The 64,822-nt window shown below is 42.5% G+C and overlaps 3 protein-coding genes and 1 long non-coding RNA gene across 5 annotated transcripts; 1 reads left to right on the top strand and 3 right to left on the bottom strand.

The window, feature by feature from the left end:
* The first annotated feature begins 8,300 nt into the window (after positions 1–8,300).
* Positions 8,301–20,483, top strand: LOC117414566 (interleukin-17 receptor A-like). 2 transcript variants are annotated; one of them, XM_034024333.3, is made up of 12 exons: positions 8,301–8,597; positions 10,799–10,823; positions 11,121–11,270; positions 12,006–12,130; positions 12,292–12,418; positions 13,063–13,110; positions 13,435–13,589; positions 14,017–14,091; positions 14,567–14,636; positions 15,605–15,730; positions 16,621–16,653; positions 18,190–20,483. In XM_034024333.3, exons 3-12 carry the CDS (start codon positions 11,240–11,242, stop codon positions 19,635–19,637), a joined length of 2,238 nt encoding a protein of 745 aa, XP_033880224.3. In that variant the 5' UTR covers positions 8,301–8,597; positions 10,799–10,823; positions 11,121–11,239; the 3' UTR covers positions 19,638–20,483. The 2 variants fall into 2 exon arrangements, with proteins under 2 accessions (XP_033880224.3, XP_033880222.3); XM_034024331.3 differs by having other exon boundaries at positions 8,302–9,096.
* A 1,595-nt stretch (positions 20,484–22,078) lies between these two features.
* Positions 22,079–25,815, bottom strand: LOC117416251 (transmembrane protein 121B-like). Its single transcript, XM_034027350.3, has one exon. It carries the CDS (start codon positions 25,677–25,679, stop codon positions 24,465–24,467), a length of 1,215 nt encoding a protein of 404 aa, XP_033883241.3. The 5' UTR covers positions 25,680–25,815; the 3' UTR covers positions 22,079–24,464.
* Positions 25,816–33,471: 7,656 nt separating this feature from the next.
* Positions 33,472–54,591, bottom strand: LOC117415998 (probable E3 ubiquitin-protein ligase makorin-1). Its single transcript, XM_059026899.1, has 8 exons — positions 54,350–54,591; positions 49,590–49,718; positions 45,763–45,965; positions 42,820–43,055; positions 40,248–40,462; positions 35,496–35,606; positions 34,498–34,642; positions 33,472–33,837 (listed from the first exon to the last, which is right to left on the bottom strand). The coding sequence occupies exons 1-8, from the start codon at positions 54,415–54,417 to the stop codon at positions 33,628–33,630; spliced, it is 1,317 nt and encodes a 438-aa protein (XP_058882882.1). The 5' UTR covers positions 54,418–54,591; the 3' UTR covers positions 33,472–33,627.
* LOC131737505 (uncharacterized) lies at positions 39,375–40,241 on the bottom strand. The gene is made up of 2 exons (XR_009329150.1): positions 39,786–40,241; positions 39,375–39,745 (listed from the first exon to the last, which is right to left on the bottom strand). It is a non-coding gene; the product is annotated as an uncharacterized LOC131737505 (long non-coding RNA).
* Positions 54,592–64,822: the final 10,231 nt, after the last annotated feature.

Below are 64,822 nucleotides of genomic sequence, written 5' to 3' on the forward strand. Positions count from 1 at the left end.
AATTCAATATGTTAACGTAACATCATTCAGCAGCTTTCATTCGACTTTATGAAGCTAAATTAGTTCATTATATATGGAGGGTGATGTAAAAACTTTTGGCTAGAGCTGTAGATTAACAGAACCACCTGCAACCACGTTTTAATTCTTCCAATTGTTCTCTTCCTCTCTGAACATTTGCTTATAAAACCTGGTTCCTTGGATGTTGCTCACACAGCCGCACACAGTACCCACACCACCAGCGCGGCTGGAACAAAACAGCCAGTAAGAGGCAGCTTGTGTGACAGATCATTAAAGAGAAGAAGATAAATCATGCGCTTTACCGGGATGGAAGCCAGTCTGTTTAGGTATGTGGGTTTTTTATTTTTTTCCACCTATCGGATCCTCACTCTCCGGCTCTGTCTTCCTTTTCAGTTAACCTTCGAGAGGGAGAAACTTCTGCTGATGTCAAGTGACCAGGAGGACATTGATGACCAGTACCGGAGCCTGTCGTCTGCCACTGGGTAAGCAAGCCTAACTGTCCAGACAAGACAGAGGTGGGGTTCATTGATCAGCCAGGCCAAGGATGTGACAGTCTTTGCCTCCGTTGAATCCCAGCGTCAGCTGATATTGCTCATTGAAAGCTCCACAGACTATGCGGGTTTGCTGTCTTTGCTAATGAGTTCATGATACAGACGCCTTGACCGTGTGGCCGCACTGTCACCTTGCCCTTTCCTCGCACTGGGGGTGTTGTTAAAAGTTTAATCAGGCAGCCCTGACCAGCGCAGAGGCTTCAGGGCGGTCATTACCAGGGTCACCCTGCTGTAGAGCGGCTGACAGGGTCAGTACATGCTCACGACACTAACACGGACTCACACAAAGACACACACGCAGATACACATACACTCAGAGACAGACATACACACTCAGAGACAGACACACACACTGGCACACAGGCAGGCAGTAGGGATCAGATGGCTCAATAATAAAATGAAAAGATCTGTGTACACCTACATCCTTTTAACATATGCACCTTTTCTACATAAAAATTTCTCCTTGTCTGTTAACCCCGGCCGTCACTTTGATATAGTCATCTAGAAGTGACGGTGCTGCTGCTGTTGAAATGAAACGACTCTCTCCTTTCTTTTAATGATGCAGATTGGTCCATATTTCTGTCTTATTGGCATGCATAACTGTTTCTTTTTAACCTCGTGGCACTTTGAATGTATTGAGGCTGAACTGGGAAAGGGGAAGGGCAAACATGAAACACTTCTCATTTGCAAAGCGATTCTTTTTGTTCTTGAAGTGGAGGGAGGACGGACAGAGCAGGTCTGTTTCCTTTTAGCAGAGCGATCGAGATCAGCTTTGATCTTAACATCGTCTCTCCTGAAGTCACTTCAGAGGCCGGAAATTCTTTTGATTTTTTTTTTTTAACAACTCTTATTATTGTTTTAAATGCAGCTTTGTTTGATAAATGTATTATTGTAATTTTTTCTACTGTTGGTTTCTGCTTTGATGTTATATCTGTAGATTTCTACAGCTTTGAACTTCACACATTTTAAAATGTACATGATGTGTGTAGTACACAATTGTATCAGAAAAGGGTTAGCGTTAGGGTTAATAATAATACAAGCACACTATTAAAATCATTTTTCATTTGATCATACTGTACTGTACATGTTCAAACCCATGACCCTGTGTTCTCCTTGCTCTTCCAGCTGAGGGTCTTGTAATATTTATTTTAAAAAAATATTTTTTATATGTTTAACAGTCCATGCTATTAAAATGATGCATCAATTTTTATTCCCCTGTGAAACAGTGAGTTTGTGATTTTTTTTTTTTCTCTGTTAATATTATATTATTTTATAAGTGCAGTTCTTTTTACATAAGAGTGAGGTGCAACCCTCAGCAGCATCAGACACAACCTTTAAAAAAGAAGCCGCTCTTTATATGAAGAACATTAAATCAGATCTCCGCGGCTCCCCAGCGAAGGCCACTCTCGGCTCTTCTCTGAGCTGTGTGCATGTTCCAGGATCTCCAAGGCTCTCGGCTCTCATCTGAGTTGTGTGCATGTTCCAGTATCTCCGCGGCTCTCGGGTCTCCTCTGAGCTGTGTACATGTTCCAGGATCTCTGCGGCTCTCGGCTCTCCTCTGAGCTGTGTGCATGTTCCAGGATCTCCGCGACTCTCGGGTCTCCTCTGAGTTCTGCACATGTTCCGGGATCTCTGTGGCTCTTGGCTGTCCTCTGAGCTGTGTGCATGTTCCAGGATCTCCGCGGCTCTCGACTCTCCTCTGAGCTTTGTGCATGTTCCAGGATCTCCGCGACTCTCGGGTCTCCTCTGAGCTGTGTGCATGTTCCAGGATCTCCGCGGCTCTCGGCTCTCCTCTGAGCTGTGTGCATGTTCCAGGATCTCCACGGCTCTCGGCTCTCCTAGAGCTGTGTGCATGTTCCAGGATCTCCATGGCTCATGTCTCTCCTCTGAGCTGTGTGCATGTTCCAGGATCTCCGCGGCTCTCGGCTCTCCTCTGAGCTGTGTGCATGTTCCAGGATCTCCGCGGCTCTTGGCTCTCCTCTGAGCTGTGTGCATGTTCCAGGATCTCCACAGCTCCCCAGCGAAGGCAGCTCTTGGCTCTCCTGAGCTGTGTGCATGTTCCAGGATCTCTTCGGCTCTCGGCTGTCCTCTGAGCTGTGTATATGTTCCAGGATCTACACAGCTCCCCAGCGAACGCAGCTCTTGGCTCTCCTGAGAGAGCCGAAGAGATCCTGTGCATGTTCCAGGATCTCTTCGGCTCTTGGCTCTCCTCTGAGCTGTGTGCATGTTCCAGGATCTCTGCGACTCTTGGTTGTCCTCTGAGCTGTGTGCATGTTCCAGGATCTCCATGGCTCTCGGCTCTCCTCTGAGCTGTGTGCATGTTCCAGGATCTCCGCGGCTCTCGGCTCTCAGCTCTCCTCTGAGCTGTGTGCATCTTCCAGGATCTCCACGGCTCCCCAGCGAAGGCAGCTCTTGGCTCTCCTCTGAGCTGTGTGAATATTCCAGGATCTCCGCGGCTCTCGGCTCTCCTCTGAGCTGTGTGCATGTTCCAGGATCTCCGCGGCTCTCGGCTCTCCTCTGAGCTGTGTGCATGTTCCAGGATCTCCGCGGCTCTCGGCTCTCCTCTGAGCTGTGTGCATGTTCCAGGATCTCCACGGCTCTCGGCTCTCCTCTGAGCTGTGTGCATGTTCCAGGATCTCCACGGCTCTCGGCTCTCCTAGAGCTGTGTGCATGTTCTAGGATCTCCATGGCTCTCGTCTCTCCTCTGAGCTGTGTGTATGTTCCAGGATCTACACAGCTCCCCAGCGAACGCAGCTCTTGGCTCTCCTGAGAGAGCCGAAGAGATCCTGTGCATGTTCCAGGATCTCTTCGGCTCTTGGCTCTCCTCTGAGCTGTGTGCATGTTCCAGGATCTCCGCGGCTCTCGGCTCTCCTAGAGCTGTGTGCATGTTCCAGGATCTCCATGGCTCTTGGCTCTCTTAGAGCTGTGTGCATATTCCAGGATCTCCATGGCTCTCGGCTCTCCTCTGAGCTGTGTGCATGTTCCAGGATCTCCGCGGTTCTCGGCTCTCAGCTCTCCTCTGAGCTGTGTGCATCTTCCAGGATCTCCACGGCTCCCCAGCGAAGGCAGCTCTTGGCTCTCCTCTGAGCTGTGTGAATATTCCAGGATCTCCGCGGCTCTCGGCTCTCCTCTGAGCTGTGTGCATGTTCCAGGATCTCCGCGGCTCTCGGCTCTCCTCTGAGCTGTGTGCATGTTCCAGGATCTCCGCGGCTCTCGGCTCTCCTCTGAGCTGTGTGCATGTTCCAGGATCTCCACAGCTCTCGGCTCTCCTCTGAGCTGTGTGCATGTTCCAGGATCTCCGCGGCTCTCGGCTCTCCTCTGAGCTGTGTGCATGTTCCAGGATCTCCGCGGCTCTCGGCTCTCCTCTGAGCTGTGTGCATATTCCAGGATCTCCAGGGCTCTCGGCTCTCCTCTGAGCTGTGTGCATGTTCCAGGATCTCTGCGACTCTTGGTTGTCCTCTGAGCTGTGTGCATGTTCAAGGATCTCCGCGGCTCTCGGCTCTCCTCTGAGCTGTGTGCATGTTCCAGGATCTCCGCGGCTCTCGGCTCTCCTAGAGCTGTGTGCATGTTCCAGGATCTCCATGGCTCTTGGCTCTCTTAGAGCTGTGTGCATGTTCCAGGATCTCCATGGCTCTCAGCTCTCCTAGAGCTGTGTGCATGTTCCAGGATCTCCATGGCTCTCGGCTCTCCTCTGAGCTGTGTGCATGTTCCAGGATCTCCGCGGCTCTCGGCTCTCAGCTCTCCTCTGAGCTGTGTGCATCTTCCAGGATCTCCACGGCTCCCCAGCGAAGGCAGCTCTTGGCTCTCCTCTGAGCTGTGTGCACGTTCCAGGATCTCCGCGGCTCTCGGCTCTCCTCTGAGCTGTGTGCATGTTCCAGGATCTCCGCGGCTCTCGGCTCTCCTCTGAGCTGTGTGCATGTTCCAGGATCTCCGCGGCTCTCGGCTCTCCTCTGAGCTGTGTGCATGTTCCAGGATCTCCACGGCTCTCGGCTCTCCTCTGAGCTGTGTGCATGTTCCAGGATCTCCACGGCTCTCGGCTCTCCTAGAGCTGTGTGCATGTTCTAGGATCTCCATGGCTCTCGTCTCTCCTCTGAGCTGTGTGTATGTTCCAGGATCTACACAGCTCCCCAGCGAACGCAGCTCTTGGCTCTCCTGAGAGAGCCGAAGAGATCCTGTGCATGTTCCAGGATCTCTTCGGCTCTTGGCTCTCCTCTGAGCTGTGTGCATGTTCCAGGATCTCCGCGGCTCTCGGCTCTCCTCTGAGCTGTGTGCATGTTCCAGGATCTCCGCGGCTCTCGGCTCTCCTCTGAGCTGTGTGCATATTCCAGGATCTCCACGGCTCCCCAGCGAAGGCAGCTCTTGGCTCTCCTCTGCCCAGCGAGTCCTGGATTACAATCCTGTCCAGATTGTGACATTTCGAAATCTACTATTATGGCTTCCAGTAGGAAAAAAATGCTTTTAAAACAGCCTCTTGGATGTTAAATATAGCAGCTCGGAGGGGGGGCAGAACTGTAGGAGCTTTCAGCCAACCACACAAGCCACATTTACAGCAGCTTTAGCAATGAGGACTTACATTACTATATATATATATATATAATCTTGCAGTTACTTGTCTCTGCAACAACCCCCCCCCCCCCCCCCCCCCCCCCATGGTGTAGGATTTGATTGGAAGCCCTTAAGCCATTCAGTGCCATTGTCTTCATTTCAGGACAGGCTGCTTTTTGGACCGTTTCTAACTGGAATCTACCTATTATTTAAATTTGCTATTGTTATGATAAAGAAAGTCTAAGTGTAACTGTTAATTCTGCAAATATATGCTTTTTATGATGGCCTAATATAAAATAAGAAACTGAAGCCTACAAATGATCAGTTTCTCCCCTATATCAAATTACATAAATAGAGCTTGTGTTGTGAATTTTTCAAAGAAAATGTTATTTGGTACTGAATGGGTTAAGATAAATCGGTTCTAGGTTTAAAATAAAAAAAGAGACATCCTGCTGATTACTACTTGAGTATAAACTGATAAACAGCATGGAGAGATTCAGCTTTGCTGATTCTATTAGTGCAAAATGTTTTACTATTTTCATATCACAGAACGAGTTTGTTGTTTCTTATAAACAGCCTAGCAGCACAGTTGTGTAGATCACTGGTACAGACTGGTGCCGTTGGGCCCTGTGCCTCCAAACTCTTAATGAACAATTTTGTTAAGGAATGGCTTGCTAAAACCCATTAAAAATGAAATCCAGTCTCCAACTGTTTTACAGCAGGTTACAAGCGTATTCCCAGTTTTCAAAGTACTGATGAACCCACGAGAATGTTTGTAAACACTCTTCAAAAACGTATTAAAAAAAAAGAATAACAAAACATGGAAAGAAATGTTTGCCACTGGAGAACAGAACATGTGGGTGTGAGCTGTGAACCCCACAGAGCAGGGGCCGCTTCTGTTGATTTCCTTCTCGTCCAGACTTCTTTATGTTCACTTTGACTCGAAATGAAGCCTAACACTATAAATTCACTTTCATCCTCACCTGTACCCTGCTCTCTACAGACCCAGAGGAATCTAGGTGAGGCCCTGTTACCTGTAGCACAGGAAGAGAATGGAGAGAGCAGATCTGTACCAAACTTACAGGTGCTGTGGTTGACCATGAGACACAAGAGCTAAATCAGGGCTGTTCGTGGCTCATTATTATTATTAGTTTATTTAGCAGATGCCTTAACCCAAGGCGATTTACAGAGACTAGGGTGTGTGAACTATGCATCAGCTGCAGATTCACTTACAACAACGTCTCACCTGAAAGACGGAGCACAAGGAGGTGAAGTGACTTGCTCAGGGTCACACAATGAGTCAGTGAGTGAGCCGGGATTTGAACCGGAGACCTCCTGGTTACACCCCCTTTTTTATCCACCGGACCACACAGCCTTGCTTTAACATGCATGAATAAAATGGTTCACCCGTGATCCAAAGAATACTCTTACTAAACGGGGAAAAGCCAGCTGTGTAGTGCTAAAAAAAAGCAATGGGTATACTTGATACAGCCAGGATAAGCTGATCACAGGAGAGTAGGAGCGAGTAAACGCTGTTGTAAAAGTGGTTTCCCCATGACAGCCCTGCTGATAAGAATGCAACACAGATCTGTTCTCTGAGTGTTATTTCAACACATCTGGAACGCACCACCTCTTTGTGACAGGAATGTAACTAATGGGCTCAGCAAGGCTGGAAATTGTTCTTTTTTGGATTTCTGTTCCCTGTTTTTTATGTTTTATGAGAAGCTGTGATTGCATTGTTGCGCTGCAGAATTGCAAGTAGGTCCCTTGGCTCCAGCATGAGGAATAAATCAAAGTGAATAGAAGTCAAAGTACTCATAGCTGCTGTATATACAGAGCTATGAAACAAGACTTTGTGCGTCACATTAGTATAACGGGGAGGCTGTGTGTGAACCTGCGACAGCACACACCGCAAGCGAGCATCTTAACCACTGTGCAAAAGAGCCGGGCTCGTCTGCATTCAGGGGGTTTAGAGCTTTTAACCTCATCTCACTAACAGGGCAGAATCCGTTAGTGAGATGAAGATATATTGAATATATAGAATATTTAAAATGAGACCATGTCTGGAAAACAGTACACAGATAAGCTCAAAATAATACAGTGAAATCAAGCACAGCCTAAACCACATGTAAACACTGTATTCACACAATGTTCACAGGATTATCAACATTTAAACACTGTGTTCACTGTTTCCTCGTTCACTTATAGGTAATTAAATTCAACTGTGTGCAATGGACAAAGTATGTTTACAAGAAAACATTGCCACCTAGTGGTTATTTCAGACATTACCCAAACCGTGAGACAATTAGAACACTGCACAGCATTATTAGCATTGCTGCATACTGTAATACAGTACAACCAAATGTGTTGCAGTTAGTGAATACCTCCCTCTAGTGGACACTAAGTATAATGGCAGGTTTATCCTCTACCAGAGGACACCTGTTTGGGAATTATTTATTTTGCCCGGTATAACAGGTATTTGATTGACATGAAATAACCCAGCAAAGGTAGACTTTCTGCACTCTTATACAAATAACATTCTCAAAACACAGAGAAATGCACTTAAGGGAAAAGACTCAACAAAGTTTAACTCAAAAGAGTGACTTTTTTTTTTTTTTGCAGGGAGTGAAGGGATCCAGGCCGGGTTCCATCTATAACACAGGAAGTGAATTTATAGTGTTGTAGCAGGAAGAGAACGACGCCACCTAAATCCATGTATAAACAAAGTCAGGAAAACGAAATGAACGACAGCAAAACAAGCACTTTGAAATAACGAGAAGTGAGAATTATTATTATTATTATTATTATTATTATTATTATTTACGTTGAAAGTAACTTTTTGCTGAAAGACTACTGGAGATACAAAACGAAATGGTTCAAATGACCAAAAAAACAAACAAAGAAACACAGGAATCCATTTTATTCTCATTAAAACGGTAAGGTCGTCCAGAACACAACGTTATATGGAAAGAAAATTGCATGTTTCGACCCCTAGTCAAATTGGCAAATTCAAAGCACCCACGACTCACATTTGAAACAACGAGGAATGCGATTTAGGAATACTTCATTTAAAAAAAAAAAAAAAAAAAAAAAAAAGCCGTTGTCTTTCTTTTAATATTTGTAGCGACAGACAGACGAACTACTAAAATGAGTGCGATTTGTCACGTCGGCATGCACTCCAGTCTGTAATCTTTGTGATTTAAAACGAAAAAGAACTGTGTTTTGTGTTTTGACAGTCGGTCAACTTCACCGCTCTGTCAATTTACCAGAGAACGTGCAGCAAAGCTCGTACTGTTTGTCTAAGAGCTATTTTTAAACACATCACCTTTACCTTGTCTGTTCTGACACATTGGGTACCTACGCAGAATTTGCATACTGACTGGTTTGAAAAGAGCTGCGCAAAACCAGGAAGCAGTGACGACAAGTACAAAGGGGGATTTCCAGATTCACAAGGACAGGAGACGCGTGCGAAGATTAATTTAGGTGCGCAGTAAACAAATACAGCAGCGTATTATTCATTTATTAAGAGTCTTTTGTGGATTCTAACGAGTTATTAATGGTTACGCTAGGTGACTTTTTATATGGGAGTGTATTGTGAAGTGGGGTAAGGATAACATATGTCGGTTTTAGTAACAGGACGTCAATATGTTCGCTTTTTCCCGATTTGGATATACAGAGTTTTGACTGAACCGACTGGACGTGAGATACTAAGAACGCCAGTCAGGAAATAGTACCGAGAAATGAAATGAAAGCAAAAATCAATCAGGATGTAATTTCTTAAATACTTTCTTAAGTTCAGACGCTGCCATCTTTGGGAATCGGGTCTGTTTCTTTGATTACCGTGGCGTTCTCTTTAACAAAAAATAAAAACATGTCTACATTATTCCGTGATCATTTTGTGTGGGTTGTAATCTTCGGATGTGTTGCCCTGTCCTCATGCATTCGGATAATTGAATCGCCACCAATGAACTGCACTCAGAAGGTAAGACGAATGTACTCAAGTAGACCTCTGCTAAATATCTCACACCGATAGGAGTCGTCATCAGTGTTGCGTAACAAATGAAACGTTAAAAATGTTTTTTTAATTACTCCACTGAATCACCCCGATGGAATTATATGTAACAATTAATTGTAACTCGCCCTGGATAAGGGCGTCTGCTAAAAAATAAAAAATAATACATAATAACGACACACATACTGGCCATAAATCAAAAATATATTTACTGACAATATTGTAAACCAACCCCAAAGTTGATGGTTTTTCAAAGACTACAAGCACCTCAAATATAGGTCTGGATTTTGTTTTTTTTAATTTGCATCATTCAAAACTAAGGTATCGACAAGAAATACAGGTTTCTTGGTTTCCTGGATTCTGTACGTGTGCATGTGACGAATGTGTGTTTTATTTATTCAGCCACAATGAAACACACCAAAAGGCTGGTTTCACAGATTAAGCTCTAATATCGGACTGCCTTCCCTAATAGATAGTCCAAGATACAGTACAGTAGAATACACTGCAAAACAGTACAATTCACATTTCTGGGTCATTCTACAGAAAGGGGAAAAATTGGGGTTAAAAAAAAAATTGAGAAACTGATGTAATTTTTTTTTCTTTGTGAAACAACCGAAATTAAATTTAAAAAAAAGTTTTATCTGTATGTAACATAACTCAGGCGAGCAGAAATTATATATATATATATATATATTAAATAATACAATTAAAGTTCAACTTAGTTTTATCAGGTTTTGTACTGATATTTTTAATTAAAAATATGTTAGCAATGATAAAAGTATACCAAACTCTTATTTTTTAAAATACGAGCCCCTTACACCATTGCTAATAACTTTCACTCCTGCTGCTGCAGTTTTACTCTCTAAAGTAACTATTGTCACGGTAATGAAAGATTTAAACAGTGATTTAAAATATGTAAAGACATAAACCATTTTATAATGACACTACACAGATTCCTAAATAAGTTTTATTGGAAATCTTAAAACTTTAAAATACATTGGGGCTTATTTAAAGAGAGGCGTAGTGCAAACAATTGCAGCTGCAAAATCCAAATTGGCTCGCGGCCCGGCAATTATTTTCCAATGCAGCCTATGTAAGCTTAAGAGCAATGCAAATTATTAAAAAAATTAGAGGCCTTAAAAAAAGTGTAAATACAGTAAAACATTAGGCTATGCACTGCCTGGCCACATTATTGTGTGCATTTCTACCCGTTGGATTTGATGGGGTGAGGCCTTTATTGATAATTTTACCTTACATTACCCCCTTACTGACTAAGTAGCTTGGTATTGTTAAATAGAACAAAATATTTATATGCTATATTAATTATTATTAATAGGCACATATTTAAATCACAAGGCCATAATCCCAGCCAGCGTGGTTGGATAATTACTGCTGCTGCTTTTCATAAACAGGGCAGCGTGTCTTTCTGTGATCCACAGCAGACAGCAGACCTGTAAACGGAGCGCACGCTTGATCGATCAGGATAATATTTACTATAGTAGACGCAGGTTCCAACACTAATTCCAGGTCAATTAAAGGACAGTTATCAAGCAAGAACATTTTTCCCCCAAAATGTATTTCTGAATAGAATGAGTAATTACATTAATTTTTTTTTTTTTTTTTAAATCTCAACCTACAAATAACTTTGAATTTATTTCCTTATTTTCTGCAGGAACTGAACTGTACTGCCAAGATAAGTAAGTACCACTTTAGAGTCTATAGTACATGCATTGTGTGTGTGTTAGTGTGTGTGTGTCTCTGCGTGCGTGCGTGAGTGCGTGCGTGTCGTGTGTGTAGTGACTGTCTTGCACATTTCGTGCATAATGTGTGTGTGTGCATGCGTGTGTGTGTAAAGTGACTGTTGCACAGTGTGTGTGTGTGTGTGTGTGTGTGTGTGTGTGTGCAGTGACTGTTGCACAGTGTGTGTATAATGTGTGTGTATGTGCAGGGTCTGTCTTGCACAGGGTGTATATAATGTGTTTCTGCCTGTGCAGGTGACTGTCTGGATGAGAGCTGGATCAGGGAGCAGAGGTGGACCCCGTCGGCTCCCTTTGGGGGGGTCGAGGTGACGGGGGAGGTGAGGGAGGATGAGCACGGAGACCAGGTGCCCGTCATGCTAATCAAGTGGAGAGCAGCTCAAGATGGTAAAATAGTCTGGCTTGAAATATCATAAATATATACAGCTTGTGTTCTGTGTGCTTTTTTTTTTTTCCCCCCAAAAGAAAAAATTAATTTGTTACTTAATGGGTTAAGATGGTTAAATACAATAATTATTAGTTTTAGGTAATCGCAGACAGGAAAAGAGGCTGGGGTGTTCTATCGAATCTGGGGTGTTTCAGTGTGTTTCTGGAGTATAGTTGTTAATATTGCCAGAACATGCATTGATGGCACAGTGTTCATAGTTGTCAGACACATACTCAAGCAAACACTAATTGAAATGTATGTGTTTGTATTCGTTCATATAACAGAATGAATAAATTACTGCATCAAAAGGAAAGCAATGGTCACATGACATCTGCAATAATTCAATTTCAACCACACGAGTACCCCTCCCTTCTTCAATAGATAACCTCCTGCTGCATCACCTTTACTTTACCCTGAGAAGTGCCCCACAATAAAAGCACAGCAAAGTGTAAATAAGCCCAGTGAAAGCATTGTAAAGAACAGCGGGGTATGGTAAAGCAGCCTAATAGACGTGGCAAACCAGGGTTAACTATGGTAAATACACAGTATAAGCATGGGGGGACAGCATGGGAAAAGTGTAGAAATAAACCATGGTAAACTGTAATAAGGGAGGCCCCAGAGAGATTTTTTTTTAAACGTGTTATGTTTTCTTCTTCGATGCATGCATGTCATTTTATTTTTTTATTTATTTTAAGCGAGCATCCAGTACCTGAAAGGAACAGTCGTCCATGTGTTGAAACTGTCCAACAACGAAAAACTCTGCGTCCAGTATGAGTTCCAAAACAAAATTAAGACACAGAGCAACACGTACGGGGCACCGGTAAGAGTCACACTGCTGTCCCCCCCCCCTCTCGCCTCATCAAAGAGAACGATATCTATAGATATAGATTTCATTCATTTTTAATTCCTTGGTAATTTTGGCACTATGCATTGCAGAGTCAATGTTGTAACATATGACTTTATCTGTTTTGGTTGTTCCAGTGGTCATTCTCTTTGGATAGATTCGTGGCAGAGCCGGGAGTGAAGTATGAGGTTTCCGTGCACAACCTGCCCAGACCTAACATACAGGGAGACCAGGACTACAAATCCAGGAATTTTTCTATGCCAGGTAAGAGACTAACATACAGGGAGACCGAGACTACAAATCCAGGAATTTCTCTATGACAGGTAAGAGACTAACTTCCCTTGTAGTTCAGACTCACTGCAGCTGTGCAGCTGTAATCAGACCATGCAAGCAACAGCAAAGGGGGCTTCAGTCTGTCTGCAGTGTTGAAACGTAATGCTCATAAATCTAATAAGGTAAGACACTGTATTAAAGCTGGGGTGTCCAATCACAGTCCTGGAGGGCCATTCCACTGCAGGTTTAACAGGTGAAATTATATTATTAACTACTGCAGGGTCCCGATGGAGGTTTAATTAGTTCAATCAAACAGTTTACAACAGGGTTGGAACAAAGACCAGGAGTGGAATTGCCAGCTTTGGCTACCCCTGTATTAAATCCGTGGTTGGTGACGGGGATGTAGTGGAGGGGTCTGTACCTGCTGTACAAACGCATCTATTTGGAGAACTGCATGTCCAGCTGTAATGACTAAGTGTCAGAGCCCTGTGTGTGGAGGTGCCTGCTACACGCATGCTTGTCATGCTAAGGTGGAGGCATGGAAGTAAGAGATGAATGCCCTTTTTGTTCATGGTACTGATCCAGCTGTGGCTGCTGCAGTATATTAATCATTCTGCCTCACTTCTCTTGAGCAGACTGCAGAGACGTCAGCATCAAAAGGACCAAACTGTGCCAGCTGAGAGGTGAGTCCAGCATTCAGGCAGCACTTGAGAACAATGGAATAGGATTTCTAAAATGCTGCAGAGCTGTGTAGGGGTCTATAGGAAAGAGAACTCAACACTGCAGAGCTGTATTGAGGTCAAAAGGAAAGAGAACTCAATTCAAAACTGCAGAGCTGTATAGAGGTCTATAGGAAAGAGAACTCCATTCAAAACTGCAGAGCTGTATAGAGGTTTATAGGAAAGAGAACTCCATCCAAAACTGCAGAGCTGTATAGAGGTCTATAGGAAAGAGAACTCCACTCAACTGCAGAAGTAATCTAATATGCTGCTACTTTGTATATGCAGGAAGCCTGTGGGAGCCCAACATTGCGTTCTTCAGTGACGGGTTGGAAGCCACAGTGCAGTTGGACACTGGCAATCACTCCGAGCAGTACAAGGTGTTCCTGGAGAGCTACTATGAGTCAACCGTCTGCAACACGCACAAGCAGGAGATTACCAAGGTGCTATTCAAGTCTTCCCTGGTACTATAATTCATTGAAAGCTCTCTTTCTGCACTTTGAGCCTCTTTCCTCAATCCTGCAGAGAATGGTTCCTGCCAACGGCAGACAGCCAGACAGATAGAGTTCCAATTCAGACCACTTTGATCTCAGTCTGTGTGCTGCTGGTGCAAACGGACAGGACAGGTTTCAGACCCAGTTTGAACCTGGGTCCCAGTGGCAGGTGGAAACATGGCACGGCCTAGATCAAATTCACATTCACTGTGGACTGTGTAAAAGATTAATGGGGGTTCCTCTGGAATCTGTCAGATAACAGCAAGTCTTCATTTGTCACCCTATTGACTAGTTCCAATGCATCCCTTTGTAGATATGACATCAAGCAACTTGCGTGACATTGAGCGGCTTTTTAAAATGTTCTGTACTGTTACAGGAGGGTCAGCAAACCGTAAACGTAACATTCTCACTTAAGGAGTGGAGAGCGACGTGTTGTCAGTTTACTGTGACGGTGAGTTCAGTCATTCTCTCTGTGGGAGAGGGTACAGAGATAGACTGTATGTTTCTCAGTGTTGAGTGGCTGCCTCTAATCAAGCTGAGAGTGGATTTCATTCTTGTGCACACTTTGCTGTATCAGGCCGAAGAGTGAAGAGAGTCAAACACTTAGAAGTCATTACATCCAAATAAAAAAACAGAAAAAAGCTGCTATTAACATATTGAATTATCTACGTTCTGCATATTCCAAATTGAAGAGTAAAATCCAAGCAGGAGAACCGAAGATATCTTCAGAGGTATGAAAGTGGGAGCAGTGATGAGAGTTAAGAACACAGGCCTGAAATTCATTTTAGCAAACCTGTTTACTTTATTCTCTGTTTAAAAGATGTATGTGCGTTCGCTTTGTCTCGTGTGCTTGGGCAGCGTGTGTGTTTTATTGGTAGAGGATTTATAAGTTAGGGATGTCTTTTTTTCACTTTTGTTCCCAACAGATTCAGCCCTATTTCGTGGGATGCAGCAACGACTGCGTTCGACAGAAGAAAGTGTTCAATACCTGTAAAGGTAAGGGAATCCTACACTTGATCCCATGGAAGTTTTACAAAGGTGTCGAATTAAAAGACCAGAATCTACTGGAAAACAAAAATACCAACAGCAAAACAATCGTGGTCTTGAGAAGATGTTGTTATGGTAATGTAAATCTGAAAGTATGTGTATAATATATATATATATACAGTGTGGCGGTTTACAGAGGTACTGTAACATCTAACACTGTTCCTAAATACAATAAATGTATAAATGACAAACCACTACAGTCCATGCAGTAGAAGCACTGTCCAGGTATACCGTGTCATTTAATTTTATTTTACTGTAGAGATGTACTGTACCTGAGGGATACTTCTTTATAAAATCTCATGGCTTGGTGCTGGACTGCACTGTCAGATTCACATTGATTTTAGGAAGACTTGCAGAACATGCTGGATTCCAAGAAGAGACAGGTTCTGGATGGTAGAGAGGATCGTGCCATTCGTTTCAGTAGGGATTTGGTTGAGGATGGTAGAGAGGATCGTGGCATTCGTTTCAGTAGGGATTTGGTTGAGGATGGTAGAGAGGATCGTGCCATTCGTTTCAGTAGGGATTTGGTTGAGGATGGTAGAGAGGATCGTGCCATTCGTTTCAGTAGGGATTTGGTGTTTTTTAGCACAGCTGCACGGTATACAACTGCTTCCTGCGACAATTAATGATGGAAAATAACCCTTAACTTTACTCACCCAGCTCATTGTGCTAGATTACTTTGGACCCCGCGCAGAAAAGATTCCCCCAAACATATATTCCCCAGAGACAAAAGATAGCTGTGTTTTCCAGTCATACAGTAAGGAGACCGGTCCTTGCATAACAGTGCCTGCTGCTTCCCAAGTCATATCAGCAGTGCAGATTTGTTTTGCGTTGGTTTATTCTAGAGTTGGATTCATTGTATTGTATTGCATTGTTTATAAAGCTGTATATTTACACAGTAATCCTGTCTGCACTAGAACTCGATTCCTCAGGTCCCCCAGACCCTCCACAGAAGCTGTACTACCTCATTCCTATACTGGGATTACTGGGAGTTGGCATTGTGGGCTGCTGTGTCATTACCTGGAAGAGCAATAAGACTGCAGGTATGGGGAGGGGTTATTACTATGGGAACTATGGGTTATTTATTATTGTTCTTAAAACAAGTGCTCTGTCAGAACTCACAAAAACACAGACGAACACGTGTGCACAGACACACAACAGACACACACTCGCAGACACTCAGACGCATGACACAGACACACACACACTCGCAGACACTCAGATACGACACAGACACACACTCGCAGACACACACTCAGACATGACACAGACACGACTCAGACACACACACAAAGACACACACACAGACACACACTCAGACACACAACACAGATACACACTCAGACAGACACAGACACACTCACACACACTCCTTGGCGTTGTTGAGAATATGACAGCTGCTCTTAGTGTTGGAAACTGAACTCCTGCCTACAGCCCTCAGGCACTCCCTTGTAAAAGTCTACCCCGGTAATTGTGACTGTATTTGTGCAGTTTTCCCATGGTTATGCTATGCATGTACCATAGTTTATCATACTTTGAAATATGCTTTACCATCCCTCTCTGTGCTTTACAATGCTTAGCTATGCTTTACCAGACCTCTGTGCTTTACCATATCTTTGTGCTTTATTACGCTGTGCTGTGCTTTACCATACCTCTGTGCTTTATTACGCTGTGCTGTGCTTTACCATACCTCTGTGCTTTATTACGCTGTGCTGTGCTTTACCATACCTCTGTGCTTTATTACGCTGTGCTGTGCTTTTATTAGGAGGAACTTATATAACATTCTTGACTGTCATGACTGAAACTGATTTACAACAGGGAGAAGCAGCACAACATGATGGCAATACATAAAATAATAGCAGTAATAATAATAATTACACAGAGGGTGCGCTGCTGGTGCAGGTGTTTCAATGTTTTTGTCTTTGTGTTTCAGAACCAAGAACAGGGGAGTCTGAAATTGAAAGCGGTGAGTCACACACTTTAGTTTATTTTGCATGAAGTCCTCTTGTCAAGTTTTGTTTTAGTTAATATCCTGTAACATTAAAAAAAAGATCCCTGTTTACAATATCCTGAGCCAGTGCTATTGCTATGAATCTGTAATTTCATTTCTAAACAGGTTTCTGTCCAGCAAGAGCTCAGCTGTAAAATGTTTCTGGCTTCCTCCATAACTGACAGCTACTGTAGGCAGGATAATCATTTCTCTGCTTCATTTTCCAAGCAGGGTTTGTTGTGCACCAGGAGAGAGGGGGGGATGCAATGTGAAACACAGTTCAGTCTGAGGGACACTGCTCAGAGTGTAGCTCTGCTCTCAGAGTGTCAGCGACAGCATTTGAAACGTTAAAACCACAGCAGGTTCTACATAAACAGATCGGGGACATTAATATCAGGGTTTCGTTTTTTTTATTATTATTATTTAGACTGAATGATTTCTAATATGCATTTTAAGTGTTCAGTGGCTGCCTCTAATCAAGTTGAGAGTGTGTATCTCACGCTTGCTGTACCGGGTCATACAAAGAGTGCAAGAGAAAGTCCACTCTGTTTGATTGGAGGCAGCCACCGGACACTTAGAAACATATTAGAAGTCATTCAGTCTAAATAAAAACCCAGACGAACCCCAGATATTAACGTGTTCATTCTGTTGTGGTTTTAACGTTTCAAATGCTTTGTCATTCTCTCAGCGGTGTTATAAGAATATAAGAAAAGTTTGAGGGGGAATCGAACAGAATCTAGTCTTTCTTTAAACATTTCCAGTGTTTTAGATACTTCACCTGGTCGGCTGTTCCATGCATTTCTAACTCTCTGTATAAAAAGTGCTTCCTCCCTTCTGTTCTAAACTCTACTCAGCTTCCATTCGTGCTCTCTTGTTCTTCTCTCTGTGCTAAGTTTGAAGTCGTGTCTTGGGTTGACTTTATCTAGACCATTTAGGGTTTTAAAGACGCTTTATTTTTTCTCAGCTGAAGAGATGTAATTATTTTAGCCTGTCCTAGCTCATGTCATGAAGTCCTGGGATCAGCCGAACGGCATTAAGTGTAGTTACTGCTAATAGGTTTCAATGGAGACATTCTGCATGACAGACTGAGACTGTTCCAGTAGCTCTGAACCCTGCTGTCTCTCAGTCCACGCAGCAGTGCTTCCGCTAGTTAAAGCTCCCTGAGTCATAAGAGCGCCTTGCAGACAGGCTGCTGTTGCTGTGCTGTCAGTGGACTGTTTGTGACGTGTGTTTATCCAAGCTGTGCTGTGCTGTGGGATTGCAGGACAGCACTATCCTAGTGAGTGTGAATGACAGAGACATTCTGCTTGTCATATCATTCTGATGAGAGTCCAGGAGATCTGGCATGGATGCACATGGCTTGGGCTAAATTATACATTCTGATTCCCAGTCCCTTCTAACCAATTCCAACACATCACTGATCAAAATTGCAATTGGCAGGATTCTGTGTAATGTATTCTAGCTTTGATTGCTCCTCATGGACTGTTGAACTTGTTTTTTTCTCCCCCCCAGACCCCTCAGCAACCCCCCTCCTGCTCAGCCCCCAGAAGAGGAAGGTGCTGATTCTCTACTCCCAGGACCACCCGCTCTACAGGGATGTGGTGCTGAAGTTCAGTGCCTTCCTGCAAGCCGAGTGCGGCACCGACGTGCTGCTCGACCTGCTGGACACGCAGCGCATGGGGGAGCTGGGGCACTTGGCCTGGCTGGCAGGAAGGAAGCAGGAGATCGAGGGGGACTCCTGCAACAAGATCCTGCTCCTCTGCTCGCGGGGCGTCCGTGCCAAGTGGCAGGCCATGCTGGGGGGGGAGAGGGTGCTGCTCAAGCAGGATGTGCTGTCGCCCATGGGGGACATGCTCACCCCTGCCCTGAACCTCCTCCTCCCTGACTTCAAGCTGCCTGCCTCCTTTGGGAAGTACGTGGTGGCGTATTTTGAGGGGGTGAGCGGCGAACAGGACGTGCCCGAGCCCTTCCACATCGCCGTCAAGTACAAGCTGATGAAGCACTTCGAGGAGATTTACTTCCGGCTCTGTGGCGAGGAGAAGCACGAGCCGGGCCGGGTCAAGCGGGTCCCAGGGATCTCGGAGGACGAGTACTTCCTCAAGCCCAGCGGCCACGAGCTGCGCCATGCCATCGAGGCCTTCCAGGTGCACCAGGCTGCACACCCAGACTGGTTCCAGCGAGAGTGCCTGCAGAGTGAGGAGGAGGCCTTTGGGGGTGCTGAGGAGGAGGAGGAGCACATCCAGGGGCAGCTCCACAAGACCTGCATGCACCAGGTCGTGCTGCAATATGAGAAAACGGCTCCACCCTGCGTCCTCAATGAGGTCCTCTCCTCCCAGCCTACAGCGGGGGTCCTGGCTCTGAGCCCCATGCTCAGGGAGGTTGAGCATGGAGTCGTGTCCCAGGCGGTTCTGTGCAATGCCGGCCCGGAGCTCTGCCAGGTCTTCATGTCGCAGCCAGTCCTCCCGGACGCCAGAGGGAGCTCATGCGCCCAGGTGCTGGTTTGTCCTTCTGCTGTGGAGGAGGGCAGCTGTCTGAGAGCCGAGCTGTCACTGCAGACTCCAGCACTGCTGGAGAAAAACGAGTCGAGTGTGTTTAGGGAAGAGCTTGGGGAGGAGGGGGAGGGTCTTGGGGAGGAGGGGGAGGGTCTTGGGGAGGAGGTCAGTGAGCAAGGGGAAGCCCAGCTCCAGCCCCCCAGCCACCTCTCCCCAGAGGTGTGGCACAGCCTCCTGGCTCTCCAGCAGTCCCAAAGTGCCCTCCTGGACCCTTCTCTGCTCTCTGCGCCGGACCAGCCTGGGCACAGCAACAAGAGGCTGTCGGACCAGGGCTACATCTCGAGGAACTCCCTGGAGCCGGACCCCCAGAGTGACCCCATGGCTGAAGTGAGGAGGCTGCAGCAGGAGTGTTTCATGGACAGTCTGCGGTCACCAGGGCTGCCAGCCTTGGCACGGCCACCAAGCTGAACGCAGTGAACCTGGCCTTCTACCAAGCACTTCAGCGATAGGTATAAACCTACGGCTGCGTCGCCTCTAGGATTACCAGATCGTTTTCATGGAGGACCACTGTCAGTGTAAACTGTGTCAATACAGTAAAGGGATCTTGTGTTGAAATGTTTGCTTTTGAAGCACAGGTTTCTGTAACTCATTACAGCTGTGGCCAAAAGTTTAGCATCACCCTCTGTATAGAATGAACTAATTCTGCTTCATAAAGTCGAATGAAACCTGTTGAATAATGTTACGTTGGCATATTTAATTACATACTGCTTTTCTCATATACTTAACGAAAAACTGAGAAATGACATTTTGAAATCTAACATGAAATACTGTACTATTATTATGGCTTCCGGTAGAGTTTTGCAGTATAATTTTGTATTTTCTTTGATATAATGTTGAATAAAAGATCTAAGCTTATGTTCATATAGTTTAGTCCTGAAATTGTAGGTGATGCAGCACTTTTGCCTACAGCTGTATGTGTTGACTGTCTTACCTTTGGAAAGTCAGCTGGTAAAGTGCTAAGTTTCAACGTGTTCTTTCCATTTGCTTTGGATTTACTTTCTTGGTTCCAACTCAGTGTAAATGTCAGTTCTACAGGAATGATGCATTGAAGCATTAACACTCATGTTTGTCCTTGTGTGTGTGTGTCTGTGAATGTGTTAAAGGTATGCAGTGGTTTGGACAGCGGCCCTGTAATTCTGCACTTAGTCATTAACGATTCGTCTTTTATTGGGATTGTTTGTTTGTTAAAATGCTCTAGTTTATGTGGAACGTTTCAGATTTCTTGCTAATAAAGCAGCTGCAGTCTTGGGATAACTGCTCCTTCATATTAATCTGCACAAAACACACAGCCTAACAGAACTAATGTTATTGCATTACCTTTTCCAAACCATGTAAACACACATATGTGTCCTTCGAGAAAACCAGTATGATGCTTTAGTCTCTGAAGATCCACACCTACAGTGGTATATTTATACAGTAGGCTTGACTCTTCAAAAGTCAGCTAAAGAGTGTTTGGTGCTCTGAACTATATTGAGTGGAAGGATTCTGTGTATGTGTGTGTGTGTGTGCGGGTCGACCTCTCCTTCATCAATACGTCTTGTTTCGCTTTATTTCAAATCCACATCCAGCTCCTGAACGCTGATTAAAGCTCCAGACCACAGACTTTATTAAAGTCTGAGAACATTGCAAACGTCCTAACAGTGGAAGATGAGTGCAGTGCCCACTGTGTCTACTTCCCAGTGTTAATGTGTTTGGGAAAATACATTGTTCAAATCCATATCTCCATTTCATTATTACACACTGGGCCTGTTCCGCTTGCCCATATTCTCAGGCTGGGTCAGGAGCAGTAAAGACGCCGAGGGATTCTCGGGCCGGGTCAGGAGCAGTAAAGACGCTGAAAGGAAGCTTGCTCCTATAAAGACACTGGCTGATCTAGCCTGTGTTACACTGACTTTCTTATAAAGACACTGACTGATCTAGCCTGTGTTACACTGACTTTCTTATAAAGACACTGACTCTCCTATAAAGACACTGGCTGATCTAGCCTGTGTTACATGACTCTCCTATACAGACACTGGCTGATCTAGCCTGTGTTACACTGACTCTCCTATAAAGACACTGGCTGATCTAGCCTGTGTTACACTGACTCTCCTATAAAGACACTGGCTGATCTAGCATGTGTTACATGACTCTCCTATACAGACACTGGCTGATCTAGCCTGTGTTACACTGACTCTCCTATAAAGACACTGGCTGATCTAGCCTGTGTTACACTGACTCTCCTATAAAGACACTGGCTGATCTAGCCTGTGTTACACTGACTCGCCTATAAAGACACTGGTTGATCTCGCCTGTGTTACATGACTCCTATACAGACACTGGCTGATCTAGCCTGTGTTACATGACTCTCCTATACAGACACTGGCTGATCTAGCCTGTGTTACACTGACCCTCCTATAAAGACACTGGCTGATCTAGCCTGTGTTACATGACTCCTATAAAGACACTGGCTGATCTAGCCTGTGTTACACTGACTCCTATAAAGAAACTGGATATATATTAAAATAACATGTATACTAAAAAACTCCTGTTCCATGGATTGAATGACAGAAGTGTCCTGTAACTATATACTTTAGAAAGCAACATCTGGGATGTGTAAGAAAACTAGTGATTTTCTTACAAACCCAGGCAGCTCATTATGAAATTATTTTGTTAAACTCACTATAAAATGTCTCTCCCTCTTCTCCTTTCCCCTCCCCCCACCACCCTTCCTCCCACCACCCCTGACTGCTTGGAAAGAGACTTGCATCTCAGGCTTGCTACACATTCACAGGTGGGTCAGGTTCTGGGACTCTCAGCACAGCACATGCAGTGTTGTACAATGTTAACTGAAGCAGCCCAGGCAGGAGTCCCAACTCTTCACACTTTATTGTAAAACAGTTAACCCTCCAAACAGGCAGCAGAATTGAGGCTGCAATAAAACCACTAAACAAACACCTACAGAGAAACTCTGCTTTTAAAACACATTTACAGAAATAATACGACCATGTACAAAAAATAATAATCAATAAATAAAAAATATTGATAGTAATGAGACTAAAGAGATTCAGTGAGCAATTTCATTCAATCGCAAAGGAGACTTTTCTGGAATCCCCTTAGAAATAGCCACCTGTGAGCAGGAGCTGGGCTCATAAAGTCAAACTAGTCCTGCACCTAGGCCTGGGCTTCAGTGCCCTTAACCAAGTGCATTGGTTTCATGATCGTGAGCTAGGAGTGTGAGCTGTAAAATAAACTCTACCATTTAGAGACTTCATAGAGGGGAGTTCTGAACTCCAGACTGGGTGCAGCAGCAGCAGGGCTAGTGTGAGTTTCTAACCCTACTCAAACTCCTGATCATTTCAATATTAATAATAATAATAATAGACTTCATTGAGGGGAGCTCTGAAGCCCAGGACAATGCAGCAGCAGCAGCAGGGCGAGTGTGAGTTTCTAACCCTGCTCAAACTCCTGATCATTTCAATATTAATAATAACAATAGACTTCATTGAGGGGAGCTCTGAAGCCCAGGACGGTGCAGCAGCAGCAGGGCGAGTGTGAGTTTCTAACCCTACTCAAACTCCTGATCATTTCAATATTAATAATAACAATAGACTTCATTGAGGGGAGCTCTGAAGCCCAGGACGGTGCAGGTGCAGCAGCAGCAGGGCGAGTGTGAGTTTCTAACCCTACTCAAACTCCTGATCATTTCAATATTAATAATAATAATAATAATAGACTTCATTGAGGGGAGCTCTGAAGCCCAGGACAATGCAGCAGCAGCAGCAGGGCTAGTGTGAGTTTCTAACCCTGCTCAGTTGTATGTAGTTTAAATCAGAACAAGTCTGTGAGCACCTTGGCTGGTTTGACATCAGCTGTACAGTATGTGTTTAAATGATTGTTGAAATTATTATGGCACCAACATTTTAAAAAGCTCTTCTTACCCTGACCAAGTACTGGGTTTTGTTTTTGTTTATTTTTTTGCCTTGCTGTATTTTTGTGCTATTAAATCTTAAGTAAATCTTAAAAAAAAAAAAAACACCTCACAGTGAAACAGAAGGTAGTACCATCAATCAAACTGCACTAATAAAAACATCCTTTCTGCTGAGAAAGACACTGCAGCACCAACCAAGATGGGATCGTGTTGAAGTGGGGATCTCGTTTAGAGCAAGCTTAACGATCTGAACTGAAGGGCCACGGTAACAATCCGTGTTAAACCAATAGTGAGTAATATTCATTCGCCATTTAAAATCAAACCCAAGTGCCATTTCCACAAAACCGTTAATATAAAAAGAAAACTATTAGCGAGCAGCTTAGACGCACAGAGTCCTTGAACGCTGCACGCAACTCTGCGATTTTTGTAAAATTAACAGTCTGCTTTTCCTGGTTCCAAAGTGCATTTTGGAGAGAAACCTTGAGAAGTCTGCCCCCTAGTGTGCATTAACTTACACCTAGCCCTATTGTGCATTACTTTGTGTTGCACTGACACACACGCACGCACGCACACGCACACACACACTGACTGAATGACGCAGACCTAGGACAAAGGCAGTGCACATTATTAGTGAGGAATTAAACGGTCTTGGTATAGCAAGCACGAAACCACGGTGCAAAATGCTGAGAGGCTTATTTTTAGAAGGACAGACAACGAGGTCCTCTATGATTCAAATGGTTGGGCTAAGGGTATTGTATTCGCATTAGAAGGTTGAGGGGGCATAGTGTGCTTAAACCTGCAACCAAGAGAGGGAGAACCATCTCCAACGCACACGCACACGCACATGGACACGCACAAGCTTGAATTCAATGTATTCAAAATGGATCAATGACTACGTTTTTAAACATTGCATTTCTTGCGTGCACTGCTGCTATCAATAATGATGAACTGGCAAAACCACACCAATGGCTGCTAAATGATTGTGCAAATTCACCACTGTGAACTCTCGGGGGCTATACATTACTATGCGAGTGCAAACACACACACACACACACTGAATACATACATACATACATACCAATCGTACCAACTTCATTCACAGCAGTAAATACAAAACAGTGATGTGATTTCAGTCCTGCTACTAAGCGCGTTGGTCAGGACCGGGCTGTCAGTTTAATTCCACCAGAAACGGCAGCTGTCCTGTTTGAGCACCTCTTCAGTTTGAGACCGGAATAGAAATGGCCCGAGACTGCAAGGAAAACAGTGTGGTCCTCCCCGACTATAAAAAAAACCCCGATCCTTCCAGAATAAAAAAAGAGCTGCTCTTAATTCTCAGCAGTGACGCCAAGCGTGTTGGCATATCCGTGTGGGCACATCACGTCGTTCTCCGAGATGCAGTGGGTGAAGTGCCCGGGTTTGCCGGCTGTGTACTTCTGAGCTCCCTTCACCTTGGCGCACTGCTCCGCCAGCTCCAGGCAGCGGCACGCCAGAAAGAAAATGTTCTTAAACATGAAGACAGACACCGGGAGCTGGTAGACATACACGAGGAAATAGCGCACCACGAGGAGGGGCGCGTTGACCAGCACCCCGGAGAAGAAGCGCGCCCAGATCCACTTGCACTCCAGCTGCGTCGAGTTGAGCTCGTACAGCCACAGGACCGGCACGCTCAGCGCCAGGAAATAGACCGCGATCACGGTGTACTTGAGATAGACGGTCGGGATCTCGTTCGTCAGCAGCAGCTCGATCAAGGTGAAGCTGTCCAGCAGATCGAGGCAGGTGCTCGCGTAGCAGCTGTGGGAGTAGTAGCGCGTTGCTCCGGTCGAGTCCTCTCTGATGGCGTTGATCAGGCAGTAGAGCAGAGGCGCGGAGAGCGTCACGGTGATTTTGAAGCCGGTGATCCCCAGGGGAACCTTGAGCTCGATCAGGTCCAGAATGGACGTCTCGAGGATCAGCACCATTTTGGGTGTGCACGCGATCACGTAGATGAGCCAGGCCAGGTAGGCGAAGGTGAACTCGCCGAGGTTGGAGCCGTAGAATGGGGCGCCCTGCTGCAGGTGGAGGCTGCAGGCTCGCTCCCGCTTGCTCCTGGCGTTCTTCAGGAAAAAGATCCCCCAGCCCGTTATGACCACCAGGTCCGTGGCGATCCACGAGCACCAGTAGAGATCCGTAAAAACGATCAGGTAGAAATCCAGAACGCCGCCCTGGAGGGTCAGGATGAAAAAGCACAGGAGTTTGTAGAACAGGCTGAGCGCAGAGCGGCGAGCGTACAGCGGGGCGGCCGGCAGGAACTCGCCCGCAGTCATGATGTGTGCTGCGGCGCCGGCTGAGGAGGGGACGAGGGGCTTGGTGCTGCTCTTCTCAGGGTTGCCGCTGCTGGTGGACGTGTGCGAATTCCTCCTGAACGAGACGTTCCTGATAAAGAGGGGTTCGTTTTCCGCGGGGGAAGGGGGGGAGAGTGCACCCTCCGAATGGATCACCGTGTTCGGGTTCGGTTGAGGGTAGCTGGATTCGGGGTATTCATTTCCAAAAGCTGCGATCATGGTCTATACGCTTTCTCCCCCTTTATTTTCAGTTGTATTTTTTTTTATCCCGAGTAGCAGCTCAAAGAGGGGAATGCGAGCGCAAAACCCCGGAGTGGATTCCAGGAGGAACGGATCGGATTTTCCTGACCTAGGCCTAGGTTGCTGTATATTGCACATTTTTGTTATTTGCTGTTTGAATATATATATATATATATATATATATATATATATATATATATATATATATATATATATATATATATATATATATATATATATATATATATATATATATACCATTTACACGCGTCTAGTCACAGTTAACATGGTCAAACGAAAGCCACTTTTTACAGATAAAAATTATCTTTTCAAACACCCCCATACAAAATCCATAATCAATAATAAAAGAAAGGGCTGTAATAAAAAATACCGCAACTGATCAAATACAAATTTAAAAAAGAACTGGTAAAAAAATAAAACCAAATGCTAACTACGTTTATAATCGGTGGAGTGTACATTTTTAATAATAGGCTACGTTGTTTTTGTTTTTTGTCTTTTTAGAAGTATGGCTAATTGCTACTGCCCTCCTAAACGAACAAAAAAATGCGTTTGCGCATAGCATTTGTTTGTTGAGTTTTTAAATAGGCAACGACAAGTCAGCCAATCTCCAGAAATGTTGAGTATTTCCATTTTCATTCAAACAGCGTGACTACTCTACAGAAATAGGTCACCGATTATGGCAAGCCGCTAACATTTCATCCTCAATTTGTTTATGTCAACAATTCTATTTGTTATATCAAAGCTGCTATATTTGATATCAGCAATTCTATTTGTTATATCAAAACATATTACTGATATAATTACGAATATTAGAAATTGAGGTTACATGTTAAAAGCGCTTGCCACGCGATGCACAAAACATAAGCTGAGGGGACACGAAGCCACTCAGTGGCTCGGATCGGTTTCAGGAGGCGAGGTTTCAGGCCACTGCACGGCACACCAGGGGAGACGTGGGGTTTGATACAGCAGAGTTGCTTCAGGCTAAGTCTCCCGGTCTCCTGGAACCAGGTTTCACTGAAAAAGTGGCTTTGTGTTCCTTCAGTTTAAGACTACAATAAACCTATGATACACAAAACACAGCTGACAACCACGACCTTGTGAGAATTCGCATCTCCATGCAAGATCTTTACCAATTAATCGATCAGAGCTTAAACCGTTACTCGTTCATACATATTCGGCTTGCGTGTGATTCAATTCATAACAACAACAACAACAATAATAATAAATAACAATAATAATAATAAGCCCGTTAAATTAGTAGTTGCTGTGTATCAAAGAGCGAGCGCACAGTCGGTGCTGTAACAGATTACTGAAAAGCATTTTGAAGCGTGATAATGGCAGCAGGATGAGTGCTAAGAGAGAAGCGGACATTTAAGAGGTTATTATTATATTAAAAAGCTCTTCAGTCCGCTCAATTCAGAGACACAGCGGAAAGGCTGGTAGATGAGTGGCCTTTTACTTGGAAAAAGAGATAATTTACTTATATATACCCACCATGGATGACCTAGTTTGTGGTTTTAGAAAAAGTAAAATTAGATAATGTACAGTATAGAAGAATAAAATAAAATAAATGTATAAACAGACTCGACACCGTGATGCCTGAAGCTTTAAATAGAAAGGAACAGTAGCTAGATAGTGAATGACGCCACACAGTTAAATTCAAAGAGAAATGCATGTATGGTTACCATGGCATCAAAAGCCTAGAAGTACCTCCACTGTTTGTTTTCAAACACACTCCCTTGACAAAGACATGTTAAACACACCGAAACGATGGGGAGTTGGCTATTTTGAGCAAAAACATGTACATAATTAAGAAGAAAAGTAATTGATAATTGAATTCACGATTTTAACACCTTCCGGTACACAAGGAAGTGAGCGGTTGTTCAAACGGTTTCTTCTTTTTTGTGGGACATAATTTTGAATTAGCTGAATATATATACCCCGAGACCACTCAAACACAAAATGTCTCGTTTTGAATCACTTGACAACTCGACAACGGTTTTTAGGCACTTTTAACAAATTTGTCTCAATATTTATAATCATCCTCTATACGGCAGCACCAACCAAACGAACGTGACAAATAATCTTCAACTCTGACAGCGACTAAAAAATAAATTAAAAAGCATACCCCATTGAAACACATTTTCTTTAAAAATACGTTATTTTTTGACAGTTCATTATCTACCCAGTTTAATTCACCATTCCTGAATTATCAAAAAGAAAATTATATTTAAGATTCTTTAACATTAACGTAATTTACGTTATTATTATTCATTAAATTCACTTGCAATTTGAACCTTAACACCCGTTTATTGTCTTTTTATTACAGATACCAATATCCATGTATTATAAAAAAAAAAAAAAAAACAGTAGATGGGCTTGAAGGAAAATAATTCCATCTGGGGTTTCTGTGAGAGTTTATAGACAGAGAGGGAGAGGTGATATCTTTTATTGGACAAACAAAACAATAATTAATCACAAGATTTCAAGACTTGAAAGGTCTCGTCTTCAGGTGATAGTAGAAAAGAGAGACTGATGTTTACATTCAAAGGTGGCATCAGAACAAACGGTCTTGTAGTTTGTGACGTCACATAAACGCTAGATGGAATTATTTTCCAGTAACTCACTGAAGCCCATCTATTATATATATATATATATATATATATATAGGGAGAGAGAGAGAGAGAGAGAGAGAGAGAGAGAGAGAGAGAGAGAGAGAGAGAGAGAGAGAGAGAGAGAGAGAGAGAGAGATCACAAGTAAAGGCACCTGGAAAGTACCATCTTGAGTCGTTTGGTGAATAATTATTATTGACATTAGAACACAGTTGTACATGACTAAGGGGTTTTTTTTTTGGTGGCACGTCACCACATTGAAACAAGCTATATCGCCTCGAAGGGGAAAGCAAATCAATTGAAAAAAAGAAGAAAAAAAAAGAGCGAAGGAATTGAAATTGATTTCAGCCGGCACCGGAGGTTTTTGTAGATTGCATTGGCATAGGCAGCTTATCTTTCTGAATAATTACTAACAATTGTTCAGTAAGCTATTTGGGTCATTTAAATGACAGGATTTGAAAACGTTACCTGACAGCTGTTTTTGTTTCAAGGCAGTTTTCAAGTTTAAGTTAAGTGTGTTTTGTGATTCCAGGAAAGTCGAATGGACGCGGCACAAAGCGACTGTGGGAGTTCTCTGCCCTTCATTCGTGCGAACAGTTAGTGTTTTTTGTTGTTGTTTTGTTGATATATTTTTACTATCTGTAAAAATCGGAGATTGTCAGGAAAGAAAAAAATCAACAACAAACTAGCGCCTTTCAAAAAGAAACACGGGCCCAGATGTTCCATTCGACTGCTCTTACAAATGTGTGAGGATGCCCCTTCAGATGGGTTCAATAGCCAAGAGGGAGGAATACAAGCTGCTGAAAATGAAAATATGGATCAGCTGTACTTACAGAAAGTGTGATAATTGCGTTATTCACCTACTATGACCTAATTAAGTGATATATAAAGAAACAGTCCTACACCATTACAGGACAGTGGAAAATAGAAAAAAAAGTGGAAAAGGTGCATTTCCACGCTTTATCCCTTCATATTAAAGACGGTTCTGAACGGGGAGGTCATTTGTCCCGCCGGCGCTCGTCCGGATCTCATAGCTGATTGATCCCAGAAAGTACCGTTACCCCTCTCTCTGTACTAAAGCATATCTAGCTCTCTGACCCGAGCCCTCTGCTCCTGGTCTCTGTGCTGCGGTAGTGGCTAGGGTTACGCGTGTGGACTCCTAAGGTTTTAAGGGAGACCTAATCAAAATCTTTAACGAACCTGTCTTTGTTTAAGGTTTCCCCTCAGCCGTTACACCTTAGTGTCAGCTGAAACATACCACTCATGTATTTCAAATACAGCTGGGATGTAGGAAATATATTACAGGAGACACATTATTTTAAAATGCTCATTACACACACATATGAATGCAATAAGAGCATACTAGTTTGTGTTTAGCTTGGGCGTTTCCAGTATGAATAAGCGATTTACAAGCCTATGCTAGAGCTTCAAGCACAGCACCATCCTGCAGGTTCAAAGGAGGGAGAAAGCTTGTGTTCGTCCCTCTAGATAAACCAACACTGGTTAATGCAAACAAACTGGGCTGTCAACGAGGCCAGTTTGCTTTGTTTCTTGTCGTCTTCCTATGAGTGTGCATAAGTCTAAACTGGTGAAGAATGTATACTGAATGTATATATCAAAAGAAACGTATCACTTATATATGCGCATCAAAAGAAACGTATCAGTTCTATTTGGATAAAATTCTCTAGATGTGATCAAAAAATGTTTTAGAGCAGGAGTGACTTTTTATTGTGCCGATTTTATTGTGCCGATTAACAACTGAAGATAACAAAGATGCTGCAAAATGATCTGTCGATCTTGGGCAGGTGTTGTGACTCTTGGTCTCCCAGTTCGTGGCTTGTCATTGACAGAGTGTGGCTGGTTATACCGTCTTGCCAGGTTTGAAAATGCTGGCTGTGAGCAGCCAAGATGGCGAGCCACAGTACGCTGCCCGAGTCCAGCTTCCAACATGCCGATTGCACGAAGGCGCTGCTCTCTTGACAGACATAGTTTTTTCTGTTATTTTCTTTATTGCTTTTATTCAAGCTTGCAATTCAACAGCTGAAATCACTCCATGTCCAGTGTCCAATCAACTGCCTCACTAATTAGGTGATTAAGTGCATATGCTTCAGTCATAGTCACTCAAGCGTGTCATGGTCAAGGATGAATGATCGAGTGATTACAAAGAAACCAAAAACATTTCGTCAATATCCATCATTTATATATCTTATTTTTTGCGAAAGTAAATGTGTTATAATAGTGATAAGTTTATTTTGATGCTAGTTATATCAAACCGACAGCAAGGAGCTTGGTGCACGTGGGACTGCCTGCATCTCCTGCTTGCCAGATCTGATCCCACCTTCCCTGGCAAGCCCCCAGCATATGGCCAGCTAAATTATCATTTAGAGATATCTCAATCATTTTAAGACACCTAACATACATTTATATATCTCAAAATGATTTCCTGATATCTTTAAATGGAGCTTTCAATGATCTAAAATGCATGTTCAAATATATTTTACTATTATAATAATTTACAGATATCTCTAAATAACTCCTGGTTCATTTAGATAACTCTAAATCATTTTAAGCTATCTTGAAATAAATTCACAGGAAGTCATTTAGAGATCTCTTGAAATGACTTCCTGTTCATTTAGATATATTTCAAATGGTTTAGATATCTTTAAAACCCTTATTTTAAGATATCTATAAATGACAGTTTGACAGACCATGCTAGCAAAATCCACATAGTTTCCATAGTATTTAAAGATATCTATAAAATATTTGAGATTCCTGTTTCATTTTTAGATATCTCCAATTGAGTTACAGATATCTTAAAATTAATTTTAGATATCTTAAACTGCACAATTAAAAATATATGTAAATCAATTTCAGATCGCTCAAAATGTTTTACAGATCTCAAAATATTTCAAGATATCTTAAAATGCAATTTGAGATGTATCCAAATGATAACTTGGCTTGCCATACCAGGATAGAGGCACATGCCTGCATTTCCAGGTCAGACCGGCAGCTTTCTATTGTTCCAGAGATCCTGCCTTGGGTTAGCACACAAACACTGCAGGTAAAAAGGACAGCAGCGTGGATAACAGCAGGATGTACTGTACTTCAGGATGATTGTTATTATTATTACTATTAAAGCAAGGATTAGCACTGAGTGGAAGCGGTGAGGCTGCTGTAATCAGGTCACGCTGACACATCACTGTGGTTTAGCCCTGAGCAGAGATTACTGGGTGGGTGGAGGAGGAGGGTGACTTTAAACCTGCCACCACCAACGCACATCATCCCAGAAACTCTGTACTGAAGCTCACTGATCCACAATATCTTCTGCTATTAAATATTTCATGAAGGGAACCCATTATTACCATACAATAACCTTCTACAGTGCCTTTCATGCAAGGCATCCCAGGCTGCTGTCCATGTCAGAGTTTCTCAGCTAACCAAGAGATATAAAGCGACCAAGAAGACCTCCAGGAAGATGGCAGGATGAAATTAGGAAACACACCGAAGCAACGTGGATGAGGGACGCAGCAGACAGGCTTTTATGAAAGAATCTTGGGGAGACCTTCATCCAGCAGCGGATTGAAAAAGGCTGAAGATGATGATGATGAGATAGAGATTATTGTTAAGGCTATATTTTTTTCAGTTATTATGGACTTCACCCATTGCTATATACTTAAATAAACACAGCAATCCCTTGCCTTATTGACGCACTCCCTGTTACACTGCATTCAGAAACCTGGCAGACGGTTTAGCTTGCTTCCAGTAAATGATTGAACAAAACACTGCATAGAGGTGCACAATTTATTTACAATGCCTACAATGAAAAACACACCAGCTGCATCAAAGATGGGAAATATAACCCAGAAATTGTCATAGATTAGTGTTTTTTTTTTTTTTTTTTTTTTTTTTTTTTTTGTTTAATGGCTTAGTGCATTAAAAAACAGCACATACTGTATAAATATCCATATTTCATAACGTAGCTTGCACACAAAGTAACATTGGGGAGGGCACAGTGCCTCAGCTATACAAGACTAGTCTTCGTAGTGGTAGCTAGTCTTAGAAACAAGCTCCCTTTTATTACAACATACCGGCGTTTAACCCTTTCAGTCCTGAATTGTGTCAAGCTGAAGCATAAACTCCTTTATTGAGTATGCATGAGAACAGGGCACTTTTAATATATATATTTCTACACAACCTCAGACAGCGTGTGTTAACATACGGCGCGAAGATCAGGCAGGACCTTGAGGTCCCTCCAGGACTGAAAGGGTTCAAGTAAGAAGCTTCCAATTCCGTGGTGTGGTTCTGAGATGCACTATTACAAAGTAATTAAAGTAACTGATTCAGTGCTGGGCAGAGACTTGTTATTATATACCACAGGTGTGCTGCATCGAATGCTTTCACAGCTCAGAATTATACTTGACTTAACATACGTAAAGAATTAAACAAAAATATAAAGAAATGTGCTCCAAGACCCGTTTAAAAACGTGATAAGTGTACCCGTTTAAAAACGCGATAAGTGTACCCGTTTAAAAACACAATAAGTGTACCCGTTTAAAAACGTGATAAGTGTACCTGTTTAAAAACGTGATAAGTGTACCCATTTAAAAACGTGATAAGTGTACCCATTTAAAAACGCGATAAGTGTACCCATTTAAAAACGCGATAAGTGTACCCGTTTAAAAACGTGATAAGTGTACCCGTTTAAAAACGTGATAAGTGTACCCGTTTAAAAACGTGATAAGTGTACCTGTTTAAAAACGCGATAAGTGTACCCGTTTAAAAACGTGATAAGTGTACCTGTTTAAAAACGCGATAAGTGTACCCGTTTAAAAACGTGATAAGTGTGCACCCAAACTTATCCAGGCAAAGTTTAAAAGTGTCTGTGTGTTTAAAGTGATATTTGAACCACGTATTTGCTCATGAGTCCTCTGTGTTGCTGTCGTGTAACTGTGCTCCACCCCATCGCAGAACCATGTCCTCAGAACATCTGCAGGACACCTGGGTAGACCACACACAAGCCGCCTCCACGCCCATGACATTACACAACGTTTACTCACGTTTCTACATTTTAAACTTCTTTAACTGTCTCCTTATTTAATGAAACTGGACACCGACAGACTCACAGTACAGACAGGACTATTCTATAACCCCTTTTTCTTTTTACCTAGCTTATTTATTTATGTATTTATTTCCAATGGCCTGCCCGGAAAGGCACTGCCACACACGGGGGTGAAGATGATGTCCAGCAGGCACACGCACACAGAGACAGAGAGACTCGGTACCGCGGGGAGGGCTATAGGTAAACCTCATAGTAATCATCCAACCCTTCATGAAACAGACCCCACTCATCCTCCGAGTCGCTCAACTCATCGTCCGTGCCAGAGGCCAGCAGCATGAGCAGCATCTCCCCCAGTTCAAAGGTCACGACCTCCTCCTCCTCGTTATCGAACGAGTCGTTACTCTCTCCCTCGAACAAATCCCACAGCGGCGTCCGTCTCGGAGTCTGCAAGGAGGAGAGGCTGGTCACTGCTGTGATAAGAGACATGGTGAAGTGCGAGGCTACTGCTCCTGCTGAACTGAGAACATTTCTATTTCTTCCATGTTGTCTTTTTACTACCGTGGAAGGCTGGAGCTCCTCAAATCTTCCACATTAACAGAAATGAAGCAAGTATTCAAAGATTCGATATATCAAGACCACAGGAATACTTACGTACAGGCAGCATGGACGTTAACTTGACTAAGTGCAGTCACTCCCATGGTTACCAGGGGCTGCTACCTGATCCTTTCATTTAAGTAACGCTTCGGAAGCAAAATAATATTAAGTATAGCAGATAATATTAAGTAAAGCAGTTCCTTCCTGTTGTGTGGTTACCAAAATAATGTTTTTGAGCTGTGCTGTATGATAGCTGGTCTTTCTAAACTATTCAGGACTAACCATGAGAAATCAGTAGAATCGCAGTGACTTCACAAAGGGGTGGGACAGAGCAACATGATTGCTGGGCTGTGTAATAAATGATGGCTACCTATGCTACAGCCAGTGGAAACAACCTTGAGCATTTAAGAAAGAAAGAAAGAAAGAAAGAAAGAAAGAAAGAAAGAAAGAACCTTCATGGGGTGCAAGAAAAGGCTTTAAAGCGACTGTGTCCCCTCCCCCCTCTCGTACCCGGTGCCTCCCCACGGATCCTTGCTGCCGTCTCTGAGACTGCGGCTCCTCCAGGCGCCCGTCAGGGAAAGCATGTTTGTAGAAACAGTTCCCTCCAAAGGGGCAGGTCCCACAGCCCGCGTCGAAATAGCGGCAGGGCTTGCTGCTGCGAAGACAAGGCGTACAGCAGCTCAGCAGAGACACGGGTACTTAGCTTAATGGCAGCGGAGTAACCATACGAGAGGCATCAAGACAGATATTTATATTCGAGCTGCACAAATCCATTACTTCGGATAATTTCTCCACAGGTGAGGGTCATTGGTGTTGATCGGGCTGACTTACCATTCCAAGTGAAAGAAGTGAAGAAACAGCTGCTTGGGTTTGTGTGGATCGCTGTTCTCCAAAGTCGAAGAAAGGCAGCGATCATCAAATCCAAGCAGCTGTTTCTTCACTTGTTTTATTTTGAATGGTACATTAGCCCCTCCTGATCGTCAGCACCTCATTTCAGTGGAGTTTCAATCTGAAAATTCAAATTGTTTTGTGCAACACTAACATATACGCTGCTACACAACTGGAAAATGCAATACTGAATATAAAACAACACTCAAAATGATGTTCACAATACTCACACACTGGAAGGCCATCCTTCTCAATGACTTCCTCTTTACCGAAGTGCATCAGTAACCTGACACTACCTTGTGTAGGTAGCAGACATGGCTCCAGGTGTTTCCCTGGTATACAATTTCAAGTCAGCCTTTCAGCCCTGTTATTAACATCTTGAATTCCTGAAAACTAAAATGCAAGTATGCATGGCAACAATAGTATGTTTGCCTTTATTCATCATTAAGGGACAATTAGGTTGGTAGCTACAGTATGTCGGGATTTCGGTGATACGACATATACAGGCGAATCCACCTCGCTATTTTATTGCTTCTTTAATGAACCCAGCCTCTTCTCCCAAAGCCAGGCTCATTGATAGATCCCTCATTGCATCCAGAGCCACACCCATTGATAGATACCTCATTGCATCCTTGTACTTCCTGATCAGCTTCTTTTTCTCCTCTTTGTCCTCCACCCAGTACTCGCTCGGGATGATGAAATTCGACGTGATGCGGCACTCGGGACAGGACCTATCCGTAAAAGAGGAACAAAACAAAGGCAAACAAATTAACAAACAAGACGTCACAAACAGTAAGCCACCCGCTGCGACTGGAGACTCAAAACAGGATTAGAAACTCACACTAGCCCTGCTGCTGCTGCTGCACCCAGTTCTGGGGTTCAGAACTCCCCTTGTTTAGGTATATTATTGAAATCAGCAGGTGCCAGGAGATTGAACAATCAGGCCCCTGATAAATCTGCTCTGAACTGATCCCACTGGAATAAGTCTCACCCAAGTCTGTAGGTTGACTGTTAGGAGTTGTTCATGGAGCTATAAGGGAAGGAACAATGTGTGTAACGGGTTGCTCAGACTCCCGACTACTGTCTGCAGCCTTACTGCACCGTTATATTTCTCAACAATACACAAGAAAATCCTAGAAAATAGCTCAATGTTTTTTGAAATAGGAATTTATATTTGGCTTCAGAATTACAAATGGTTTAACACAAAATACTATTTGTTCATGAGATGCAATGTGTAGTACACACAAACCTTGTTAAAGAAAGTCCTTACCAAGTTAATTAAAATCAGATCAGCAGCTCTCAAGATAAAGGGCACGTGCGCAAGTGCAGACAAACAAGTGAAACGAATGAAAACCACAATGTTAAACAGCATCTAACAGCTTTTAATTTGTCAGTAGTGCAGATCTGCAGCCTTTTAAATGCCATGATAATATTTTCAATAAGACCTTGTTAGCACACAAGCATTGATTTTCTTGTGCTGCAGTCCACATAGCGCAGAAGTTACTCTTCCACAACACCAGAGGGAGACTCGTGGCATTCAGCCGCTTCAAGTTTTACATTCGTAACATAGGAAAACGTATAAACAAGAGACCAGTCAGCCCATCAGCGCCGTCCACTTCCCAGTAGCTGATGGACGTCAAAACCTTGTCAAGTCAGGTTTCAAAAGGACCGCATAAATCAGCATCAACAACATGGCTAGGCAACCCATTCCATACCCTGCCCACTCTGTGTGAAGAAGCGTCTCCTACCCTCTGTCCTATATCTCCACTTATTTCCAGCGGTGTCCTCTGGTCCTGGTTTCTGTGCTGCGCTTAAAGTATTGGTTAGGGTTAACTTTGCAAACTCCTTTTAAGATTTGAAAGAATTAAGACAATAAACTCATGGTAGCTGTATTTCATGCACACCCCCACACAAAGGATAACACCACGAAAAGCAGTCCACCTGACGGACGCAAAACAGCAAGTCATAAATGATAGGGATGAGAATTTTAAACGTTTAAACTCTAAAGAAGTGGTAAAATGTTTAATAATATGCTAGGCGTATAACCGGTCATGTGACAAACATCACCAAACGCATATTTAAGCATTAATTTTAGTAATTTATCATCAGTGGTCCGTCGCGTATCAGACTGCTCTAGTGCCACAGTAAGGGCAGCTATTATAAAAAGGAAGGGGTTTGGCAATTGCCTCCATGTAACTTTTTTAATTGGTGCAACAGAAAGATTGACACTGGGGCGGGTTTTATTCTCCGTCGATCTGGCGCTTCATTGGTGCACTGTGTGTGTGTGTTTATGCCTGTAGTTTATGCCTGTAGTAGGCGTGGTATGGTATCAATTCCATGGCGGGGTTAAATAATGTTAATGACCAGCGTTTTTTTCTGAGTTTGTTCTATATTTAAAATGGCATCTCTAAACAAAGGAAGCCACGTTTGGAAGTATTTTGAGAAACCGAATGAGAAAACCATGGTATGTAAATAATTATTTTTTATTATTATTATTATTATTATTATTATTTATTTCTTAGCCGACGCCCTTATCCAGAGCGACTTACAATTGTTACAAGATATTACATTATTTTTACATACAATTACCCATTTATACAGTTGGGTTTTTACTGGAGCAATCTAGGTAAAGTACCTTGCTCAAGGGTACAGCAGCAGTGTCCCCACCAAGGATTGAACCCACAACCCTCCGGTCAAGAGTCCAGAGCCCTAACCACTACTCCACACTGCTGCCCAATTATGCCAAACAAAATTGCTGTACCACAAAAACACAAAGTTCAGTGCTTCACATTCAGAATTACTGTGGATGGAGCAGTAAAAAGCAAAACATCCATAACAAAATTTGCTATAGATTTGGCCGAACATTGGGCGTGACAACGTTAACCCCTCCGAGGACAGTGCGTGTGAATCGTGAATGCATGCAAGATTATCTCAATACTGTGCCAACCCATAAAACAATAACAGCTAGTCTAGAAAAAACTTAAGAAAATCTTGCTGCAGCTGTTCATACAAAACTTTCAAAAGGGGAGAAAAAGTTGCAGTTACCACAGACTCGTGAACCCCATTCCCCAATCTTCCCATAGTAGTCAGGTAGGCCAAGGGCTCCCGAGTGGCGCATCCAGTAAAAGCACTCGCTAGAGTGCAGGATGCGCTCTATAGCCTGGACATCGCCGGTTCGAGTCCAGGCTATTCCAAGCCGACCGTGGATGGGAGCTCCAGGGGGCCACGCTCAATTGGCCAAGCGTCGTCCGGGGGGAGGGAGGGTTAGGTTGGCCAGGGTGTCCTCGGCTCACTGCGCACCAGCGACCCCTGTAGTCTAGCCGGGCGCCTGCGGGCTTGCCTGTAAGCTGCCCAACGCTGCGTTGTCCTCCGACGCTGTAGCTCTAAGGCGGCTGCACGGCGAGTCTGCAGAGTGTAAAGAAGCGGGCGGCTGACGGCACATGCTTCGGAGGACAGCGTGTGTTTATCTTTGCCCCTCCCGAGTCAGCGCAGAGGTGGTAGCGGTGAGCTGAGCCTAAAAAATAATTCGGCATTTCAAATTGGGGAGAAAATAATAAAAACTAATTGGCAACGACTAAATTAAAAAAAAAAAAAAATAATAAAAAAAAAACAGGTAGGCCAGGCATCTCTTTTTACAATTTAATGTAAAGTTGTGTGGACATGTGAATTTGAATACTTTACGTTATTAAGTAATACTTGACCGTATATAATTAACTGCACAAGAAGGCAAACATTATTTTAATGACTTAATATAGTACTTTATTGTGTGTTAATTTGACTTGTGGCAATGTTTGAGAGGTTTATGTACACAAGTACAGTATGTAGAGGAGAGTGGCGTTTGATTCGAGTACTCGTCTCAAGCAACATCCCTCAAAAAATCCCACCCCTACTATTATTATTTAATTATTATTTATTTCTTAGCAGACACCCTTATCCAGGGCGACTTACAATTGTTACAAGATATCACATTATTTTTTACATACAATTACCCATTTATACAGTTTTTTTTTTTTTACTGGAGCAATCTAGGTAAAGTACCTTGCCTACCAGGGATTGAACCCACGACCCTCCGGTCAAGAGTCCAGAGCCCTAACCACTACTCCACACTGCCCTACTATCAAAGACCGCAAACTTTTAAATCTGAGGCGGACTTCAATATCAGTCACAGTACTGTTTACAATTCCAAGATATTGTGCTATTGTATCCCTGGTAATTACCTTTTCCAGAGGTGAAAGTATTTCCAACTTTGTTTCAACTGTAAGCACAACTCGCTTTCGCACTGTACAGTGGGTGATGTTCGTCTCTTTTTAATTATTTTTTTTTTAAGCCATATAATTTGGGGCAAAGTTACTTGTTTTTTGATGTTGTTAAATGAACCTTTAAGAAACACACTATTCTAAAAACATTACACTATCCAAAAATGTGTTCCATATGTTTAAAGTTAGATCTTCACTAGCAACTTTAATTACAACCAGAAATATAAACATTTCAATATATACTTTGATGTGTACGTGTTTTTTTTTGTTTTTTTAATTTTACTTTGTAGTTAAGTCTTTGTGATGTTAAAATGTTATTTGCTTATTTAGGGTTTATTTCCTTAAATACTAACAGCAAGCTTCAACACAAGCTTCATTCAATCATTCATTACCAGAGTAGTCGTGAAAAAGTAGGTCACTCTGTCCTAGACAAAGGTTGGCTCAGTTTGTTTTCCTTAATTAAGGTTTTACTCATACAATATACAAGTGATACAGGCTTTTTAAAAACTGCTTAGTTCAGGGGTGTTGAAGCAAAATTTACACAAAAAAAAATATGTGCAATCAAGTAGCCTCTATCCATATGTGCAAAACACTCCAGTGCCTTGTAATGATGCCTCACCATTCAACTAAACAGCAAGCTCTGTAGTCTAACACCTCACCATTCAACTAAACAGCAAGCTCTGCAGTGGGGAAGGTCTTCTGCTGACGTCAGCGTCATTAACTGATCAGCCTCGTGGAGGAGATTTACTACAACCTGTGGAAGTCAGGGGAACACCACAGCTGTGTGAATCGGTACAGGACCGATTTCCTTTATGTACAAGCATTCCAGGGCGCTTCACAGGACTTGCCAAACTCGCTAATAAAACGGCTGATTATTTTTTTAAGCCTACATTTACACAGATCAGTTCTCTCTTCATTGTGTATAGAGGCCAGAATTTAAGTTCTGATCATAGCAAAGTGTAAAGCACAGTGAGTATGGTAACGCACACAATCACTGTAAAGACCATCAAGGTATGGTATGAAAAAAACCAAGCAAACCAGGGTAAGCATGATAAATGCAGTCTAACTATGGGAAAAGCATGAAGAAAGCAGCTGCAGTAGACTCCAGGCCCTCACTTGATGATCTTGCTCTCAAAGTTCTTGGCGTTCCTCCACTTGCGAATGCACTTGACACAGTAGCAGTGGCTGCACTTGGACAGGATGCCGAAGCGCCGCTCGCAGTGGTTGGCCTTCTCATACACCACCTCCATGCAGATCCCACACAGCATGTCCTTACTGCGCTGGATCGCAAACGACAGCTCCATGTCCTTCTTATGAGCCTCGATGCACGCCTGCCAAGAGAAGAGAGAGAGAGAGAAAGAAAGAAAGAAAGAAAGATCAGCCAGCACCAGAGATACAGGTCAGAACAGTACAGAACAGGGGGCATGCCCGGAGAAAAGAATGGGGAAGCATGGTAAAGCAGAGTCAAGTATGGTAAAGAATAGAGAAATATGGTAAAGCATAGGGAAGCATTGTAAAGAATAGAGAAATAAGGTAAAGGACAGGCAAGCATTGTAAAGAATAGAGAAATATGGTAAAGCACAGGCACGCATTGTAAAGAATAGACAAGCATGGTAAAGCACAGGCACGCATTGTAAAGAATAGACAAGCATGGTAAAGCACAGGCACGCATTGTAAAGAATAGACAAGCATGGTAAAGCACAGGCACGCATTGTAAAGAATAGACAAGCATGGTAAAGCACAGACAGATATGGTAAAGCATATTAAAAAAAATAAACCAACTCTTAGTAAAGGCATTGCGAAGTGTAAAAGCATACTTAAAACATTGGCAAGCATTGTAAAGCATAGAGCAATATGGTAAATAATAAACGTGGCAAACCAGGGTAAAGTACTGTAAAGGCAGTTTATCAAAGGGAAAAGCACGGTACAACAGCAAAAATACCATGGTAAACTTTTAGAAAGGACTGCACTGCAGTATGAGACATTAAAACAGGGTCCTGTCTACTCTGTGGATTTTAACAATCTCATTGAGAAGAGCAGGATTATTGATAATCCCAACTCAGATTAGTATTCACAAGCTTTATCTTGGATAAATTCAACGTACCCCGACTAATTCTCCAATCCGTAATCCCCACTCCCCTCCCGATCCAACCTGCTATATAAGATCATATGCACAGGTCACCCCAGGGATGGAAATAAGACTCCCATTGTATAGAGGTTTGAACCATTCCGGGTTTTACTAGTTTTTAACACACCTGAGTTTGTTACCTATACATAGGGACCTACCTAAATCGCGATTTCGCGGAAATCGTGAAATTGAGGGGTCACTGCGAAATTCACCTCTTTGGGGCCAATGCATACAAACAAGTACGGAGAGGAAAAAAAAGAAAACTTGTTTAAATGAACTACTGCACAATGCAAATGAGGCAAACTACGTATCTTCCTTCTGCAGATAGCCCTTTTTTATTCCTTCGCCGTCCTGTGTGCATTGCACTTAAGCAAAAAACAAACAAACAGAAAATGTCCACAAGTAACATTTACAAAATAAATTCTCCAAAGCAGTTAACGTTCTTGTTTACTATTCAAATGACAAAGTTTTAATCAGCCTATCTGCGTCTTTACTGCTTTTATGTGATCTGTACTGTGCAGTAGGGGGTGGGACAAAGGTGTTGCATTGTTTGATTTAGGTTGTTAAAATCTAGTTTTCAGCATTGGAGGGAAAATAGTAGAAATGGACGACAAAAAAAGCAAAGTATATTTCGGCTGATGATTGTTTCAAGATATTTTCCAAAGAACTACATGCAGACTGAGGTAATTGTTTTCCATATCTTAATGTGTATTTGGAGAAAAAACGATCGATCGCTATTTAGCTTCAGAATCACACATGAAACAAAAGGCTACTACAGAGGCTGCTGAACAGAACGTAAAATAATCAGCTTTCAGAAACCAAACTGGAAAGTCAGCCCAGACAAGAAGTATTCCTGTCTGCAAGTTAAATCAGTACTAAAACGATCCAGCACAGCCACTTCGCTTCAACCTGCTGCTTACAGTTGGAATTTTAGACCCGAATAGCCACGTCTTCTTTGTTTTGACTCGGTACTAATAAAATAAATGATTGGATGGAACAAGTAACATGACACCGAACGTGCTGCATACATTGACTTTAATAAAGTATGCCAGATGCCCTTGTGTAACCGAGTTTTTGGGCTGTTTCTAATCTATTTCCACATCTGTATAACTTGGCAAAGCTTTGCCTTAACTTCCAACCAATTCAGTGGATGCAGACGTGCAGTCTCAATGTATGGGCAAGTCAACTGCAGGGGGATGCTGCATACTCGCCTTTAACAAATGACAGCACTCAGTTTTAGTAAGGAAGCAAGTATCACTATTTTTAGGCTTTATAGTGTCATGAAATACTGTCTACTTAGGTTTATTTAACGTTTAAACATGTCCGCGAAATCCTAATTTTATTCCGCAATATACCTGTGATAAAGACGTAAATTTACCACGATTTAAGTAGACCCCTACCTATACACACTGTGGCTAATCAAGCTGGTATTATAACCTGGAATGGGTGAAAATGCTGTGCAATAAGAGTCATATGTCCATCCCTGGACCTTGTCTCTTGTGGTTTGTGGAGGACCACAGTTGAGCTCCACTGTACAGCTTGTCGCTGGGCTGGGCTCACCTTGATGTGCTGGGACCGCTGCGTGGTGTCGGAGGGGTGGAGCACCTGCAGCCCACACATGTCACACACGTCGCCGTGGAGATAGGCACAGTTGAGCCCGTAGCGACACTCTCCGAGCGCTGCATACGGGCACAGCTGCTTCTTCAGCTCCTTGTCCGCCAGCTGCTGCAGCTGCTGCTTGTCATACTCCTCCTCTATCAGAAGCCCTGGAGAAGACTGTGCACACAGAGGAGCTCCTGCACAGGGCCAGGACTCAGAGTCACCACCACCGCACAGATACAGCAGCACTGGACAGCTATGGACAAAAACTTTGCATCACCTACACTTGTAGGATTAAGACATCTTTTTTTTATTTTATTTTTTTTAACTACATGAACATAATTTAGATCTTTTATTTAACATCATGTAACCAAAGAAACAACAACATTATATCGCAAAAGTCTACCAGAAGCCATAATAGCAACTAGTGTTCGAAGTTATATTTCAAACTGTCACATTTTTTTTAATCCTAAAATTCTAGGTGGTGATGCAAAAATATTGGCCATAGCTGTGTGTATAAAAAAAAAAAAATAAAGCCAGATTTTTTCAAATGACTACATATCGACTTCTATGGATAATGGCATAAAACAAACATTTGATACGCTGTTTTTCTAGTTTAGCCAAAATATAAAATGTCTCCACTGACATTTATTTTTCAAGTTTACAACTACAGGAAACCATCCTTTCAGTGTCTGTGCAGATACTGTATATTCCAGGCCCCTCTAGAAGTACCGCAGCATAACTTGCTGACTAGACCAGGACCAAGCGCAGGTCCCTGAAACACGCTCTGCACTGCCTACATATTTACTGAGCTGCACTGAAAAGCATGGCACTGGAGACAGGAGATGGTTTATTGGCTATATTATTATTATTATTATTATTATTATTATTATTATTATTTATTTCTCAGCAGACGCCCTTATCCAGGACGACTTACAATTATTACAAGATATCACATTATTTTTACATACAATTACCCATTTATACAGTTGAGTTTTTACTAGAGCAATCTAGGTAAAATACCTTGCTCAAGGGTACAGCAGCAGTGTCCCCACCTGGGATTGAACCCACAACCCTCCGGTCAAGAGTCCAGAGCCCTAACCACTACTCCACACTGCTGCCCCTATATAAAAATAAAATGTGTGTGCAATAATAAAATTAAAATACCTTTCCATATTGCTACCGACTCTGAATGCATCTGTAATAAATAAAAATGCTCGACATGCGTGTTCACGGCCACTCAATCATCGGTCTGAATGTACTAACTTTCAATGACAGCACACATGTCTTGTTTTTATTGCACATCTTTAGTACAATTTGGTTTGGATCCCTCACAGTTCCAGGACCAAAGGACAGGGGACGGCTTACGTTCGCAAAACAAATCAATTTCAGCTGCCCAGTATTTGCAGGCTGCCTTCTACTCACAGCACTTGACCCAGCCGTGCTCAATTGTATTCAGAGCTGGAGACAGTCTGGGCTTGATGCCTCACTCTCCACCCCAGTGACCGAGGGGGTCAACCCTTCTGAGCTGCGCTGAATGTGGTATATTGCAATTGCCATCTCAACATCCCGGTCTGTGGTAGAACACCACATCTCTGAGAGTCCCACACTGCCTCTCTGTAGCAGCTGGGCTAGCGCTGCAGACCCAGGAAACAGTAAAGTACTTTGCATCCACACGCCTACTTCTGATCCAGACTATTGATGAGCACTGTGCAAGAGAATCCTAATTTCACAGAGTACAGCTCATAGAAAAAACACAACACTTAAATACTGGAAGTCTGCACAGGAAGGTACAGATCTTTCATACTGTACAATGAAATCAATGGTCATCTGATGAAAAGCAGCTCACTATACAGTGCCGGTTCATCAGTGGCTAGCTAGTGAGTCAGTCTGGAGTTTGCATATTCACTTAAAAACCGGTCCCCCTTTAAAAGGCATGCTACTTCAGGCTTTCAAATCCATTTTCTTACCTCTCACTACCGCTAGCAACATTACCAATGGTCCTTTAAAAGGAGTGCTCGCCAAGCCTGTAAAATCATTTCAAAAAGTGTTCACCCAGATAGAAACTGCAGAGCTGCAATCATCTTGGTTCACACCTCACAGGGAGATTGTGCAATCACAAGCAACATCAAGCACTCATCATCCAATACACAGCTGCAGCTATTCATGAAACTACCATTGCAATGAGACACTTGAAGTGAACGCTGAAAGACGTCTGCCAGACCTTTAATACTGTCACCTGAAGTGGAAGCAGGGGAGGGGATTGGAATGAAACTGAAGCCTGTGGTAAATTCTCCTGCTTTCAGGATTTTTTAGCCACAGCCTAACAATCTGCATTGAACTACTGTAGAGACTATCCAATGACAGCACTGATGTTTAAGTAGCAGGCCTCGTGCTTTCCATACTGTGTTGTATACAGGGCATGCAACATGGTATGGTACAGAGCCAGAGGAGAGCAGTTATGTGAAAAAAACACAGAGTAATGAAACTTGTCAGGACGAGGGAACCGAGTGACAGATCATCAGCACAGTACCGTGGGGGTCTTGATGTGCAATAAGACACAAAACACCTTTCCCACGCAGTTCAAAGTGGCACGCTAGCTTTAAAACCTCCTCCTACACTTATAAACCGTCTTGCACACGCACGCTTTCCAAGGTAAAATACAGTTTATCATTTTTCAATTGTCAGAAATATTAAAAGCAGTTTCTCCCAGTAGCTGCACAGTAGTTACAGCAAGTCTGAATAGTGTCCCGTAGTAAAACATTCACACGGTTCTGTAGAGACAAGGAGTTTGCTGTGCTTTTTATAAAAAAGTGTTTTTGAGTGGTGGAGTTGCCAACATTTATTGGCTAAAGCCGACAGCGAGCTAACCTTCTCAGACCCCAGCAGCTGCAGTGAACTCACCTCGCCCACAGTACAGCTGGCCCGGCACAAACTCGGCCGCGTTGACCCAGTCGCCGGAGCTCGAGGAGTGCGGCCCCTCCTCCCCGCCCTGCCCACTGAGTTTGAGATCCGGAGTGCAGTCCGGGGCAAGGCTGCACTCCGCTGGCATCATCGGCTTGGGACCGCTCAGGACATCCTGCTTGGGTGGTTTGGTGTGATCGTACCTGTGCAGCAAAGACATGCATGCACACATAGAGACACACACACAGAGAGTGAGACACACACACGAACACAGAAACACACACGCACAGACACAGACACACACACAAACACACACACACAGAGACAAACACAGGTCAAAGCCTTGATCCAAGGAGTACACCTCTAATGAGTAAGACATCCTGCTTCTGGTTTAAAACCCACTGTCTAATCTAGCAACATTACCACTGCACCCCCCTTTAAAGAAGTGTGAATCCAGGCTTTGAAACCCATTTGTTCTCTTGTATGAGCGCTCACAACGTTATTACTGGCTCCCCTTTAAACAGAGTATTAAACCAAGACTCTAAACAAGTGTAACCTCTCACTAGCAGCATTTTCTTTTAAAAGTGTTTTAAAACCAATGTATGACCTCTTATTATGACAAGCAACATTATCACCAGGCCGCTTTTAAAAGGGGCATTCAAATTCTTTCTTACCTCTTATTTGGATTGGGATCATTCTAAATTAAACTCAATTCAGCAGACTAAAGTGAATCGTATAAAACTTTGTAAAGCTCAACACATGGGAAAGTGAAATTATGTCTTTGTTGCATCATAAAACAGGGAGGTGCATAAACAGATGGGCATGAATTACGCAAGATAAAACAGAAAGTGTTGGAAGCATGTCGGCTGAATGACCAACAAGTCAACTCTATCACAAATTCACTGGTGCACAACTTTATTGTAACTGATAAGTATAACCCTAATCAGAGCACAATAAAACACATACCTGCAGTACAATGTGCCCTGGGTCACAACTAGGCTTGCTAGGATTCCATTCTTAGTTTTTTGCCAAATCAACAATTAATATCGACATTTATTTTAAATAATTTACGAGAGTTTTTTTATTTTATTTTCCCAATCTTTATTTTTCAATTCAAGCAGAGAATGGGTGAAATCGACCTTCACGCTTTAAAAAAAAAAAAAAAAAAAAAGAATAAGACTTTATGCCATTGAGAAACGTCTCATTTAGAGAAACCCCTTTATCATTACTATCTGATAATCAAAGCATTGTTAAATCAATCAGTCTTATACGTATATATAGTTTTGGTTCAGAAGGCAATTCTCACTCTTGAAAGATAGACGCTCTTTGCGTCCAGACAATCTATCAAGAATGATCTATTATCAAGACTGCTAAATTCTAGCCTTAAACGCAGAATGAATTGCCTTGTAAAACCCACATCAATTTGTATAAATCACATACAAACAATTACTACAGTATTCATTAACTCAAAGCATGAATTGAAAGCAATAATACTTTTCTTACATTCTACCTAAAACAAAACGTTAATTTTAACTTTAAGGTCTGCTTATTCTCAAGTTCATAAGAGGATTAAAACACTACTTATTGAATACTTAATGGACGTGCGCTGCCTCATCCAGCTGATCCATTTCTTCAACAATACAGGAGCTCGAAAGCTTTCCTGTTGGCAAAGAAAGTTCAGATTCCGGTTTCTGTCTTCCTCGCGTTTTGTCTCCACTTCAGGGCACGAAATGTCTTTGCAAAAACAAGAATCACTAACTATTTAGGTATTCCACTGACACAGCAATTCCTTCACCAACATGTGCACTCTTCATCCGATTATGTCTGGGATATTCCACTGCAAAACTCCAGCACAGCTAGCCAATACAAGACTGAATATATTTCAATCTCCGTCGACTACAAATGTTCTAAGTTAAAGATCTGATTACAGTACTTTTAGGATTTTAGACGTCTTGCACAGCGGACTCCCACACCAAGGCACACACTAGAGTAGTTATCTTATATCAGAGTTTCTGAAAACATTATCTCTGTTCAAGCCGTTCGCAGGCTGGCTCTTCAGATTGTCACAGTTCAGAGACTTGTCTGTGTGTCAAGAGCCTTGGGTTTTGTGTCGGAAGCCCTGTTTGAACATCACGCTTGTGCTTTTGTAACTTCTGTCTTCACCCCTGTGATTGGATAGTTTGTTCATTTTGGGCTGTGACCGAGTCCACGTGGAGTGTTTCCCATTGGTTGTTCTCGTTCCGAGACGGCCCATTGTTCTCAATTGGTCCGCTGTTTCACCCCGTCGGCTGGATTTATGAGATGTAATGTTTTCTGTCCGAGGTGTCAAAGCACCCCAAACTGTCTGGCTTGTACCCTCTGCAAGATACTGCTGGTGCCAAAGGATTCATTCAGCGATCGTGACGATAAGCCACTTGTCCAGTATTTCTCTTTTTAGAAGCCTTCTTTGTCAGTAGAGGAGTTTGTGACCAGAAACCAAGCAGACACAGAGAATGGCTTAAGAACCCCCTCTGTATATTTCAATTCTGTTCATTTCATAGACAGAATGATATTATGACCCACTCTGATGTTACAGTAGCCTACTAAGGGACCACTGATATGACTGACAGCGACCCCCAGCCATTCACAGCGGAACAGACGGGACAGACAGTAAATATAAAAACTACACAAACTGGAGGATTTCTAAACGATTATTTTTGGTAAGAAATGTCTGTCTGCCTGACTAGTTTGCAGCATTACTGATGTGTTTTTCAAATCACAAAACCAGTGCAAACTGCACCCTGCATGGAGGAACCAGCTGTGAAAAACAGGAGCCATATGATACATCTGCTTCTGCCAATTACAGTGCAGTTTCCACAATCTCTTCTAAAACCACAGTTACACCTTAACAAGTAGGTAGCTTCACATTATACTGTCACATTTACACCCTGAGGATTAGGTAGCTTCACATTATACTGTCACATTTACACCTTGAGGATTAGGTAGCTTCACATTACACTGTCACATTTACACCTTGAGGATTAGGTAGCTTCACGTTATACTGTCACATTTACACCTTGAGGATTAGTTAGCGTCACATTACACTGTCACATTTACACCTTGAGGATTAGGTAGCTTCACATTACACTGTCACATTTACACCTTGAGGATTAGGTAGCTTCACATTACACTGTCACATTTACACCTTGAGGATTAGGTAGCTTCACATTACATGGTTTTCTTCCCTTTATGATTCAGTTTGAGAGGTTGTTGTTATTATTGCAATTACTCAAATACAGCGATATGTTTTGTTTCGATTTTCGATATTGTCTGTGTTTAAGGTGCTTTCACCCGAGTTCAGAAGCTGATCTTCACTTCTAGTGGCCAGACATACAACACAGGCTAGATCAGTGACAGCCTAGAGACGAGGCTTCAGGCTACTTCACGCACACCAGGGGAGACTTGGGGTTTCATACAGCAAGGTTGCCTCAAACTAGGTCTCCCGGTACCAGGTTTCAAGCCAGTGTTTCTGAACAAGTGGTTGTGTTCCTTCAGCTTTAGCTACAAACACCTTAACAGACCCACAAACAAAATAAATAAAGACAACAGATTTACTACAAGAGACTGGGCCAATTAAATTAATTTCAGAATCCAAAAAAATGAATTGAAACTGATCCAAACCCTGACTGAGCCACTGAGATTGTTTACAGTACCAGCCGACTGGACAAAGTTCTGGGACCAATAGAAGAACCGGAGGAGCAATAATGGGTCACACGGCCTCCTCTCATTTGTCTCTTTCTCAAATGGGTTTTAATGGCCCTGGATCTGTGGAGAGATCACCTCCTTACCTGCAGCGGTCACCGTAAGCACAGCATCCTTTCTGGAAGTATTTGCAGATCATGGCTGGTTTGCTGGTGGTGAGGTCATGGGAATAGCGGCAGTTGTTCCCTTCTTTGCAAACCCCATGCATGTAATACCTTGAGAAAAATAAACAGGCTTATGCATTTGAAATACAAGTAGAGCGATCAAAATCACGGAAAAGTCAGCAGATCTCCTTCTGCAGCATGTAACACTGTAACATACAATGGGATTCATTCTACTGTATAAAAATTAGAGAATGCAAGTGCAATTTAAAAAAGTTGTGTCGTGTGAAATGTACAGTATGTGACTGGGACATTACAATGTAGTAGAGGGGAACTGGGGGAAAGAATCTTTTCAGGAATGGCAATAAGGCTCCCATTGCATAGCACTTTCACCCATTCCAGGATTTAATAGAAGCTCGATTAGCCACAGTGTGGAGGTAACAAGCTCTGATGTTTCATATTAAACTCAGTGAAACCAGGAATGGATCAGACTGCTATGCAATGGGAGTCATATTTCCGTCACTGCTTTTTTTTTTTTTTTAATGTTTCCCCTTGTCACATTCAAGTGAGATTTGAGTGCGGGCTTGTTTGTTTGTAATGGTGTCCCACCATTAATTATAGGAATCCTCCTTAAAACACTCAGTATGTCTGGCCAAGTATCTTATTGATATCACTAAAATAGCAGTCAGTTTGGTCAAAGACTATCATTTACAAAGTGAACAATGAATTTATTTACAATCGAGTGTCATCAATTTAAACCCAGAAACATCAACATCTTAATAAAGGATTTTAAAAAGGCTCATTCTGCTGAGCCCTGCTTGATACAAAACTGCTTCCCTGGACACTGTCCTTGATTTTTAATTAAAACAAGATCTAAAACTTAGGCTTGTAACGATAATAATAAAATTATTTATCGATTGGGACCCCACGATAACAAATCGATACAATTTTAATGAAATCGAATATTCCATTAAATAAAAAATGGGTCCTGTATATATTAACTTACTGTCAAGAATGCAGTCTGTGTTGTTGCTTCTAAAAGTAACTGAGAATATGTGTCTGTGAACAAATACAGGATGATGATGCAGAGATCAAGAGTCACCTGCTGTGTTAACGTATTTTATACATATTTGGTTTTAAATCAGTCCCAACTGTAGCCATCTGTCTTGAGCGAAACTAATAATAAACATTACTACATTGTCACGTGTTGCTTTTTTTACCTTTTCATTTTGAAGCAATGCACTATCTGCAACCTGCTTTGTTTTTGATTGCTATCAGAGTCTAAATGCCGCTGGATCGTAGCTCAATGTATGTGATCCAATGAAACACTGCAGGTTGTACAAAATAGTTTGCCACTAGTATAATGCATGTTCCACTGCAGTAATTATTGGAGATTTTTTTTATTCATTTTGGACACTCGCAAAATGTTCACTTGGTTAACAATATCAGTTGTGATCTCTTAGGATACTAAACCCGCCCTGGATGACACATCTACCAATCATTGAGGAGAGCCCAGAGTGGTTATTGGCTTCTGTTAAGTGTCAATCAATAAATCTTATACTCACATCAGGAACCTGGACCGATACACATAACTTAATTAAACTGCATCTCTGCAGCCGCAGCACACTGGAAGGGACTGCTGCTTTCACTAACAGAAGCTGGGCCACGTCATTCAGAAATTGTAACCAACAGCAAATTAACAGAGATTGAATTATTTCCATGTGAATAGGCCATAATGTTAATGTGGTTGTAACAGGGGAGGTCTGTGCTGACTGTCTGGCACATGTGTGGTTCTGCAGGAAGAGGGCAGCAGCCTCGTAAGATCCTCGTAAGAGCCTTGGGGGATTGCTCGGCCCATAAGAACTGCGCTTGGTTGTGTATTCGGGTGGCCATGACAGGGGAAGCCCAGTGACGCTAGCTGAGGAGGCGAGCGTACACCAACGCCAGGCAGGAACGCCAGTGGTAGAAGCAAGAAGAATAAAATGAGGCAAGCACGGCTGAGGAAGACAGTCAGCCTTAAATAAACCATTTATTAAAATACATGGTTACGTACCCGAGGGGACGTGTGTAGTGAACCTTGGCCACCCCAGTGTATAGTGCACAGCGAAGTGTAGGACGGAGACCCGAGCTGACCGGCATAGCAGCAGTGTGGGCACGGCGTAAGCAGCACCTTTGTTTTGCAGTTTTATTACTGTGTTTTGTTTTCCTTTTTCATTTCGCGTTTGGTTTTCATTATTATTTTTGAGCACCTGTGAGTGCGTCTGCAATTACCTATGTTGGTAACCTGTGGTCCTGATTACCGTTGCCGGTATACAAGCCACAGACAACAGCGCCCTCTGCTGGCTATAATAAATCAAAAAGAAAATAAATAAAACCGGGCACCTGGGCAGTGTTTGCAAATGCAATCTTGTGTCTCCCGTGTCAGTGAATACCCCCACCCTTCCACAGTAGTTTTCAAACCTTGTTTTTTTCTCCTTTGGACAGTGGGGTTATTTTTTTTTTTTCTTAATTTACCGTTATGTTTACACTGGAAATTTGACAGATTTTACACAAAACAAGGCAAAGGCTGGTGACGGCAGGAATATGAAAATTGAAGAGTGCTATATTTAAATGCCAACGTATTTATCAAACTTGTCTTATAACATCGGGATTATTTGTTTGAATGAGTTTTTTATACCTTGCTCTATAAAAAGAGACCTTACTGGTCCTTTAAACAGTTACTGTGAGGGAAGTTTTTTTTTTTTAAGCATTTTAACTCAATAATGATCGATACTTGACGTTAGAATTTAAACGATAATCAATGTCAACGTCAGGGTTTGATTTACAACACTTCTAATAACGAATGACTTTTTGCACATTACAAATGAGCAATGTGCAGCCTGTGCATTACTGTATGTTAAGTTTTTTTTGCAATTAAGTACAGTACAATGACACATACCCGACCCCCTGTGGACTGGGGTATAGGCGGATATGTGAAAGTCATATTTGCTAACATCTATAGATTTGGATTTACACATCCATAAATAGGTTAGTGAACAAAAACAACACGCAACCTGCTTTAAACATGGGGACATTTTTTTGCTTTAAAAGTCAGCAAACTTAAAACAAGATTAATTAGGCTACCAATACAGTGTTGCTACAAGCCATCTCCACACAAAGCTTAAAAAATATATATATACAAAACAAAACGGTAAATGTACAGTAACCTGCAACTGATGGCTTCCCTGGTTCTGCTTTCTTAATATCTCTGTCACGGTACTTTGCGCTCTTTCTTGATATTGCCAACAGCCGATAAGCAGCTTGGTTTGAATATTGCTTCTGCGATTTTAAACAAACGGCCGGTAAGCATTGCGTTTATGAAGCTTGCTTTGTTTAATTCAAATGCAATCAAAAGCTACAACAACACGCTGCCAATATCTGCAAGCGTGCACTCCATCATATAAACACATTGCACAAAGAAAAAAGCTTTCTCGACTGGTTTATTGAAACGTCACTGCTACCCGCAGCTGACCGACACACGCACACAGCCCGCCTCTCAACGGGGAACACACCAAAAGGCTGATGCTATAGCTTTCTTTCTGTTTCCATCGCGGAAGCTGCATTTGCTGCCAATGCCATTACTCTCATAGCCTACTTTTAACATTTATTTAGTGAGGCGGTTAATTGATCAGGGCTGTAATGTGACGGTCGGATATTTTTTCTTCCCCAAAACAAAGCCCACAATGTGAAGAGAATGCAAACGTGATGCCTCACTCTCAAACAAACATGGTCTGCTTCTATATTTTCTCAGGATGAACTCCATTATAAATCATAGGACTCGTTTTTCCAATCCCTCAACTCCGCTTCCTTTGTAGTTTCTACTCTGTGAATCATGCAGTTTGTCCAGAATCTAAACCCAGTTCACATACATACTGCACAGTACCTGAAGGGTTAAACCATATTTGTATAAAATTGAGAGTTTATACGGTTCTAGCCAAATGTATTCCGAATCGTCTACAACAGGCAGAATCAGCTCTGTTACACTTATGTAGTGGTACTCAACTGGCCTTCGAGATGTAATCCGGTCCAGGTTTTTACTCCAAGCAGGTTCTAATGTAGTTAATTGAAGCTTCTAAGAGGCAATTAACTAATTTAGGACCTGGCTGGAATAAAAACCAGGACTGGAATTAATCTCAAGCGCCAGAGTTGCGTACTACTGATGCAGAATGTGACAGACAGATGCATTTACCACAGGCAGGAAGCGTCCCCATTTTCAACAGGGATAATAGTGCAGTGAATAGGTCCTGGAGACAAGTGGCAGCAAACATGCCTCTCAAAACAAAACGTTGTTCACAGTACAGAAATGATGAGAGACGCTGGTTAACAAGTGGACTTGATGAATCAACCACCTTTGTTTGTCGTAAACGTCTGACACAAAAGATACAACTCTACAGTCACCGTTTATTCCGTTTGGATAAAAGCGTCTGGTTCTGCACTAACGACACTATTTTAACAATGCTTAGCACGGCATACTAGTCAAACAGGCTCCCTCAACACGGCTCACTAGCCTGTGTGTATATCGGTCCAGCCAGGCGGCAGTACCGAGTTGTACCAGGCAGGCACAACAACATTAAAAACACAAGCCAGCGTTTCAAACGATAACATTGTCAAACCCGCTAAACGCGTAGACGTTGTAACCCTTTCATGTTTTTTTGAAAGGCGAAATCAAACGCTTCTTCCACTCTTGTTATTTCGTGTTGTTTTACCTGCAGGTGACGTTCTTAGTCCAACCTCCTCCGGACTCTACAGATGCAGTTGCTCCTGCCTCCGCCATTACTGTTTATATTGAAGCTGCAGCTCCGGGCCGGAGCCGGGGCCGGATCTTCCGGCAAACAGCGCTCTCGCACTCGGCAATTTCCGGAACGCCGACCTGGACACGGCCGGCCGTCCCAACAGTTCTGAACTCCGCCTCCGAAGAGGCTTCGGAATCCCGGCGATCTCCAATTCTTCGGCGAATTTCGGAGATTCAAAGGGAGATTAAAGAGAATAAACGTCATAGAAAACGAGTGTGCTTTTTGACAGTGGTCTCTTAGTTAAAATTACATATTAAATAAAAGCGGTATGTCAGAGATAATTTGATGAATGAATAAACACAACCATTATAAACAAATTCCATGGTGATAATATTAATAATAATAATAATAATAATAATAATAATAATAATAATAATAATAATAATAACTGAATTTTATTTTGCAAAGAAATATCCTACATAAATATATTTTATTCTGAAAACGATGTACCTAATATCTAAGGAATAAATAAATAAATAAATATATATATATATATATATATATAGATATATATAGATATAGCTATAGCTATAGGGCAGCAGTGTGGAGTAGTGGTTAGGGCTCTGGACTCTTGACCAGAGGGTCGTGGGTTCAATCCCAGGTGGGGGACACTGCTGCTGTACCCTTGAGCAAGGTACTTTACCTAGATTGCTCCAGTAAAAACCCAACTGTACAAATGGGTAATTGTATGTAAATAATGTGATATCTTGTAACAATTGTAAGTCACCCTGAATAAGGGCGTCAGCTAAGAAATAAATGTTATATATATATATATATATATATATATATATATATATATATATATATATATTTATATATTTCTTTAAATGGGAACATTGTATTTTGTCAAATTAAAAAAATAAATTAAAATAAAAAAAAAATAATAATTATGAAAAAAATGTATCCTGGCTTTCTCAGAACAAATATCATAATTGTCATTTTTTTTTTTTAATTTGAGGACGCTAATCTATCTCGTCAAGACAACCCCAATTTTCAGAACCCTATACTGACATCACACTGTTTGATTTCTGGTGGTTTTATGTTAAACTGGATGTACCGGTCTCCATCAATCAGGGACATGAGCAATATGTGCAACTACAGCAAACACCAAATAAGCGTGTGACGTGTAGCTGCCACGTCAACAATGGCTTACGAGTGATGAGTGATGAGTGATGAGCGACACCTGGACGTCAGAATTTAAACCAGATCAGAATTAGAAATTTGAAAACCTCTTTTTCTCTATTGTTGGTATTCAGGTATCATTAGATTCTGCACGTTTCTAATATTACTTCAGAAATCCCTACCTTGTGGGGTTTTTTTTTCTTCTCGTAATTGTAATATTGTCAATAAGATATTCAATATAGGTATGCATAGTACCACAACATGACATGACAATGGAAGCGTTACCCTCACGTTAGAAATTGGTTACTACTTTATTTGAATTTAGCGTTACCCTTTCCCCTGTGGTGGCTCATTTACCTCACCCAGACCCCCACTCTCACAATTGTTTCTAAAATACATATCATAGCAGTTTCACCCATTCCAGGTTTTAATATGAGCTTGATTAGCCACAGTGTAGTAACAAGCTCAGGTGTGTCTTATTAAACTCGTAGTAAAATCAGGAATGGATCAAACTGATATGCAATGGGAATCTTATTTCCATCCCTGTGCCTGTGTACAGTCATGTTATTAGACAACAGGTGTGTGAATAATGCCTACTCCCTCTGTATTTGCACACAGATGTGGTGCTAATGGCAGATCCCGACAGACACCAGCTTTCTTTGTGATACGGTTTTTTTGTGTTTCCTCTCGCTGTTACTATGTGCTGTTACTACCAGTATTCCTCAGGGAGATTTGATTCATGCCTTCTTGTTACAAGGTACCGCGCTCTGCCTTTGAAACGAAGCGTTTCTTCTGTCTGTCTTAGTCAGCAAAAACTGCAACGCGCGCTGTAACAGAGCTGCACAGTAACGGTGTCTCCACGTCATGTATGTGATTTGAAAGCGTGTTTAATCACAGAGCTAGTGAGGCAAACTAGGCTGTCCAAAATGATTGCTTAAAAAATCAATTGAAACCGCGGGGGTAAGTCCCGCAGGGTCAATTGCAGCGAATTTAGTAATTTAGCACGGAGCTGCGTAGTAAATTGCGGAGTGGCTAGTATGGTAGCCTACTGTCTCAGAATTATCCTCAACTCCGTACTAATTTAGTACCAATTGCAACGAAAAAACACGAAGAACCAAATTGGAGATCAGATCCCAACCTTAATACGCAGCGCAGGATTAAACTCTTTATTGAAGCGTGTTACCAAACAGGACCTGAAGGGGGAGCTCAAAACACGAGTTTGTTTCAGCGTATTATAATAATTCAAACTATAAATACATTCTAAATATCATCTAGAGTGCTATTTTTCCTCTAAGAACACTGAATTTTATTAATAATTGTATTTATTTATTAAGAAACCTAACAACCTCCTAATTTTGTTACATATGCAAATTAATTGACACACAAAAGTAAACAGGCTGAATTGCACACAAACATATTGCACTGTTTTAAATCAAATGCACAATCTCATGTTCATAAAGCGGAGCGAAAAACAAAACTGTCATTAGTCAATTCACACATAAAACAAATGCATTTGTTTGGATGTCGCCCATATTAAAAGGTGTAAATGAAATCACAAGCAGCGACACCGGGTGGATATTATTCGGGCAGATTGTACTCGCCCGATTGCAATTGGTATTAATTTGCGTGCTAGTGTAGTACAGTCCTCCGTACCACGGGATCATCCCCAGTTATCACGCTCGTTTTAGTTCGCTGTAATTGCGCCTCGAAGTCCAGTCCCGTGTTCTACTGCAAACATTGCAATGGGTGAATGACTAATGAATGATGATAACGCTGGCTGGCACGCTGTATTTAAGCACTCGTTGGGTCTTTTTTTTTTTTTTTTAAATTGCGCATAATTAAAACCAAGCACATTTGCTGTTCGTTCTAAAACCGGTGCGTGATGTGTGTGCAGTTTGCTTTTTAGTTTTTATCAAATGTAGCCTAGACTGAAAAAAGGTAACACCCGTGTAACAATTTTTTTTTTTTTTTTTTGGTTCCTGGGTAGTAAGTGTTATTTCCTAATTACTTATGCCTCAAAAGTATAGAAAATGGCTATTATTCCCCACAAACTTTGCTTTTGTGACCAGGACAGTGATATTTTGAAATGTACCTATTTCCAATGAGAAAACGAGCGAATTTGTGTCTTCGTTCACATAAAGTCAGAAAAAAACAACATGTGAATCCAAATTAACATGTATTTATACTAAAGTAATACAAAAATGACTACAAAAGATTTAGAAGTGAGTAGTTGTTCGAGATTTACGATTATACTGTAAATCACTTTCACGAATCAGCCCCCAAATGTCGTCTCCCATCATGTTCTCGTTATACTGTCCTTGGTAGCGGCGTTCAAAGTCCAGTATATCCTGGTGGAAGCGCTCGCCTTGCTCCTCCGAGTACGCTCCCATGATCTCCTTGAATTTATCAAGATGAGCATCAAGGATATGGACTTTGAGGGACATCCTACAGCCCATTGTACCGTAGTTCTTCACCAGAGTCTCAACCAGCTCCACATAGTTTTTGGCCTTGTGATTGCCCAGGAAGCCCCTGAACCACTGCGACAAAGCTGTTCCAAGCCGCTTTCTCCTTACTAGTGAGCTTCTTGGGGAATTCATCCAGGATCTTCTTTATCTGTGGTCCGACGAAGACACCGGCTTTGACCTTTGCCTCAGACAGCTTAGGGAAGAAGTCTTGAAGGTACTTGAAGGCTGCCGACTCCTTATCTAGAGCTCTGACAAATTGTTTCATAAGGCCCAATTTGATGTGCAGTGGTGGCATCAGTACCTTCCGGGGGTCCCAGCCGTACTCATCATACTTCAAGGCGTCCAGCAAGGTCTTGATGCTGTTGTAATCCTCTTTGAGGTGCACCGAGTGAGCCAGGGGAAGAGACAGGTACTTGTTACCATTATGGAGCAGCACGGCTTTGAGGCTCCTGGATGAGCTGTCAGTGAAGGACAGTATAACGAGAGAGACTACATTTGGGAGACTACATTTGGGGGCTGATTCGTGAAAGTGATTTACAGTATAATCGTAAATCTCGAAAAACTACTCACTTCTAAATCTTTTGTAGTCATTTTTGTATTACTTTAGTATAAATACATGTTAATTTGGATTTATGTGTTGTTTTTTTCTGACTTTATGTGAACGAAAAGACACAAATTCGCCAGTTTTCTCATTGGAAATAGGTAAATTTCAAAATATCACTGTCCTGGTCACAAAAGCAAAGTTTGTGGGGAATAATAGCCATTTTCTATACTTTTGAGGCATAAGCAATTAGGAAATAACACTTACTACCAGGCCCGTATTAAGGTATTTGGGGGCCCAGGGCTACTGACATTTCAGGGGCCCCCTTGGAGAACCCCCCCCCCAAGCACAAACTCATACAATACCAACACAATAATGTCATTCGAATAGACAGTGGACAGCGTTACCACTCACATCACAGTAGTAGCTATGGCATGCAAAATAGTATGGTAGTCGGTACTACCACTAGCTCTCATTACCGACTGCATCGTTTCGAATTAAATCAACGCTAGTTGTAGTCGGTGGGACCATGTTTCAGGCAGCACAGCATGATATGACATTAGACAAAAACTTAGTGTAGTCGGCGCTACTCTCAAGCCTCCTTAACATTGCAAAGTATAAAGACACATTTGACTTACCATTGCTAGATCTTATGCTTTCTTGCCTTAAAACTTAAAAAATAATTCCTTACTAATGTCCGTGAAGTCCAGTTGGCGAAGCAGGTCATGTTCAGTGAACATGAGAGTTAAATGATTGAGTCATTAAATTCAGTAATTCGTTAAATTCTCTCTGAGGCGGAAAAAGTACTGTCTTACTGGCAAATAAGGGGACACTTGCTCACCTAGTGCGACCTCACCTCCTCAGTTATCGGACCCCAACATGCCGTATCAGAGCTAGCAATAGCATTATCTGTTTTGTCAGTTTCTCTCGCCTTAAATTGGCAGTTCAATGGCTGGCTCTCGTTTTTCTCCTCTGCTGTAGTGGCTGTGCACTCAGCGCTAACCGACTCGCTGCTCTCTGCTTGCTCCTCTGACTCATGTGGCTCTTCCTAACTTTTCATTCTTCTGACACTGACTTTTAAAGAGTTTAGTGAGTTTTGGGGTACTATTTATAACCTCCTCGGATTTAGCTAGTTTGAGTTTAGTGATTTTTCTTTTTTTCGCACCGCTACTCAGCTTTTCTTATTTGAGTTAGCATAAGATTTTTTTTATTTCGTCAAATAACTACGGCATGCCAAAAGGACACAAAATGTTTTAAAAAATAGGCAAATTGTTTAGTTTAGTACGTGCTTTTTTATTTGCCAACCGTTATCAGTTTGACTTTACAGCAGTGGTCCTCAAAGTAATTTGGGCACGGGCATAAATTGATCTTACTTGGCTGTTTGCGGGCACGCTGACTATTGCATAGGTTCTTATAGTATAACGTTATATAGAGAGTTTTAGTGGGAGTTATTCTTTGTTTACGCTGATAAGGCCAAGTCTCAGGCAGTAATTGTGTGTGCTGCGCTTATTTTTCAAATAATTCATATAAAATACGCAATGCAAATCATTTTAAATAACATGTTTACATAGATAACCATGAATAAACTAAAATAAGAGGATAGCGTCTCGCTTTGTGTCAATTTGTCAAATCTGTCAACACTACTCTTTTTTATAGATCGCTCATCTCCCAGTACAATTATTCAGAGAAAGTGGATTTGTAACTAAATCTACTACGGTGTTTCCCTTGTCTGGTGAAATTAAAAAAATATATATAGAGAAAATTCAATTCTAAATACTGAAATGTATTATTTTTCTCAATAACAGTCGACTAAATTCAGTGTTTACCCGGCATATTAACAGCCCGCCTCTGCTCACGAATGATTGGACAGCTGTCGGATCTTTCACTTTCCCATTGGCTACTCACTCGCCTTCAATTTTCATGCAGAATACCGTGAACGGCCTCTGCTTAATTATGATTGGACAACTGCGTAAACTTGGCAGATATTTGATTCTCCTATTGGTTAAACTTACTGTCAGTACCTGCAACTGAAACAGACAGAGTTAATGTCCCACCCAGCTAATTTATGGTTGGGCTACCGCAGAGAAAATGCAGATATTCAGTTGGATGATCGTATCGCAGAGGTACTTCAGGAAAGAAAAAAATATGTCGAGTACGTACAAGCACAGCATAAGCGAGCAGCACAGAATTTGCCAGCGGGCACCACTTTGAGGACCACTGCTTTACAGGGACGACGGGGGCCCCCCTAGGAGGCGGGGCCCCGGGCTTCAGCCCATGTAGCCCATTGGCTTAACACGGCCCTGCTTACTACCCAGGAACAAAAATTGTGTTACATAGTGTAATCAATGTCATCTTTTAAAAAGAGGATTACGGTTTTTATTTGATCCTACTTTATAAATTAAATAGCTGGTGGTATTAAGACCATATTTGTTTATATAGCGTCTTTCATCATAGGACCTCAAAGCGCTTTAACACAGACAACACAATAAAACAGCAGTGAAAATAAATACATATTAAAAGCTTAAATCAAAAAAGCTAATTTATAAAGATGAGTTTTTAATCTAGATTTAAATAACGTTAAAGTCCCAGGTTCCCTGCCAAAAAATGGGCAAATCATTCCTTAATTTCGGAGCTTTATAACAAAAAGGCCTTCCTCTCGTTTTCATTTTACCAACCTTAGAAATAACCAACAATCCTGCATTCTGTGATCTAATATTGCAATTAGGAATGCTTGGGGTCAGCAGCTCCTGTAAATAAACAAGTGCTAGTCCATTCAAGGCCTTGTAAGTTAAAAGCTGAATCTCGAACTGTACTTCCGTATCATATGTGCTGAGTCAAGTGACTATCTATCTATCTATCTATCTATCTATCTATCTATCTATCTATCTATCAGGACTCACTGAAGAATGCTAGGAAAAGTGGCATTCGTCCTCCATAGACATGGACCTCCAGCATCCCACAAAGCATTTCTAACACAGTGTTTTCTGCATGGTAACGGTGACCCATTGTGGTGGCCACTTTTCGAAGTATCTGTATTCAGTTGGCAAACGGATCTGTCCTGAGTGACAATTGGTTTACACAAAGCATGTGTTACATATTACACATTCAAACCCTGTAGGCTTATATTTGAAATGCAGAAGATTTAAATTGTTTAAAATATACCAGCTTTTTATCCCAATAAAACCCTGATATTCTGGCATTGCCTTGCCTGTCCTTGTCTGCAGCACGGGCTTCCTATGCAGTCAACTACCAGACGTTACTGCCTTCTCATCAGGATTAGTTGCTTAATGCAGAGAAGTTTTCCACTCACTCGGATCACCGATTAAATCTGCTCTGTAGCTCTGAGCTGCTCGGAGGGAGCGGAACTGAACATGCCATTTTCACTGAGCTGCTCAGAGCGGCTCACTTACTTAACGCGCCCTATGCCTCCCCTGCAATTCAAGTTTGTCACACTGAGAAACTGATCTGACAGGCTGTGACCAGCAGGTGAGCAGGTTCTTCTGTATCCAAGACAACAGGGAAGAGTATCTTCAGCAGTGATGTCATGAGGATCCCACAGTAGATTAGCACCTCCCATGAAATTGAAGCCCCCATCTGTAGTGTAAATGGCCCGGAGTGCTGTCAGATACAAGCTTGTCTCGCTCGTCTGTTTGCAGGCAGGTTCCTCAGGCTTCCACCCTCAGTCTCGGAGGCTCTTGTGGAGCCTGTGGTTGCTTTAGAAAGCACCATCATCACTTATGGCATGCCGTACCCTCACAACCTCAGGTACGTAACACTGGTCATCCTCCTTCTCTGATAAAGACTCGGATCTGTCCCGCAAGGTGAACACAAGCAAGCCTGTTAAAGATCATTCAGACAGGGGTCAGTAAACCACTCAGATCTGGGGTATCTGTTTTGGGTGGTTTTGTTTTTTTGAAGCCTGGTGGGTTAGTTGGGTTCAGCAAATGTCCTTGCGTGATCCTTTCTAAATGATATATTGTACAGTAATAGAAATATGTATCATTTGTATCATGACTCAAGACCACAAGCACAGCAGGGCTCATTGTAGATCAGCGAGCGGTTCCATAATGAAGAATACGTGTGGTTTATAGTTGGTATGAATACATGCTCTCCCAAACGCATTTCATTTTAGTCTTTTAACATTTTAATCAGCATTTTATATGTGCCGTTATCTAAATAAATGTACAGTCTGCATGTCAAAATGGCTCGCTGGTCGGAGCCGTCTGCCAGTACGCTAATAGTTTCCATTCCATATGCTTTCATTCATTTTTTCTTATTCTCGTTAACATGTATTTTGATTAACGAGTTACCATTATTTAGTTGTTAACACAGGAAGTGATGTAGGTGACCTGCGACAATTAAACTTTTTAACGAGAAATGCATTTATTAATGACCTCATCGACTCAATTTCAAAGCATTAACGGATTGATTTAATTAACACATTTCGTTTGAAAATCACTTGCCTCTAAAGCACTTGTTACTATACCACGAGTTTGATACACTAACACTCAATAACAATCCTGCCCTTTGTGGCTCGGAACTTGGTTTCAGGAGATGAGGTTTCAGGCTGCTGCAGGGCACACCAGGGGAGACTTGGGGTTTGATACAGCAACCTGAAACTAGGTCTCCTGGTCTCCTGGAACCAGGTTTCAAGCCACTGGACCTGAAAAAGTGTGTTTGTGTTTCCTCAGCTCAGGTCAAATTTAAACGTTAAAACTTATCAATTACATTTTTATACTCACGTGCAAAATATGAAAGAAATGGCATCAACTTCTTTCCAGTTTTAAGACCTTTTTTCAACCAATCAACTGACTGGCAGCCCCTGATGTCAGCGGGGAGGGCATTCCATAGCACAGGAGCCAGGTGGCTAAAGAATGACCAGTGAGACCAGCCTGTTTCACATGTGGAATGACCAGCAGACCAGCCTGGGAGGAGCTTAGGGTACAAACTGACTGGTAAGGACAAAGTAATTCAGTGAGGTAAGCAGGACCAGTACCACTGAGTGAGCGAACAGTAGTTTGATAGGAAGTCAATGAAGTTTAGCCAGGACTGGTGTAATGTGGTGGTACTTTTTCATACCAAATAATAATAACAACATACTGCAGCAGCTCTTAAACAGTGTATTATTTCTGCTGGTGTTTTCCCTGTTGTGGTGATTTGCTGCTATTGTTACGTATAACATCCCCCACGCTCTCTCTCCCCAGTGTGGCTGTCCTGTGATCCAGTCACTCTCCTGCAAAGTCCCCTCTGAGTGTGCTGGCTGTCTGGGACGCTACACCTGCAACATGAGCAAGGGGAAGTGCGACCTGGAGGGGGTTTCCAGGAACACTGGAAGGAAGCCCCCCCCCCCCCCCCCCCGTCATTGTGTGTGTGTTAGTATGTCAGTGTGTGTGTGTATGTCATTGTGTGTTAGTGTGTCAGTGTGTGTAGGGCAGAGTGTGTCAGTGTGTGTGTCAGTGTGTGTGTGCGTGTGTAGGGCAGAGTGTGTCAGTGTAGGGCAGTGTGTGTGTTTCAGTGTAGGGCATTGTGCGTGTGTGTGTGTGTTCCAGTGTAGGGCAGTGTGTGTGTGTGTGTGTGTGTGTGTGTGTCAGTGTAAGGCAGTGTGTGTGTCAGTGAGGGCAGTGTGTGTGTCAGTGTAGGGCAGTGTGTGTGTGTGTGTGTGTGTGTGTGTGTGTCAGTGTAGGGCAGTGTGTGTGTCAGTGAGGGCAGTGTGTGTGTGTGTGTGTGTGTCAGTGTAGGGTAGTGTGTGTGTCAGTGAGGGCAGTGTGTGTGTGTCAGTGTAGGGCAGTGTGTGTGTGTGTGTGTGTGTCAGTGTAGGGCAGTGTGTGTGTCAGTGAGGGCAGTGTGTGTGTGTGTGTGTGTGTGTCAGTGTAGGGCAGTGTGTGTGTGTCAGTGTAGGGTAGTGTGTGTGTCAGTGAGGGCAGTGTGTGTGTGTCAGTGTAGGGCAGTGTGTGTGTGTGTGTCAGTGAGGGCAGTGTGTGTGTGTGTGTGTGTGTGTCAGTGTAGGGCAGTGTGTGTGTGTCAGTGTGTTCCAGTGTAGGGCAGTGTGTGTGTCAGTGAGGGCAGTGTGTGTGTCAGTGAGGGCAGTGTGTGTGTGTGCGTGTGTCAGTGAGGGCATTATATCAAAGTGTTTACAACTTCCCCATGCAGGCATTATCTCTCATTGATTCTGTCCCCCTTAGACAGCTTGCTCACTAAAATCTTTAGTGTTTTTCAAAAAGAGGGGGTTATAACCTATCTAGGGATACCTCGATATTT

Source organism: Acipenser ruthenus, chromosome 7 (assembly GCF_902713425.1).
Source record: "Acipenser ruthenus chromosome 7, fAciRut3.2 maternal haplotype, whole genome shotgun sequence".
NCBI classification, from domain to species: domain Eukaryota; kingdom Metazoa; phylum Chordata; class Actinopteri; order Acipenseriformes; family Acipenseridae; genus Acipenser; species Acipenser ruthenus.

Bases quoted from the DNA above. Each gene is read 5' to 3' on its own strand.
- LOC117414566 (XM_034024331.3), top strand. From the start codon at position 8,986: ATGTCTACATTATTCCGTGATCATTTTGTGTGGGTTGTAATCTTCGGA. The intron at 11,271-12,005 runs GTAAAATAGTCT...ATTTATTTTAAG, and splicing joins GTGGAGAGCAGCTCAAGATG to CGAGCATCCAGTACCTGAAA. The intron at 12,419-13,062 runs GTAAGAGACTAA...TCTCTTGAGCAG, and splicing joins CAGGAATTTTTCTATGCCAG to ACTGCAGAGACGTCAGCATC.
- LOC117416251 (XM_034027350.3), bottom strand. From the start codon at position 25,679: ATGATCGCAGCTTTTGGAAATGAATACCCCGAATCCAGCTACCCTCAA.
- LOC117415998 (XM_059026899.1), bottom strand. From the start codon at position 54,417: ATGGCGGAGGCAGGAGCAACTGCATCTGTAGAGTCCGGAGGAGGTTGG. The intron at 49,719-54,349 runs GTAAAACAACAC...ATTTTTCTCAAG, and splicing joins ACTAAGAACGTCACCTGCAG to GTATTACATGCATGGGGTTT. The intron at 45,966-49,589 runs GTAAGGAGGTGA...TTTGCTGCACAG, and splicing joins GCTTACGGTGACCGCTGCAG to GTACGATCACACCAAACCAC.